The sequence below is a fragment of the Manis pentadactyla genome, chromosome 5 (assembly GCF_030020395.1).
Source record: "Manis pentadactyla isolate mManPen7 chromosome 5, mManPen7.hap1, whole genome shotgun sequence".
NCBI lineage: Eukaryota > Metazoa > Chordata > Mammalia > Pholidota > Manidae > Manis > Manis pentadactyla.
In genome coordinates, this window is record NC_080023.1 from 49,474,239 (window position 1) to 49,546,327 (window position 72,089).

General features: G+C 35.7%; 1 long non-coding RNA gene across 1 annotated transcript; it reads right to left on the reverse strand.

The window, feature by feature from the left end:
* Positions 1-39,754: 39,754 nt before the first annotated feature.
* LOC130683935 (uncharacterized) lies at positions 39,755-55,808 on the reverse strand. The gene is made up of 4 exons (XR_008998069.1): positions 55,780-55,808; positions 48,902-48,964; positions 41,047-41,142; positions 39,755-40,123 (listed from the first exon to the last, which is right to left on the reverse strand). It is a non-coding gene; the product is annotated as an uncharacterized LOC130683935 (long non-coding RNA).
* Between the last annotated feature and the right edge of the window lie 16,281 nt (positions 55,809-72,089).

Consider the following 72,089-nt stretch of genomic DNA (forward strand, 5'->3'; position numbering starts at 1 on the left):
TAAAGTGGTTTATGGTATGACTGATGAATCCCCACTAGGGGAAGACAGTCCTACTGGTTTTGTTAATGGAACTGGTTTTCCGCATTCATGGTGATATAGCTTTTTTTTTTAACGTGTATAAAAAACACGTAACTTTTTTTTCAAGTGTACAGTTGTAGGTAGTGTTAAGTATATTCACAATATTGTGAAACTGATCTCCAGAACCTACCTTCTCATCTTGCAAAACTGGAGCTCTTTACCCATTGAGCAACACACACCAGTATAACTTTTAAGTGCTCAGTGTACTCAAGGAATTGGAGGAGCTCTTCTCACACAGTCGGACACCCACCCAGAGACACTGGCCCAGAGCTCTGAACTCATCACTGTCTAAAATGCCCAGGCACAGCTCTCCTGGCCCCCCTGCCTGGCATGTCCACAGAGGATAGACACGTGGTGGGCACTGGGGTTCCCTGGGGAGTCCCAACACTGTAAGCCCAAGGGCTGGGTCCAAAAGTTCTAAGAATAATTGACAGAAAAGACTCCAGAAATGCCGCTTCACTTCAGTATGCCTTGTTGAAGCATCAGATGGACATTACAGAGCATGTGTAAGTCAGAAAGGCCCAGATGATACTACACGTGGAATCTGGAACAGAGAACATGGGATACTGCATTCCCAGGGTACCTGGTTGCCTGCCACCACAGTAGTTCACGTCCTATGTCACTGTGTCATTTCTGTCTTCTGCTGTCATTTATTGATGAAATCTAGACCCTGTTGAATGAATTAGAACTTGCACTGTTTTCTAATTGTAAGAACATGTTCCTTTATGGCAATTTTGAAATTATTAGAGTCATAACCAGCAGATATAAGCAAAGAAACCAAAGTATTTTGGCACACTCCTATCACTTGTTGAATTAACTGGAGTATCTGAGATGATTTCGTAAATAGCTATTGATTAAAACTGGAGTGTTTTAATCCAGAATGATATGGGATTAAACTACATACAGAATGATATGATACATACAGAATGATATGATAGTGAATTTGTGTGGTTTTAAGCCACTAAGTTTGTAGTAACTTGTTACTACAGCCATAGAAAATGAATGTAGAATGAGTGAGCACCATACTTGAATATGTATAATAAAACAAGGATGAACAAAAAAAATAAAAAATAAAAAATAAATAACTAGGTAAACCACCAAAAGAAGAGATAATTGGCAAGGTGACTTGAGGAATAAGAGTTGTCATTATTCTAGGCTTGTCTACAGATTACTGCATGTCCCCAAGAACACCAGGCTAAAGGTCATATTTCAGAGAATACCATTTTATCTGAGCATAAAAGGAAAGGATTTGCCATTGCAAATTATATAATGACCACTTAGTCTAGCATCCTTCCTACAGCAGTGGTCAGTTTTGAAAAGGAGATTTGGGGGGAGAGAGGAATCCTTTTAACTCCTTTTACTACTGTGTTATATCTATGGATTCTATCTAAACTCTGCAAAAGAAACATGGATCCCCTGCTCATACCTTGAATTAAGAACTACTCCTTATTTTATGTGGCATTGTTACTGACAGGAACAAAAAACAAAACCTGCAAAAATCAACAAACTCAGCCTCTCTTTGTATTATATCAAATCATATAATTATATAATGTTGAACAAATGTAAAATAACTGCTGTGGTTCACAAATATTTTAAGTTATTCTTTAGAAGTCATGTGACATTTTTTAAAATTAAGGAATCACTGATATACATTCTTATGAAGATTTCACATGAAAAACACTGTGGTTACTACATTCACCCATACTATCAAGTCCCCCCCATACCCGATTGAAGTCACTTTTCATCAGCATAGTAAGATGTCATGTGGCATTTTTAAACTTCAGTATTTCTGTTCTTTGTTAATCTTCATGCATTACCTGTTCATGTGGTAAAAAGCTTTTCAATAGCAGTTTTATACATGCAGATATTGAGACAGAAACACACTCAGGAAAATCTTTACATATAAATAATACTCTAGCAGGTTCATTTGTATCAAATCATAAAATTTCAGGTTCTAGTAATAGTTACATGATGACTAAATGCCCACTAAGTGGCATTGTAGCTGTTGAATGGCTGAAAGTGTCTTGAGCTGACCATCTACTGCTACCATGGACATTCATTCACTCTTTTGACAAAGCTGAATTTTAAAAGTTTTCTTTACCTGTAACTGTGTCTAACGCCCAAAATTTAATGCTGTCTCTTAATGTCATATAAAAGTGTAAACTTGATTTTAAGTAGTATGCTTTTATATATTTCAGCTACCTACATTTGGCTAAATAATTAAGAATGTTCTATGAGAAATGCAAATTAAAACCACAATGAGATATCACCTCACACCAGTTAGGATGGCCAATATCCGAAAGACAAACAACAAATGTTGATGAGGATATGGAGAAAGGGGAATCCTCCTACACTGCTGGTGGGAATGTAAGTAGTTCAACCATTATGGAAAGCAGTATGGAGGTTTCTCAAAAAGCTCAAAATAGATATTCCATTTGACCCAGGAATTCCACTCCCATACCCTAAGAATGCAGGAGCCCAATTTCAAAAAGACATATGCACCCCTGTGTTTATCACAGCACTATTTACAATAGCCAAGAAATGGAAGCAACCTAAGTGTCCATCAGTATATGAATGGATAAAGAAGTAGTGGTACATATACACAATGGAATATTATTCAGCCATAAGAAGAAAACAAATCCTACCATTTGCAACAACATAGATGGAGCTAGAGGGAATTATGCTCGGTGAATTAAGCCAGGCAGAGAAAGACAAGTACCAATGACTTCACTCATCTGTGGAGTATAAGAACAAAGCAAAAACTGAAGGAACAAAACAGCAGCAGACTCCCAAAACCCAAGAATGGACTAACAGTTACCAAAGGGAAAGGGACTGGGGAGATAGGTGGGAAGGGAGAGATAAGGGGAATAAAGGGCATTATGATTAGCACACATAATGTAGGGGGGACACGGGGAAGGCAGTATGGCACAGAGAAGACAAGTAGTGACTGTATAGAATCTTACTCCATCTACACAGTTTGGGCCTCATTTGTTGTTCTTTTTCTAGTTTCATTAATTGTGAGTTAGACTGATTATATGGGATTGTTCTTCTTTCCTTAGGTAGGCCTGTATTGTAGTATACTTCCCTTTTAGCATGGTCTTTGCTGCATCCCACAGATTTTGCAGTGATGAATTTTTCCTGTCATTTCTCTACATATATAGTTTGACTCTGTTTTTATTTGGTCATTGATCCATTGATTAGTTAGGATCATGTTACTAAGCCTCCATGTGTTTGTGGGCTTTTTCATTTTCTTTGTGTAATTTATTTCTAGTTTCATTCTTTTGTGGTCTGAGACACTGGTTGATACAATTTCAATTCTTTTTTAATTTACTGAGGTTCTTTTAGTGGCCCAGTATATGATCTATTCTGAAAATGTTCCATGTGCACTCAAGAAGAATGTGTATCCTGTTGCTTTTGGATGGAATGTTCTGTAGATGTCCGTTAGGTCCAACTGTTCTAATATGTTGTTCAGTGCCTCTGTCTCATTTTTTTTCTGGTTGATCTGTCCTTTGGAGTGTGTGGTGTGTTGAAGTCTCTTAAAATTAATGCACTGCATTCTATTTCCCCCTTTAATTCTGTTAGGATTTGTTTCACATATGTAGGTGATCCTGTGTTTGATGCATAGATATTTATAATAGTTATATCTTCTTGTTGGACTGACCCCCTTATCATTATGTAATGTCCTTCTTTGTCTCTTGTGACTTTCTTTGTTTTGAAGTCTGTTTTGTCTGATACAAGTACTACAACTCCTGCTTTTTTCTCCTTATTACTTGAATGAAATATCTTTTTTCCATCCCTTAACATTCAGTTTGTGTATGTCTTTGGGTTTTAAGTGAGTCTCTTGTAGGCAACATGTAGATGGGTCTTATTTTTTATTCATTCAGTGGCTCTAGGTCTTTTGATTGGTGCATTCAGACCACTTACATTTAGGGTGATTATCAATAGGTATGTACTTACTGCCAGCACAGGCTTTAGATTCCTCATTACGAAAGGTTCAAGGGTAATTCCCTTACTAGCTAACAGTCTAATTTAACTCACTTAGTATGCTATTACAAACATAAACTAAAGGTTCTTTTTTTTTCCCTCCTTTTCTTATACCTCCATTTTTTATATATTAGGTATAATATTCTGTACTCTTTGTCTATCCCTTGACTGACTTTGGTGGGAAATGAGTTGACTTTGCATCTGCTTAGTAATTAATTGTTCTATTTTGGTGTGGTTTAATTTCCCCTGGTGACAGCTATTTAGGAATACTTCCATCTATAGCAGTCCCTCCAAAATGCACTGTAGAAGTGCTTTGTGGGAGGTAAATTCTCTCAGCTTTTGCTTATCTGAAAATTGTTTAATCCCTCCTTCAAATTTAAATAATAACCTTGCCTGGTATAGTGTTCCTAGTTTGAGGCCCTTCAGTTACATTGCATTAAATATATCATGCCATTCCCTTCTGGCCTGTAAGGTTTTTGTTTTGAAATCTGATGATAGCCTGGTCAGTTTTTCTTTGTATGTGATCTTTTTTCTCTCTCTTGCTGCTTTTAAAAGTCTGTCTTTATCCTTGATCTTTGCCATTTTAATTATTATATGTCTTGGTGTTGTCTTCTTTGGGTCCTTTGTGTTGGGGATATTTGTGCACCTCCATGGCCTGAGAGACTATCTTCTTCCCCAGACTGGGTAATTTTTCAGCAATTACTTCCTCAAAGACACTTTCTATCCCTTTTTCTCTTCTATTCATTTTTCTTTCTCTTCTTCTTCTGGTACCCCTATAATGCGAATATTGTTCCATTTGGATTGATTACACAGTTCTCTCAATATTCTTTTATTCTTAGGATTGTTTTGTTTTTTCTCTCTATGCCTCAGCTTCTTTGTATTCCTCTTCTCTTAATTTCTATTTCATTTACCATCTCTTGTACTACATCCAATCTGCTTTTAAATCCTTCCATTTTATGTTTCATTTCAGATATGGAATTTCTTAATGATTGGATCTCCATCCTATGTTCATCCCTGAGTTCGTGAATATTTTTCTATACCTCTATGAGCATGTTTGATTTTTATTTTTAACTCTCAGGAAGATTGGTTAGTTCAGTTTCATTTGGGCCTTTTTCTGGTGTTTGCAAGATTTTTGTTTGAACCAGTTTCCTTTGACATTTTCTGTTTATATGTGGTGCCCTCTAGTGCCCAGAAACTCTAGTCTCTGGAGCTTCTCAGCCCCTGGAGTGATGTCGGGGATTGCAGGAGAGTGGCGCTGTTGCCTGGGGGGAAGGAAAGAGCTTTTTCCTGCTTCCAAGCTTCAGTGCCTGTCTCCACTGTCAGAACCAGTGGGCCAGCACACAGTTGTTAGCCTCTGTGCTTTGCATCTTCAGCTGCCTTAAGCAGGGTCTCCCTCTGGCTGGCCTGACACCAGGGCAGGGACTGCCTGTTTGAGAGCTGGTGCTATTTGTTTTAACCCATTAAGCCTAAATTTCTATTTACCTGCTTTTTGCATTGTTCCAGTTTGTTTTACTCCCTTGGTTTCTGTTTTTAAATTAAAACCCTATAGTCGATCACTAGGTTCCAACTCTTTCCAGTTAGCATTTTCTTCGGTTTGAAAATTGAATTAGTAGAAATCAGCAATATCCCAAGACCGGGTTAAAGATTAGAGACAATAGCCAGTTGCTCCCTCATATAAGACAAAAGGATGAATAAAACTTCAGAGGGAGAGATTTATGTAAAATAACTGGGAGAATTATCATTGAGAGTTGTATAACAATACAAATTTTATAATTGATGCTATAGACTACAGTTCAAATTCTGGAGATATTTAGAACATCAGGAGATTTACCATTTTCTGGAATTATGAAAGTACTGCTTAAAAACAGGCTCAGCTTGTGTTCATCAAGAGAATTCCTTCCCCAGAGACTTCCATCTCCTCAAGTATTATAAGAGATTTGTTGTCTCCATTTTCTCCCCTCTCCCCAAAGGAATTTTCAACTTTTCGCACTTCAATTCCTATATACTGAAACTAACTTGGCTGTAGTCACCACCGACTTCTCTCCAAGCTCATAGTCCTTGAGTCTCCGCTACATCTGCATCTTTATCATTCGTACTCTAGGAACTCTTTCCCTAGCTGTCCATGACACCAAATTCTGCCTTTTTTGCTTCTCCTTTTAATTTTTTGGTTCCTGCTGTGCCGATATTCAACACTTTCACTGATTTGATTTCTTCCCATGTCCATAAATATTTGTACTCACTAATGAATCATTCCCAATCCCTCTTCTTTCTTCATTATAATTTTTCTCACCATGAAATCTCATTTACTTCTGCATCTTTGACTATCATAACTATGCTTGAGGCTCTTCTTCCACAAAACACATAGCTATATTTAAACTGCCTACAAATTCTCAGCCAAGTGATTCATAGCCATCTCCAATGAAACATATCTAAGTATGAATTTTCCATCTTTCCTTTTGGGAGATATTATAGCATGGTGATTAAGTGCTTAGTTCTAGAGCTGTACTAACCCATGCTGCTTCATCTCCTGGTTTATTATCACCTTGGGTAAGCTTTTAACTTTTCTGGGCTTCAGTTACAGTGTCTGCAAAGTGCAGGAAAAAAACAGTATTAACTTGGTAAAGTAGGTGTGGTTTCAATAGTTGAATACATATAAACTGCTTAGTATAATACATGATAAAAAAGAGCCATTTTCATTGTTATTTTTCTTATTAACTTTCCCTTTCTCAGTGAACATCATCAATATATGGCCATTTGCCCAAGTTGAGACCTTGAAATAAGTCTGCTAACATTCTCACTGCCCAAGATAGTCAATTCTGTATTAAATACTTCCTCTTTTACTTTTAAAGATCTTTTGCCACTGTCATCTTCTCTCCATCATATCATTAATGCCACAATTCTATCACTTAATGCCAGAACATTTTTTTAAATGTCTTAATCATGTTCTGTCTCCATTCTCTCCTCTTCCGTGAGTGTGCTATTTCTCAAACAGGGCTGATTCTGTTACTTCTTTCAAAATTGGTATCTACTAATTGCTTTTAGAAAAAATTCCCAACTTCATAGCATGTGATAAAGGTCATAATTTCATTTATTCCTAGTTCTTACCCCATATTGCTATGTCCTCAGTTTTATTTACTTAACCCATGCCCTTGTAAGTTCTCTGTGCCTCAACACTTTGTCTAAAGGGTCTTTTCTACCTGGTAAAGTCCTATTCATTCTTTAGGCCCCATTCCTAAGACAATCAGAAAATCTCCTCTCTTATATTGCTCCCTGACTCTACACCATACATCTCCTTCCTTTGGAAAAATTGTTTGCTAATCTTGATTTTTCACCCTTGGCTTTTCACATTATATCATCATTGTTTATTTTCTATTTATTATACTCTTAGACTTTGGTTTTCTTAAAGGACAGACACAATGCTTTCTCCTACATATTTTAGAAACTAATAGATTATTTGGTACTTTTAGTTATAGCTGATTAATTATAACAAATAACCCTAAATTTAAATAATGGGTCAAAGACAATTCAATTCGTTTCTGGGTCACAGGAATGTCCATGTCATCAGGGAGGTTCTGCTCCATACATTGATTTAAAGGCATGACTGATGCAGTTTCTAGAATCTTCAATTCATGGCTATAAAAGTTGATCATGGAATAAACATCCAACTGACAGAAAGGGAAAAGCATGAAAACACTTAATAGAAAAATCTCTTTTGTTGAAATCACAATCACTTCCACTCATACTATATTGGCTAGAACTCAGCCACATGGCCATACCTAACTTTAAAGAGGCTAAGAAATGCAATCTGTCTTCTGAGGAAGAAGAGAACAATAATTCTGGTGTGTAGCTGCTAGAACTTATTGCCACAGACATATGGTAGGCACACACAAAGAAACAGGGAATTGAATGACAAACTAGCTCTTAGACTCAGAATTCTCTATGGAACTTTTTGAAAAATAACAAATGCTTGAACCACCATTAAACTTTCTAAATTTAAATTCCAGCTTTATGTTAATGAATCTGTATTTTCTGGTTGAGTAGGTGATTTTGCTGTATAGACAGGGTAATGATTCTACAGGTATTAAATAGACTACTACACAGAAATGGGAATCATCCTTATGGCACAGACTAAGTCAGAAGGTTATTAAAAATAAGCTAAATTCTAAATAGAACACAATAGTTGATCTATCTTATTAAAAACTCAATAAAATGAATGTTAGACTCAATACTTAAGAAATTCTACATTTTTTGTACATTTTATCATATTTCTTCTTGTAAGAAATGCATACTACTAATGATCAACTGACGTATAAACAATCTGAGTGGATTTTTAAAATTCCCTTTTCTAGTAGCATTTTCAATGATAATTAGTACTTACCCAGGATCAATAAACATCAAAGGATCAAATTCTTGCATTTTCCCTTTGCTTTGCAATATATTCGAGTAGGAGACTACAAATAAATTAGTGAATGATTAATTTGAGAAAAAGGATAAGTGGCTTTACTGATAAAAATACATCTTTGGTTACATTTTCTATGTGCAGATCAGGCTTCATTTTCTTCCTCTTCAATCTTGTGTTCCTCAATCATTTCCAGGGCATGTAATTGTTTATAACCTGTAATCCTTTCAATACCCAATGTAGAAATATTTATTCACAAATAACAATAATTAGTAAAGTCACATAGAAAACTCTACTACATTATTACTATGTTCACTGAGTTATCTGGCCTTCTGTCAGTTAACTGGAATAAATATTGTGTCTAAACATGCATGAGAACACAAAAATGCAAGAGTTTTTAAATAATAACTAATTTGGTATAAGTCTGTGCAATTTGAATATTTTTGTTCTCATGAAAAAACTGTGAATCAATAACTGGTTTATATGTAATAGCAAAGGGAAGGTTTTAAAAATATTTTAATGATTATTTTCTTTTTTATCATTATGAACTTATTTCAAATCTCTCAACAGCATTTCTTGACATGGGAACATTTTATTCAGATCTATACTGCTATTTGGATTCATCCCAAACTTACATAAAGATAGGATAGGTCAGGTCCTTTGTGAAAACACCGTTAAGATATACTTGTTTCATAGAGATGTGGTATTGATTTGTCATTGAAGCTCGAAGGCTTACATGACAATGGATTTCTACTTTTAGTCCAAATGGCACTAAAGCTGTGACAACAGAGCCACTTTTTGTAAAGGGCTAGATGTTAACAATAATGAAAATGCTAAAGGAAATTGTAAAAACATTACTGTTTTTAATGAAGTATGTTTTAATTAAAGCATTACTGTTTTAAATAGAAGGGAAGAGAGTCACATTTATTGTACATCTATGTACCAGGCTTTAGAATAGTATTTTGTTTTGTTTTGTTTAAAAATTATTGTAGTTATAATGAAATTAGCCAAAAGTAATACCTGAAGAAACTAAGGAACACTGTTGAAATATTGGGAAGTAGAGAGGCCCATAAGTTTCCTCATTTAAGCATCAATTCTCTATGTCTGCAGTTTCAGAAATTTACTCCTTGGAACAAAAAAAGTCAAACAAGTTAACAGAAATTATTGAGGGGAAACAATTGCAAATGGCAGCTAAATCAATAATAGAATCAAACAATATTTTTTCCAGTAGCTACAGGTGTAGGAATACTGTAAAGGCAATTAAGGGATTAAAAAGCATTACCCAGAATATTTTTGAAATTTTTGTATACAATATTCTTTCATACATTATTGGTGCAGCTACTTATGAAAAGTGTATGTCAGTGTTTACTAAAGCTAAGTATATATGTACTTGATCAGCCATCAGTTCTACCTTCAACTATGTACTCAACAAAAATGTATATATATAGTCAACAACAAAAATTGTAAAACAATATTTAGAGCAACTTACTACCTCTTACATGTAAGAACCAAAAACTGAAAACTATCCAAATGTCTACCAACCAGAATCAATAAACAAATTGTGGTATATTCATAAAATGGAATATTAAACAGCAATCAGATGAACAAATACGTGACTTTTTCTTAAACATATAGTGAATGAAAGAACTGTGACACAAGAGAGGACGTATTATATGATTCCATTATTTAAGTTTAACCACAGGCACAATGCATGCATGGTATTGAAGGTGTGAGGGGTCTTCTGGAATTCTAGTAATAAATTCTTGACTGAGATTCTCAAAATGTGTACACACATACAATGAGATACACTGTTTTTATTCTATGAAAATTTATCTAGGGGCAGTGAAAAGATGGCTGAGTAGAACAGCAAGGCAAAAACCTCCTCCCACCTACACACTGAGGAAACAACTACAACAGAACACAACTAACCTTGAAAATAACCTGAAGACTACAGAACAGACCACCTACACCTGGTGAAGAAGACAGGGCCACATGAAGAAGGTAAAGGGGTTAAGCCATGATCAGTCTGGACTCAAGCCCATCCCTCATGCCAGCCCACAAATGGGGGAGAGAAGCAGAGTGGGGAGCAGATTAACACTCAGGAATCTGACACACCTGGCCCTGGCAATCTGCTCTGGGAATGCAAGTACACTTTACACTGGGCTTTGGTAATCAGTGGGGTGGGATAAAAGGGAGAGTAGGGGAATTCTGGGGTGCCAAGACTCCAGTTGCTTGTGGAAAACAGGCATATTCCAGTGGTCTTACTCAGACCAAACACAGAGGCTGCAGTTTGAAAGATTTACCAGCAGCAAGAAGTGTGGCAGAGGGACAGGATCAGAGGGAGCTCCTCCAGAGGAAAAAGAGCAGGCAGAATACTCCTTCCTAGCCCTCTCTCAGCCCAGCAGGCTGGATGCTTGTGGGAGGCAATTTCAAAATGCTCCACCTTCCTCTCTGACAGTTCAACCCTGTGGAGGTGCTTACCTGCACACCAGCCCCACCCAGCCTACTTGGCTTAGCAGCAGTCCAACTTTGTTGATAGGCAGGTCGGGGGCAGATGTCACTTTTCCAGCTTTCCTTGTCCTCTCTAACCCAATTGGTCTGAGACTTCTGGGAGCCAGCTCTAAACTCTCTGTGTACTCAATTGGCTCAACTCCAGTGCCCCCTGGGCACTGCCCAGCACACTCAGCTCAGTAGCAGTACTCAGTTGCTGACCAGCAAGAAGAGGACAGCCCCACCCACAGTGAATCCCATCAGACATGCCTCACGTCAAACAAAGGGCACACAGAGGCTAACTGTGGGGACCATCCATTGCTGGCAGATGACCAGAAAGGTGAGACCTGCCCACAGCTCACCAACAACTGTAGCTCAGCCACAAAAGAAAACTTGGTGACAAAAGAGTCTTGAGCTTCTGGGCACCATAAGATGCCAATTTCATAAAGTCATTACTTTCAAGACCAGGAAGCACAGATGATCTATTTAATGCAAAAAAAGAAACACAAAAACCCAGACAAAATGAGGGGACAGAAGAATATGTTCCTAACAAAAGAACAAGAGAAAACACCAGAGAAAGGGCTAAATGATATGGAGATTAGTGATCTTCTTAATAAAGATTTCAAAGTAACAGTCATAAAGATGCCCATTGACCTGGGGAACAGAATTGATGATCTCAGCAAGAACTTCAACAGAGAGATATATGCAAAAGAGCCACTTAGCTTAGAATACAATAACTGGAATGAAACTACAATAGGGAGAATGAATAGTTGACTGCTTGAAGCAGAAAAAAGAATCAATGAGATGGAAGATAGAGAGCAGCAGAGTAACCAAACTGAGGAACAAAGAGAAAAAAGAATTTCCAAGAATGAGAACTAAGAGAGCAGTGTGACAACTCCAAACAAAACAATATTTGCATAAGAGGAGCTCCAGAAAGAGAAGAGAAACACAGGAGTAGAAAGTCTCTTTGAAGAAATAAAGCTGAAAACTTCCCCCATCTGGGGATGGAAGATCCTGAAGGGCAAAGAGCCAGCTCTAAAAGAGGAACCTCAGAAATATAACACAAAGGCATGTGCTAATTAAAATGGAAAAGATTAAAGATAAAGAGACAATGTTAAAAGCAGCAAGAAAGAGAGAGGCAGTTACCTATAAGAGAAACTCCATAAGACTATCTGCAGATTTAAGGCCAGAAGGGAGTGTCATAAAATATTCAAAGTACTGAAAGGGAAGAACCTACAACCAAGAATTTTATGCCTAGCAAGGTTATCCTTCAGAACTAAAGATAGAATGAAAGTATCCTAGATAAATGAAGGTTAAAAGAATTCACCAACACTAAACCAGGCTTACAGATTATGCTAAAGGGTCTTCTTTAGACAGAAATGTTCTTAAATCTAAATATTTCTCATCAATGAAAATAAATCTACAGTAAAGGTACCAGACCAATTACTTACTAAGCAAGGATGAAGTTAAATAAACAAAAGTGGTTAAATCAACTATATACAAAATTAGTCAAGGGAAACACAAAAGATGTAGATTATGACATCTTATACATAAAGTGTGGAGAAGGAAGAATAAAACAGTAATACTTTCAGAATGTGTTCAAAACTGAGTGACCATCAACTTAATATAGATTGTTATATAATTAGGAAACTATCTATGAACCTTATGGTAACCACAAACCTAAAGCCTATAATAGATAAAATGAAAATTTTAAGGAATCCAAGAATAACACTAAAGAAAGCCATCAAATCATAAAAGAAGAGTATAGGAAAGGAAGAAAGCAACAGAAAGGAGCTACAAAAAAACAACCAGAAAACAATAAAATAGCAGTAAGTACATACTTACCAATAACTACCCTAATTATAAATGGACTGAATGCTACAATCAAAAGACAGAGTGGCAAAATGGATAAAGAAACAAGACCCATCTATATGCTACTTATAAGAGACTCATTTCAAACCTAAAGACACACATAGACTGAAAGTGGAGGGAATGAAAAAAGCATTTCATGCAAATAATAGGGAGAAAAAAAGCAGGAGTAGCAGTACTTATATCAGACAAAATAGGTTTCAAACAAAGACAGTAACAAAAGGCAAAGAAGGACATTACATAATGATAAAAGAATCAGTCAAACAAGAGAATATGACAATTTTAAGTATCTATGCACCCAAAATAGGAGCACCTAAATATATAAAGCAAATACTAACAGACCTAAAGGAACAAATAGACAGCAACACAATCTTATGAGGGTATTTTTAACACCATATTTACATCAATGGATAGATCATCCAGATAGTAAACAAGTAAGGAACTGATGTGTTGAATGACACACAAGTCTAGATGTACTTAAGAGATATATACAGAATATTCAACCCAAAAGCAGCAGGATATACATTTTTCGCAAGTGCATTCACCAGATTAGATCACATTCTCCAGATTAGATTATAGACCAGGCCACAAAAAGAGCCTAAATAAATTAAAGAACTTTATATCAAACATCTTTTCAGACCACAATAGTATGAAACAATAAATAAATGAAGAAAAGAAAAAAAAAGTCACACACAAAAACACATGGAGGCTAAATAACATGCTTCTAAATAATCAGTGGATCACTGAACAAATCAAAGAAATTAAGCAATACATGGAGACAAATGAAAACAAAAATACAATTCAAAATATGTGGGATGCTGCAAAAGCAGTTCTAAAAAAAATGGCTTTTTGCTATTATAAAAAGCAAAATAGCCATACAAGCCAACCACAAGAAACAAGAACAATTCTAAATAAATAGTCTAAACTCACAACTAAGGAAGCTAGAAAAAAAGAATAAATGAAATCCAAAGTTAGTAGAAGGAGGATATAATAAAGATCAGAACAAAAAGTAATAAAATAGAGAAAAATAAAACAATAGAAAAAATCAATGAAACCAGGAGCTGGTTCTTTGTAAAAATAAACAAAATAGATGAATTCCTAGCCAGACATATCAAGAGATAAAAGAGTATACACATAAACAAACTCAGAAAATGAGAAGAAATAATCACTATGGATACCATATAAACATAAAGAATTATTAGAGAACTCTATGAAAAATTATATGTCAATAAATTGGACAACCTAGAAGAAATGGACAACTTCCCAAAAAATACAACTTTCCAGGATTGACCCAGGAAGAAACAGAAAACCTGAACAGATTAATTACCAGCAATGAAATTGAATTGGTAATCTAAAAAGTCCCATTAAACAAAAGTCCATGTATAAATGGTTTCACAGCTGAATTCTGCCAAACATTTAAAGAAGAGCTAATAGCCATCCTTCTTAAAGTATTCCAAAAAGTAGAAGAGAAGGGAATACTTCCAAACTCACTTTATGAGGCCAGCATCACTATAATACCAAAATAATACAAAGACATGAAAAAAATAAAATTACAGACCAATATCCCTGAAGAACAGAAATGCAAAAATTCTCAACAAAATATTAGCAGGCCAAATTCAAAAATACATCAAAAGGATCATCCATCATGACCAAGTGGGATTTATTCCAGGGATGCAAGGGTGGTACAAATATTCATAAATCAGTCAATGTGATACATCACGTTAACAAAGGGAAGAATAAAAATCATATGATTACCTCAATTGATGCTGAGAAAGCATTTGACAAAATTCAACATTCTTTCATGATAAAAATTCAACAAAATGGCTATAGAGGGAATATACCTCAATATAATAAAGGCCATATACAACAAACCCACAGCTAAAATCATACCCTCTAGTAAAAAGCTGAAAACTTTTCCTCTAAGATCAGGAAGCAAGGATAATGAGGCCCACTCTCACCACTTTTATTCAACATAGTTTTGGAATCTTAGCCATGGTAATCAGACAGGAAAAGAAATAAAGGCATCCAAATTGTTAATGAAGAAATAAAACTGTCATTATTCACAGATGACATGATATTATATAAAAAAAATTATAAAGAGTCCACCAAAACACTATTAGAACTAATAGTAGATTCAGTAAAGTCTCAGGATACAAAGTCAATATACAGAAAACTGTGACATTCTTATGTACTAACAATGAACTAGCAGAAAGAGAAATAAGGAAAAAATTCTACTTACAATTGAATCAAAAAGAATAACACACCTAGGAATAAGCCTAACCAAGAAGGTGAAAGACCTGTACTCTGAAAACTATAAGACACTGATGAAAGAAATTGAAGAAGACACAAATAAATGGAAATCTACCCTATGCTCATGGTTAGGAAGAATTAATATTATCAAAATGTCTGTCCTACCAAAAGCAATTTATAGATTCAATGCAATCCCTATCAAAACACCAATGGTATTTTTCAATGAAGTAGAGTAAATGATCCTAAAATTTATATGGAACCAGAGGACCCTGAATAGCCAAAGCAATCTTGAGAAATAACAAAGCTGATGCTTTCACACTCCCTGACTTCAATCTATTCTACAGAGCTACAGTAATCAAGACTTCATGGTACTAACACAAGAATACATAAGCTAATGGAACAGAATAGAGAGCCCAGAATTAAACCCACATATATATATAGTAAATAAATATATGGCAAAGGAGGTAAGAATATACAATGGGGAAAAAATAGTCTCTTTAATAACTGGTGTTAGGAAAACTTCACAGCTATATGCAAGAGAATGAAACTGGGCCACTAATACCATAAACAAAATTAAACTTTAAATGGATTAAAGACCTAAATATAAGACATGAAACCATAAAACTCTAAGAAAACAAAGGCAAAAATCTCTTGAACATGACCATGAGTAATTTTTTTCTGGACATGTCTCCCTGAGCAAGGGAAACAAAAGCAAAAAGAAACAAGTGGGACTACATTAAAATAAAAAGCTTCTGTACAGCAAAGGACACCATCAACAAAACAAAAAGGAAACCTACAATTTTGGAGAATATATGGTATATATTAAGAACTCATATGCCTCAACACCAAAAAACAAATAACCCAATTGAAAAAATGGGCAGAGACATGAGCAGACATTTTTCCAAAGAAGACATACAGATGGCCAACAGACACATGAAAAGATGCTCCACATCACTAATCAGTATGGAAATGCAAGTCAAAACCATAATGAGATATCACCTCACACCAGTCAGAATGGCCATTATCCGAAAGACAAGAAATAACAAGTGTTGGTGAGGCTGTTGGAGATAAAGAAACCCTCGTACACTGTTGGTGAGCATGTAAATTGGGGCAGCCACTACAGGAGGCAATATGGAAATTCCTCAAAAACCAAAAGTAGAAATACCATATGACGCAGTAATTCCATTTCTAGGAATTTACCCACAGAAAACATAAACACTGATTCTGAAAGATATACATGCTCTATGTTTATTGCCATTACTATTTGCAATAGCCAGGATATGGAAGCAATGAAAATGTCCATCAATAGAAGAATGGATAGAGAAGAAGTGGTACATAAACACAATTGAATATTATTCAACCATAAAATAAAAATCCTGGAATTTGTGACATGAATGGACCTAGAGGGCATTATGCTAAGTGAAATAAGCCAGGTGGAGAAAGATAAATACCATATTTCACTTATTCGTGGAATCTCATAGACACTGAGAAGTGACTTGTGATAATCATGAAGGAGGGGCTGGGTTGGGTGGGGTGAAATAGGTGAAGAGGGTAAAGAGGCACAATATCTCAATCATAGTTGGTCACAGGGATGGTAGGTAGCACAGTATGGAGAACATAGCCAATGGTTATGTAACATTTTCCTATGTTGTCAGATAGTAACAGCACTAGAGGGGGTGAGTTTTAATAATGTAAATAACTGTTGAATCACTAAGGGGTACACTTGAAACAAACATAATATTTTGTAGCAACTATCCTTCATAAAAAAAAATCCTCTGTGGATGCTTTTCCTTGTGTCAACTTCATTTCTTTTGTAAACAAGGGCTACAAACTGTAGAGTCTACAATTTGAGTGGAACTTGACTCTCCCAGTGTGCTTTAGCCACGATTAAATTATTGTTACACAGGCTTTTTCACTTTCTTCTGATAAATCTAAGTTTTATGTGGATTGTACATACTTTATTCTCAAAAAATAACCTTATCTCCAAGTTTTGAAGAATAGAATAAGATCCCCTTAATTGTCAAAATACATGTACTTTAAACTCCACAAAGTCTGAATAGTTATTACAAAAAAACTTTTGCTGATGAGGAACTCAAATTCAGTTAAATTTGCCTAAAATTACACATATATTGCTAAGCAAGGACACAAACCCAGAAATGACTTTTTATGATATTACACCATTTTCTAAAAAATCAATATTATGGTACTTCTGAGACGGTAGGATTTTTAAATTATTTCCTCCTTTATATCATTTTCTCTGGGAATAAAAATTATTTTAAAATGACCCAAACCTAAGGGCACTTATATACTACTACATAATCTTTCTCAATGGGTAATTCAGTCATTGACAATGGTGGTATGTTAAAGAAGTAAAAAGAGATTTTCAAATGAGATATACATAGATTCAAATCTAGATTCAGCTACCAACAATGTATGTGAGCTTAGGAGAGTTATTTCAACCCTTTATATTTCTATTTCCTCTGTCTGTAAAACTGCAAAATAATACTTACCTTGCTGACTACTGTCAAGTTTCCAGGTAATGTAGGTAGAGTATGCAGCAGGAAAGCAAGTACAGATACTACTTCAAAGGACAGTCTTTAGATAATACTACCACTTCATGACAATCATTTACATCTGGGAAGACACATTCTGAAAATACATTACAGAAACACTTGAAAAGGATGAAAACTCAAGGTAGGTGTGTGTGTGGGTATGTGTGACAAAATATATATATAAACTTATTCTTTAGAGTGAACCAATAGTATGTTCTTCCAAAGGAATATGTGGAGACTTAGAAGACAGAGGTATGTATCACCATACTCCGTTTTCTCCATTTATTTATTAGGTAGGGAGTAAAAAAGATACGATATATGAAGATCATGCTTCCATAATCTCTTTATGAGTTACAACTGCTTTGTGTAGCTTTGGGCAATTTATAGCCAAGTTTCCACCTTTTATGAGACAGTACAACTAGATGTTCTCTAAATTATATTAAAACCCCAAAATTCTGCCCTGACTATATTACTCTTTCTAATTAATAATATAAAATTAGCCCAGCTTTGACTATTAATTTCATCCCACAAAATCAACACTTTGTAGGATGACAAATTCATCCTTGTCAACCACATTCACAGCACTTAATGTTGCAGAAACGTATTGAACCACGATGTCTCACTTTTCCAGGGTATTTGTTATAGGATTAATATTGTGCTAAGCACTTCTGAGTTTTGTTCTTACGTTTGCTGTGCATGAGCTCAAAATGATCAATTTAATCAAAAGAAAACAACTCCCTGGGATTAGAGGCCTATAAAATTTAAACCCTGTGATGGTCCCTGCTTTTGCACAGCAGCAATTTATCTCTATGGTAGCATCGTTGGTGGCAGGCCAACAACCTTGAGTGCAATGAACTCTCCTTCAACCCCTATCAAAATACCAATGGCATTTTTCAATTATGTCCTCCTATTATGTTCTCCTATAATCAGTACCCCATTTCTCTCCCCCCCAAAAAATTTCTCTGTGTTTATTTTGTGTGGCCACTCAACAATATTTGACACTGATGGCTGTCCTTACAGTTTTTCCCGCCTCTGCATATCCAGGATACCTCTTCTCTTGGCCTCCTGTTCTGGCTACTACTTCTCAATTTCTTATGCTAGCTTCTCCAGTTCCATTAGACTTCTCACTCACTGTTCATGGATATGATCCAGAACCCAATCGTTTCTCTGTATCTTCTGTTGCAGTCTCATTTAGTTCATTACTTTAAATACATTGATACACATTGGGCCTCCAAATGTACACATTCAGACTTGAGTTCTTACCTGAACTGCAAACTCATATACCCAACTTTCTATGTGATATATCCATCTGGAGTTCTAATAGAAATTTCAAAATCAACATGTCTAAAGAAGAACCATTTTCAACATTCTCCAACCCCATTCTCCAGCAATTCTGCTGAATTTAACCTTTCATCTTCTTTGCTGTTCTCACCCACACCATCATCTTTCACTTAGATTATGGTAACAACATCCTAATTGATCCCTGTACTCCCTTCCAATCCATTTTCAACAGAGCAAACAGAAGGATTTTTACAAAATATAAACCAAGTCATAATATTCCTCTGCTTAAAACCAACCAAAAGCTTCCCTTTATACTTAGAATAGAACATACTTACATACAGTTGACCTCCATATCTATCCCTTGCCAAGTTCTGACCCATCTACTACTGCTCTGATCCTTACTCAATACACTCTAACTACACTGACCTTCTCTGTTCTTTAAATACATCAACTTCATTCAAATCTTAAGGCCTTAGCCTAGAATACTTGAATAGCTGATACCTTGAAATCAAGGGATTAGTTCAAATGTTACCTCCTCAAGGAGGCCTTCCCTATGCACTTAATTGCTAGTACTGAGTATTTCATATTCATCTATTTGTCTATTGTCTGACTTTCCTCACTAAATATAATCTTAAGAGAGAACCTTATTTATTTTACTTAATTTTCTATACTTGATGCTTAAAATAGTGTTTGCCACATAGGAGACTCTCAATACATATTGAAGGAACAATGTGTAATTATAGTTAGAAATAGCTGTTCACAATAGGCATGAAAATAGTTTCAGATATTGGAGCAGGGCTTGCTAGGATAGTCTCTTTAGGACATTAATAAAATGGTTGCTTGGCTCAGGATAGGAGGAGATTTATATAATTTAGTCATAAGCAGGAATCAATAATTTTTAGTACCTGTAAACAGTACCCAAGTTATGAATCTTCTGTCTTTGGAATAGTATGCATTTTCTGAGCAAAATGTCCTTCCCACACCAAAGCAATTGTAACACAGAGGCAGCCATTTAAAGCAATGGACACTGGGGAAAAGCAGTGACTGAAAGTCAGTAACTGCTGGCCTGAAACACTGGCACATACTTAAGTCTGTGGCTCTTCCTTAATTTTAGTAAGAGAACTAAATAACACAAGTCAGTACCCTTGTTTGTACACAGATTATACTGAGAAACTCAGTTTTGGAGAGCTCCAGGTATGGGCCTGACAATTTCATTATTTCAGGGATATGTAGACACAACACAAATCCTGGGGTTTGGAATTAGGCTGTGTTTCCTAGGTAAACAGACCTATTTTTATTGTCTTCAAAAAATCCAGGATTAACTTTCATAATTTATATAACTGCAGGAATATTTTTAAGGATTATTGATATTGTAGGACACTTGTTTCCTTAGGAATGTTCTGAAGAGTTCCCACAGTTTACTTTAAGTATTAAAAACCATATGTGATCAATGCTCAGCGTCTTTAACAAGTACAGACAAACCCCATTCCTACTGTGTAATTCATAGCCATACTAGACAAAGGAAAACACAGGCAGGAAAAGGTTAGTCTTTAGTGACCTGAAACTTCCAAGTACTTGCTTGAGTGGCAATCATCTGACAGAGGCTGCTCCCTGAGGGTTCAGGGTCATCTGCCTATTTGTAGATTCTCATCCCTATGGATGGCTCAGTTAGACCACAATTTCATTAAGTGTAATAAGGCCTGGACACCACAAACAGTTCTTTCTTCCCTTATTCTTTTCCTCACCAGCAAAAATAAGCTGTTAATGGCACAGTTCTTTAACAAATCTAACCTCATTTATCACTGTGTGTGTGTGTGTGTGTGTGTGTGTGTGTGCTCCCATTTGGTTTCATTAATTATTCTCCATTCTGTATATTGTGTCTATCCAGAGTCCCACAATGTATCATATTTCTCTACCTCTTAAAAGACTCACATACAGTTCTTGTTCATTCATAGATTCTTATTAACATTCTTAATTGCAGCTGCTTTAGAGGACCTTCTATACTTTCCTCTTCTCAAAACATAGCAGTATTTTTCTTTAATGTCACTAATCTTTTTTCTAATTTTTGCTATTCCATGTTGCCTCTATAAGTATATTTTCTTACTTTAGGCCTTCCTACAAAGGAAATTTAAGTCCATCATTGATTTTGTTAAGAGTACTTGCATGAATGTCACCTTGTGGGAAAGTAAAAGCAGATAGCTTGAATGTTTTATTTAATAACTAATAAAATGCACAGGGCTCAATACAATGAGTTGAATTAAAAATAGGTCCCATGTAAATAACAACTAAGTCTGCAAAAAAAACATAAATTTTGCAGAACTCAGCATGCAAAGTTCCTAACATCATTTCTTGACTTTCACCCATATCTATATTCAAGAAACATACAGTTCACCCATATGATTTAGGATACTATTTTAAGTGGGGATAAAAGCCAAAGATATGAGTATTTATGTTAAATGTGTAGCCTAGTATAGATGTGATAAAATATGTAGAGTAATACAGGAAGATGCAAGTGCCTTAAGAAGTCAGCACAGGTTTCTTTTAGCTAGGAAAATCATGGAAGACTTTAAGAAAGAGGTAACATTTGAGTTGGAACTTAAATAAGATTTGGGATATTTGATAAATGACTAAAACTTGTACCACAATAAAGCATAGAAACAGAAAAATAGAGGATATGTTTTGAACACAGTAATATAGTAAGGCTAGAGAAATGTCTTGATGGGAGTTCTATAAAGCCAAGCTTAAGTGTAAGATGAGCGTCCTAACATAGAGAACCTAAGACAAAATTTTAGCCCCACTATGCAATAGGAAAGCACTCAACACTTTAAGTTTGTCAGGAATCTGATTGCCTGTATGATAGGAAAACTAACCTTGGAAGGCATACCAGTGATAACTATTACAATAGACTAAATTAAGCTTGAACCACAGTGGCGGGAAGGGAAATGGAACAGAGCTGGATTTAATGCTAAATTTTGGAAATAGAATAAATATATTGGGAACTGATGAAATGAGAACAAGGCAAAAGCTAAAACAAGTTCAAGATTCTGCTCCCAGGTAACTAACAATAAAAAATATATATATCAAACTGAAAGGTTGCTAAATTTTAGGTTTCCCAAACGTATTCATTTATTTAAACCTCAGACCATCCCTATGAAGCTAAGGAACCAGTGTACCATTTACAGAAATTAGAAGATTTGATGGAGCAATGGATTTGGAGTGAAAGATAATGAGTTCTGTTTTAATTTTGTAGTTCTAGATGCAGTTTTAGTCAAGAAAGGATAAGCTATGCTGCAGAAGTTTAGCTCCCATATCTTAGAAATCAAACACAATGAAGGCTTACTTTTCATACTCATTAAATGTCCCACACAGGTAGTCTAGGACAGTACCAAGCTGATGAATTTACTGCCATTTTTCAGCTAACATTTGAAACACAGAGCCTCTATCAGTTCCACGAAAGGAGAAAATAGGAATGAAATAGGCACATATTCTTTACTGTGTCAGCCAAGGCAGGACTGACATCATTTTCACTCACAGTTCTTTGTACAGAACGGATCACATGGTTATAACTTAACTGCAAGGAAAGCTAGGATATGTAGGGAGCACATGGACAATTTGGTGAACTTCACTCTCTCTGCCACAGGCCCCATCTGTTCCTTTAAAAAGATGTAATAGTGTAATAGAAATGGGGTCCAGAGAACCAAGTACAGAGTTACAAACTAATTTCCCCAAGTATGTGGTAAATTATTTAGAGATCCTAAATACCTCTCTTTTCTTAATCATACTTTTATCTTCCACCATGTGATTATGTTTACTGAAAATTACTTTCCCTTCCTTGTCTACATAGCTAATCCCGATTAATTCTTCAAAAGACAGTTCAACACATGCAAGAAACAAGGCTGTGGTGATTGAGTACTGGCATAGAGTCACAAAAAATATTAATTGTTCTGACAACCTAAACACAAATTTTCTAGACAAAATATATTAGAAGATAAAAACAAACAAGGAATTCTTTCAAAAAAAGTAAATAATAAAAATATTTCACATTCCCAAAAGAAAAATTTCACAGAACAAGCCAATTTTTAAAGTAAATATAATCACAAGAAACCTTTAAAAATGAAAAATTACGAAAGAAATATTAAAATGCACATAGTAATGAGGTTTACTTTTGCACGTCTAAAATTGGCACTCAGACTCTAAACATAACTAATGAAAGCTCAGAAAATTTTTGTGGGTATTTTAACTAGAGAATATTTCTGGAACGTATTTACTAAATTCACTGATTCATTCCACAAATATTTGCAAAACTACTCTGCATGTGATGCTCTTGTGGGAATCTGAGATACATCAATTAAGAAAATTAATGATGGATTAAAGATGGTGGCATGAGAGGTGAGACAGAGGCTTCCTCCTAAAACCATATACAATTAAAAAAAATAGTTGGTACAACTAATCCTGAAAGAGCAACAGGAAAGAGGATGGTGCCAGACTGCACACACCTGGAGGAAAGAGCAGACCTCACGGAACAAGGTAATGTACCAAAGCTGTGGCCAGGGGAGACCCAAGCCCTTCCCCCACCCCAGCTCACTGGCAGGAAGAAGAGAAAGGGAACAGGGAGGGAGTGAAAGGCCTGGGACTGCTGAATACCTAGCTCCGGAGATCTGCTCTGGGAACACAAACCTACATTTCATGGTGCTTTCATGATACTCATGTGATTACAGGGTTGGAAATCTATTACAGACAGAATTCCTGGAAAGACTGAGATTCCTGCTGCTTGTGGAAAGCAGGGATACATATCCGGCTTCTCTGGGACAAAAGTTTATACCTGTGTGCTCGGCCCACTGGTTCAGGCAGTGGAGACAGGCATAGCGCCAGGAAGCAGGGAACAGCTCTTTCCTCCTACCAGGCACCAATAACACTCCCCTGTGAACCCCAAAATTCTTCAGGGGCTGAGCAGCTCCAGAGTAGAGCTCCTGAACACTAGAGAACACCATATACAAATATGAAATGCCAAAGGAACCTGGTCCAGAATAAAATTAATATAACTCTGGAGAAAGATTTAAATGACATGGACCTTATGACTCTTCCTGAAAGGGAGTTCAAAATAAAAATCATCAACATGCTAATGGAGGTACAGAAAGATATCCAAGAACTCAGGAATGAATTCAGGTCGGGGATCCAATCATTGAAGAGCACGATGGAGGGTATTAAAAGCAGGTTGGGTACGGTGGAGGAGATAATAAATGAAATAAAAACCAGAGAAGAGGAATACAAAAAAGCTGAGGCACAGAGAGAAAAAATGATCTCTAACAATGAGAGAATACTGAGAGAAAAGAGTGACCAATTCAAACGGAGCAATATTCACATTATAGGGACACCAGAAGAAGAAGAAAAGAGAGAGAAAGGGATAGAAAGTGTCTTTGAGGAGGCAGTTGCTGAAAATTTCCCCAATCTTGGAATGGAGACAGTCTCTCAGGCCATGGAGATCCACAGATCTCCCAACATAAAGGACCCAAGGAAGACAACACCAAGACATACAGTAATAAAATTGGCAAAGTTCAAAGATAAGGACAGACTACTAAAAGCAGCCAGAGAGAGAAATAAGATCATACACAAAGGAAAGCCCATCAGGCTAACATCAGACTTCTCAGCAGAAACCTTAGAAGCCAGAAGGGAGCAGCATGATGTATTTAATGCAATCAAGCAGAAGGGCCTGGAAACAAGATTACTTTATCCGGCAAAATTATCATTTAATTTTGAAGGATGGATTAAACAATTTTCAGATAAGCAAAAGCTGAGAGAATTTACCTCCCACAAACCATCTCTACAGTGCATTTTGGAGGAACTGCTATAGATGGAAGTGTTCCTAAGGTTTAATAGCTGTCACCAGAGGTAAGAAAACCACAGTAAAGAAAGTAGAACAGCTAATTACTAAGAAAATGCAAAATTAAATTAACTATCCCCAAAGTCAGTCAAGGGATAGACAGAGAGTACAGAATATGATACCTAATATTTAAAGAATGGAGGAGGAAGAAAAAGAAGGTGAAAAAGAAAAGAACCTTTAGATTGTGTCTGTAATAGCATATTAAGTGAGTTAAGTTAGATTCTTAGATAGTAAGGAAGTTAAACTTGAACCTTTGGTAACCATGAATCTAAAGCCTGAAATAGCAATAAGTACATACCTATTGATAATCACCTTAAATGTAAATGGACTGAATGCACCATTCAAAAGACATAGAGCCACTGAATGGATTAAAAAACAAGACCCATCTGTATGCTGCCTACAAGTGATTCACTTTAAACCCAAAGACATACACAGACTAAAAAGGGAAGGGATGGAAAAAGATATTTCATGCAAACAACAGAGAGAAAAAAGCAGGAGTTGCAGTCCTTGTATCAGACAAAATAGACTTCAAAACACAGAAAGTAACAAGAGACATAGAAGGATATAACATAATGATAAAGGGGTCAATCCAACAAGAAGATATAACCATTATAAATATCTATGCTCCCAACACAGGAGCACCCACATATGTGAAACAAATACTAACAGAATTAAAAGGGGAAATAGAATGCAATGCATTCATTTAGGAGACTTCAACACTCCTCTCACTATGAAGGACAGATCAACCAGACAGAAGATAAGTAAGGAGAAAGAGGCACTGAACAACACATTAGAACAGATGGACCTAACAGATATCTACAGATCTCTACCCACAAAAGCAGCAGAACACACGTTCTTCCCAAGTGCACATGGAAAATTTTCAAGAACAGATCATATAACAGGCCACAAAAAGAGCCTCGGTAAATTCAAAAACACAGAAATTGTACCAACCAGTTTCTCAGATCACAAAGGTATGAAACTAGAAATAAATTATGCAAAGAACATGAAAAATCCCACAAACACATGGAGGCTTCACAACATGATCCTAAATAACCAATGGATCAATTAAAAACAGAGATCAAGCAGTATATGGAGACAAATGACAACAATAATTCAACACCGCAAAATCTGTGGGATGCAGCCAAGGCTGTGCTGAGAGGAAAGTATATTGCAATACAGGCCTACCTCAAGAAAGAAGACCAATCCCATGTAAGCAGTCTAAACTCACAATTAATTAAACAAGAAAAAGAACAACAAAGGAGGCCCAAAGTCTGTAGATGGAGGGACATAATAAAGATTAGAGCAGAAATAAATAAAATTGAGAAGAATAAAACAATAGAAAGAATCAATGAAAGCAAGAGCTGGTTCTTCAAGAAAATAAACAAAACAGATAAACCCCTCACCAGACTTATCAAGAAAAAAAGAGAGTGTACACACATGAACAGAATCAGAAATGAGAAAGGAAAAATCACTACAGACACCATAGAAATACAAAGAATTATTAGAGAATACTATGAAAAATTATATGCTACCAAACTGGATAACCTAGAAGAAATAGACAACTTTCTAGAAAAATACAACCTTCCAAGGCTGACCAAGGAAAAACAGAAAATCTGAACACACCAATTACCAGCAATGAAATTGAACTGGTAATCAAAAACCTACCTAAGAACAAAACTACTGGGCCAGATAGATTCACCACTGAATTTTATCAAACATTTAGTGAAAACCTAATACCCATTCTCCTTAAAGTTTTCCAAAAAATAGAAGAGGATAGAATACTTCCAAACTCATTCGATGAGGCTAGCATAGTTTCTAAACCAAAACCAGGCAAAGACACCACAAAAAAGGAAAATTATAGATAGACCAATATCTCTGATGAAAATACATGCAAAAATACTCAACAAAATATTAACAAACCGAATTCAAAAAAGATCATCATCATGATCAAGTAGGATTTATTCCAGGGATGCAAGGATGGTACAACATTCGAAAATCTATCAACATCATCCACCACATCAACAAAAAGAAGGACAAGAACTACATAATCATCTCCATAGACGCTGAAAAAGCATTCGACAAAATTCAACATCCATACATGACAAGAACTCTCAATAAAATGGGTATAGAGGGCAAGTACCTCAACATAATAAAGGCCATATATGACATACCCACAGCCAACATTATACTTAATAGCAAGAAGTTGAAAGCTTTTCCTTTAAGATAGGGAACAAGATAAGGAAGCCCACTCTCCCCACTTCTATTCAACATAGTACTGGAGGTCCTAGCCACAGCTATCAGACAACACAAAGAAATAAAAGGCATCCAGATTGGCAAGGAAGAAGTTAAACTGTCCCTGTTTGCAGATGACATGATATTGTACATAAAAACCCCTAAAGAATCCACTCCAAAATTACTAGATCTAATATCTCAATTCAGCAAAGTTAGTGGATACAAAATTAATACACAGAAATCTGTGGCATTCCTATACACTAACAATGAACTAGCTGAGAGAGAAATCAAGAAAACAATTCCATTCACAATTGCATCCAAAAGAAAAAATACCTAGGAATAAACCTAACCAAGGAAGTGAAAGACCTATACTCTGAAAACTACAAGACACTCATGAGAGAAATTAAAGAAGATACCAATAAATGGGAACACATCCCATGTTAATGGATAGGAAGAATTAATATTGTCAAAATGACCATCCTGCCTAAAGCAGTCTATAGATTCAATGCAATTCCTATCAAAATACAAACAGCATTCTTCAATGAACTAGAGAAAATCATCCTAAAATTCATATGGAACCACAAAAGACCTTGAATAGCTAAACAATCCTGAGAAGAAAGAAGAAAGCAGGGGAAATTACGCTTTCCAACTTGAAGCTCTACTACAAAGCCACAGTAATCAAGACAATTTGGTACTGGCACAGGAACAGACCCGTAGACCAATGGAACAGACTAGAGACCCCTGCCATAAACCCAACCATATATGGTCAATTAATATATGATAAAGGAGCTATGGACATACAATGGGGAAATGACAGCCTCTTCAACAGCTGGTGTTTGCAAAACTGGACAGCTACATGGAAGAGAATGAAACTGGGTTATTGCTTAACCCCATACACAAAGTAAACTTGAAATGGATTAAAGACTTGAATGCAAGCCATGAAACCATAAAACTCTTAGAAGACAACATAGGCAAACATCTCCGGAATATAAGCATGAGCAACTTCTTCTTGAACCCATCTCCTCGAGAAAGGGAAACAAAAGCAAAAATGCACTCATGGAACTACATCAAACTAAAAAGGTTTTGCAAGGCAAAGGACATCATCAACAAAACAAAAAGGCATCCTACAGTATGGGAGAATATATTTGTAAATGACTTACCTGACAAGGGGTTAACATCCAAAATATATGAAGAACTTACACACCTCAACACCCAAAAAGCAAATAACCTGATTAACAAATGGGCAGAGGATATGAAAAGACAGTTCTCCAAAGAAGAAATTCCAATGGCCAACAACACACAAGAAGATGCTCCACATCACTAATCATCAGGGAAATGCAAATTAAAACCACAATGAGATATCACCTCACACTAGTAAGGATGGCCAGCATCGAAAAGACTAAGAACAACAAATGCTGGCGAGGATGCACAGAAAGGGGAACCCTTCTACACTGCTGGTTGGGAATGTAAGCTAGTTCAACCATTGTGGAAAGCAGTATGGAGGTTCCTCAAAAAACTAAAAGTAGAAATACCATTTGATCCTGGAATCCCACTCCTTGGCATATACCCAAAGAATACAACTTCTCAGATTCAAAAAGACATATGCACCACTATGTTTATCGCAGCACTTTTTACAATAGGCAAGATATGGAAGCAACCTAAGTGTCCATCTGTAGATGAATGGATAAAGAAGAGGTGGTACATATATACAATGGAATACTATTCAGCCATAAGAAAGAAAGAAATCCTACCATTTGCAACAACATGGATGGAGCTGGAGGACATTATACTCAGTGAAATAAGCCAGGCAGAGAAAGACAAGTGCCAAATGATCTCCCTCATTTGTGGAGTATAACAATGAAGCAAAACTGAAGGAACAAAATGGCAGCAGACTCACCGACTCTAAGAATGAACTAGTGGTTACCAAAGGGGAGGGGTGTGGGAGGGCTGGTGGGGAGGGAGGGAGAAGGGGACTGAGGGATATTATGTTTAGTACACATGATGTGGGGATTCACGGGGAGAACAGTGTGTCATAGAGAAGGAACATAGTGGATCTCTGGCAACTTGCTGCACTGATGGACAGTGACTGCATTGAGGTATGGATGGGGACTTGATAATATGGGTATATGTTGTAAACATATTGTTTTTTCATGTGAAACCTTCATAAGAGTGTATATCAATCATACCTTAATAAAAAATTTAAAAAAAAAACAAGTAGGTCTAATACAAAACACATAATGATTAGAGATCTAACAAATCAAATACAGAGAGTGAAAGGTGGAAGGAATGACCTCTAGGTAGGAGGTGAAAGACTCGAGAATGACTTCCTGGAGAAGGCAGCACTTAGCTTTTACACTCAGAGGTGAGAAGGGTGACCATTCCTTGCAGAGGCAACAGAATTATTACAGATACAGAGGATGGAAAGTGAAGGACAAGGTTTGGGTCCATCTAACCTGAACTTGGGGGAATGAAATTCAGCCATTGGAGATTAGAAAGTTCTATTGGACCCAAATTGCAGAGAATCTTAAATGTCAGGATTAGGACTTTGACCTTTACCCTTGCAAATGGCTTCTAGGCACATGTGGGTGCCAGCAACCCTTAGAGATATGCTACCTCTTTTTTTATTAAAATGAAAATTTTATTTTTGCTGCAGCAGAGACATATACACTACATACACTGTTTTGATGGTGTGTTTCAGATAAGGCTAGTGGGTCATGTGTCTTAGTGTAGGGCAGGGAACATCTTGCAAGGAACAGGTAGAGAAATGTGGAACAGAATGACAAGCCAGTATTCACTACACATTAGAGAGTATGCAGCCTTGGGTATATACAGACAAGCATAGGCAGGGCGATGGGGAGATCACAGGTGCCACCTCAAAGTTAAAAGACAACCAAGTAAATAGTTCAGTGGCAGTGGACTTAATCCACTCGGTACTTTCAACTGGATACTTGTCCCATCCCCAATTTTAGTATTTAGAAGTGGGCCAAGAAATCATTTTAAGGCAATATTGAACCATTTCAAGGTTTCTCAGAGGTGAGTAGCTTGTCTGACCTTGGCTCTGTTGTTAAGAAAATGAACTGTGACATGGTTCTCCATGATTCTCCATGGGTAAGGGGTTTTCTGTACCGGCGTATGTGTTGAAGCCATTGGTCATACTGCTTATGCATGTGGATAAGTAGGAAATTAATAGAATATTCTGGGACTGAAAACAAACCGTCTTTGATATAAGAATAGAATAAAGAATCTATACTCTTACATCAAAAAAAAAGAAAAATAATGATGATAATAATAGAAAAAGGTCCCTGACTTCAGGAAACTTATACTCTAGTTGACTTATTACTTTGGGCTTCCTCAGAAGCAGATCCTGAGTAAGGAAGGCATTTAAGTGCAAGTAATTTATTTAGGAGATGATTTGGAAGGTGTGGTAGTGTGCAATTAAATTAGGAATGGAAAGGCAACCAATCAATGATGAATTATGCCAATTATCATAGGGGTGATCGCCATTTAGCCTGTGCAGAAACCTTGGGAAAGAGTGAAGAACACAGCCTGGAGAATTATCCACAGAAAGACTAAGAGAGCTGGCATATTTATGGATTAACTCATGTGAGTTGGTTGAGAGCTGCTTTTGGGATGTTAATTTCTCCACACATTCTGTCTGCCACACACAGAACAGCCTTCTGCAGATCCAGAGGGAAGCCATAAAGTTCAGAAAATGAAGAAACTGGGTATGAGCAGGAGTACAGTAAAAGGTCTACTGGATAGAGATAGGGCACTGACAGATATGCTATACTAACAAAGACCCTAAAGAATAAACTTTATAAAAAAGTTAACATGCAAGTATGTTAAAAAGTGACAAATGTTATTGTCAAAAAGAAATGAAATAGAATAAGGTAAAAGGGATTGGTATTTGTAGGCAGAAGCAAGACCAGTTTCATATATCTAATAGGGTTATCAGGGTAGACCCCTTTGGGAGGATGATATATGTACACTGACCTGAAGAATGAGGGAGAATCAGCCAAACATTTGTGTATGGTTATTACAGGAAGAAAGAACATTTGAGCAAATGGACCATTGGATTTTGCTTAGAGAATGTGAAGAACAACAATGAGGGTAATGTAACTGGAATGATACCAATAGCAGGAAGACAGGTAATGAGTTGGCCAGGGAGAGATGGTATGTGAATTGTGTAGAAACTTTAGAGGACTTTTACTGAAATTGAAATAAGGATCCACAACAATGTTTTGAACAGTGGGAGTCATAAAATATTTTCTCTTACAAAAAGATTGTTCTAGCATTTTTTCATTTCTGGTCATGAGAATAACTGGAATTACTTTACTGAAATAAACAAACATTGGTGAACAGGCAGCTCAAAACCATTATCCTTGAGAAAATGGATACTTAAAAACTCATAAAAATATTTAAGGATAGACCTAATGAATGACAAGCCCAAACTCTACACTGGTAACTGGAAAATAATGTTAAGAGAAATTATAGGCCTAGATAAATAGAGAAATATACCATGTTTGTGGATTATAAGACTAAATATTGTTGAGATATTAGTTCCCCCAAATTGATCCATACCTTTCAATATAGTCCCAATCAAAAACATAATAAAAAAATTTGGTAGCAATTCAGAAACTAATTCAGAGTTACTGTAGAATTGCAAAGATCTATCATAAACTACTTTAAAAATGTTTCCAGGTATTTATTGATATAATTGACATCTGACATTGTGCAAATTTAAGAAGGTGTATGATGTGATGATATAATATATGCATATATTGTAGAATGATTACCACAGTAAGGTTCATTAACACCTCCATCATCTCACATTGCTACAGTTTGTGGGTATGTGTGTGTGTTGAGGATCTTTAACATGTACTCTCTTAGTGACTTTTAAATATATAATACAGTATTGTTAACTATAATCACAATGCTGTACATGGTGAGCTTAATCACCTTACAACTAGAAAAACATTTTTAAAAAAGAATATGTTCAGGGGACATACCTTGTCTGGCTTCAAGAATTTCTAAAAAGTTACTGTAATCGCAGTGAAGTTTTGGTATAGAAAAATAATTCACTAGACTGAAATAAAGAGTACAGAAATAAAACTGCAGAAACTTGATTTCCATCAGAGAGGCAATGCAATTCAGTTGAGAAAGGGAAATCAACAAATGATACTGGAATAACAGGATAAACATGTAAAATAAGATAAACTGCAAGAGCTACCTCACACTACATACAAAAATTAATTTGAAACTGATTATTGACTTAACTATGAAAACTGGAAATACAAATTTCTTTGGGAAACTGTAGAAAAATATCTTCATGGGCTTGGACATAAGAAAATGATAAGCAGAGTTCATCAGAATGAAATACTAAAATTTCTATTAAAGCATAAAATACTACTTTGGAAAAGTAGCTATTTCATCACCTACTCTATGCCTCAACAGTTCCACTCTTAAGTGTTTACTCCAGAGAAATAAAGTAAGCTATACATAGAGAGAGTTGTGCAAAAATGTTTAGAGCTGCTTTATTTAGAATAGTCATGAACTGCAAACTATCCAAATGTCCAATAAGTGAATGGGCACTGTCTGGTGGCATATGTATACATTATAATACTACTGAGCAATTTACAAAATGAGCTATTGATTCAGTCAACAGCATGGAAGAATCTCTAAAATAATTATGTTAAACACACAAAAAAGGAAATCATTGTGATTGAACAATATATATATTTCAGAAATATCTAAGGCTTAAATTCCGCTACACAAGAGGCAGAAGATGGCTATGGGGTATTTTATAATGTTCTTTCAGATAAGATTATTCATAGCACAATGTTTCTCATCTCTGCATTTATGAATGTCATAGAAAATATTGAAACTGCATGAGAGAAGGGTACAGTTATATGTAGTCTAGTTGCTTTCTCTCAGTACAGCAATACTTGCCAGGTTTCTGTAGTGTCTAAACCAACTCTGCCTCCTGAATGTCATTTTCGGGATGTTACAAGGGACATCTGCCTTATGCAGTTCTGAATGTAGACATGGAGGGTATTAGAGGGATAGTAGGAAAGAACTGGTTGGAGGGTCCTAAGGAGGATTAGGAGTAAGTGTTGAGTTTGGAAGTTTTGGACATCCTTGCTGAGGTACATGCCACTATTACTATCATCTCATCACAATTCATGCTTGCGTTAGAGTTTTAGTAGAAGGCAGAGGAAGTTATAATCTGCCTTGGCTCGTGAGCCTGCAATTCTTTGGCATAGTTCTTATCACAAAATGAAATTCCAGATGGACAATCTGACATTTTTATAAAAAGAAATGGCTGTCAAAGTTGCATATAAAAGTCTCTAGTGAAGTCTAATTTATTGTGCTCAGACCTCTCATACCCATATATGCATATTTATAAGGGGTAGCTCTGTTAGGATTTACAAAGTCTTTCCTATCCATTGTTTTCCACTTGTTCAACTGGGTGGAGTTAGAGTGATGTAAATGATTCTAAACTCTGGGCACAAAAGCTAACAAACAGGGACTTCGGACTCTTCTAAGGGTCCAAACCAAGCATTTTCCTTACTAAAATCAAGAATTCTCCTATTCTACTGGTTGTACTAACTGTGGAGAGGAGATGGAAGGTAAATGGAGACTTGTTCAGGTACATTCTGCAGCTCTTCCTTCTGAGATGTAAGTATCCCACTGAGGATCTCAATTACTTTTAATTACAGCAAGTTTGGTTTGTCCCCCACTCCCTAGAGCTCCCAATTAAAAACCTTGATTATGTAAAGCTTGCAAAGGTAGCCCACAGAATCCTGAAAATTTAGGCAAAAATGACTCAGTTCTCTAAAACTTTTAAGTTCTTGGAAAAATACCCTCACATAGAAACAAGAATCCAGTGCTGCAGCCACCTATGGAAATCTGGGGAAGTATGTTAAGTGGGTTTCCTTATGAGAAGTTAGATAGAGATGCAAACTGTGAACACGACAGGGTTTGCTTTTGATTGCCATGTAGTTTAGGCTGTTGCTATTTTCAGGCCCACAGGTACATACACAGGTGCTGCATCAAGGAGCAGCTGACCCAGAAGGGGGCCAGGGTTTACTGGAGCGTATCAGTAAGGATCATAGTGCCATAAACAGAACTTGGAAATTCCAAGGCATGTGGCTGCCTGTAGCCATGCTGTCACGGTGGAAGATTCCAGAGTCAAGCTCTCTATCTTCTAATGCTTCTCGCTCTGTTGTTCAATGTTCATTATATCTCGGGAGTACAAGGCCATTGCCATTGGTGAACAACACTGAGGGGTGATTTATTGTTTTTCTGCTGATATTTAGACTTTGACTGCTGTGTGTTACTGACAAAAACCACAGGTTTCTGTGAGTTTCAGTGTATTCTGATGATCAAAATGATCTGAACCAGAAAGGCTGAGAAAGTGGGCAAAAAGCTTTGTGGGCTATTAAAGGCCATTTTAACTCTATGTTAAGGGATTGCTGTTCATCAAGCTCATTCTCTTTTCTTAAAAGAGAACTTAGTCAAAAAGCTCCATTTCTTAATAAAACATTCTGAGAACTTTTAATAATCAGAAATGCTATGCACTATCTCTTGTCAGTCTCAGTGTCTCCACTCTCAGCAAACATTAATTAAATTTCTTCCTGTCCCTCCCCTTTAGAAAATGTAATAAAAGTGTTCACCATCCTCATCCTTTCTCTTTGTCTCTTTCTCTGCATCTGTCTCTCACATGGACACAGTCCTGATCAAAAAGCTTATACTTTCTCTTGAATACTGGTACTGTAATAGCAATAGCTCCAACAGTTTTGTTCTAAAAAAGGTGCATCTAGGACTACAGATGCAAACATATCTCAATAATCTCCTTTCACTATAAAAATTAAGATTTTTTCCCAGTCTTTGATGTGCAACATTCAGACTCCCAAACACATTTTTCTGGTTTTCCACAAAAGGTGGCGGCAAATGCAATGCGATCACCCCTTGTAGTAACTGCTGGAGCCTCTGCTAGGCGGGGAGGCCTGCTGCCCTGACAGGGGGTGGGGAATGGTGCCTAAGCCCGGCCAGGGGGGTTCCCATTACAGGGGATTAGGTTGACACTAATGGGGTTGATTCCACAGCCTGTTATTCTCTGTCTGCCAACAGCCAGAGTGAGCAGCCAGAGCACAGAATAACTGAGCATTCATGCCAAGACAACTGCCATAACCGAGGTTGCTGCTATCGGCGCCTCCTCAGCATAAAGACAGAAGGGAATGTGAACTAGAGGATGGCAGCAGGAGGCTTTTCAGATAGGCCTGGCGTGAAACGGCTGAGAATGTCAGGTGTCAAGCCTGTGCCCAATGCCTTCTGCATAGGACGGGTTGATTCTCACTCAAGTATGAACCTCAGGCTATAAAGGTTGATTTGAGGAAAGGCCCAGGATTATTACAAATTCAATAAATGTTTTCTGCTATGTTTCAGAAGAATTTTTTTCCCCATAATTAGAATGCTTTAGATAAGATTTGCATTCATATTTTTTTTCCTGGCACAAAATCTGGCAAAGAGGTAGCATCTGTGCCCCAAATGAAGTTTCTATGTATTTCCATATGAGCCTCTGGGGCCAGTTGGTGCTGTCACAGCTGATATCCACTGCAGATCAGAAGAGCCAATTCTCAGAAGCAAGAAGGAGGTAAAATCATGTCCAAAAGCAGTTTCTAAATATTTAGTCCACCAAACTCTCAAGATGTCACACAATCCTTCGACACTCTATAGTCCTTGATTTATTTCCTAATAGAAAAAGATTTCTCTCAAAACTGAGTAACCAAGGTAATAGTATCTTGATTGGATAACTGGCATTTTAGGTTCAGATCCTCAGATGTCGCAATGTTGTTATCCCACCTATCCAACATTAACAGGAGAGTTAAAACTAGCACACTGTCATGTTAATATTGGTTCAAATAAAAACAAAATGTTTGTAGTAGAAACATTTTTAATGTTTTTTAAATGTTTATTATGTTCCAATTACTTCACAAAGCACTTCATTAGTTTTGTATTTAATTTGGGATCTAACTCTTTCAACAATTTCCTTGAAACTATTATACAAATTAGTAAGTCCCCATTCAGTTTTTGGTGTCAGTAATCATAACCATGACAAAACATGTTTTTTCCTATGATGTAGAGGGTATTAATTTAAGGATAACTGAGTAACAAAGTACCACAAAGTCCTTGACTTCCAGAGAACTAGCATTTCAAATAGGACTTCATGCTATAGTTCACAAAATATTTATTAATGAATTTCAGTTGTTCTTAAAACCCTGGTTAAACATTATCGACCCCTGAAGCACTTTTTTAAAAAAATGCCAGGGCCCACTCTGGACAAATTAAATCAGAATTTTGAGAACCTAGATATTAGGTACTTTTAACTTACAAGGTATTTTCATGTTCAACCAAAGTTAAAAATATTGGTAAAACGAGATCAAAAGAAGAAATATAAACTGGCAGCAAAGATGAGATCTCAAAAATAGATAATAATAATAATAATAATAAAGAATCAAAAGGTATATCATTTTTTTACCCAAAAATTGGCAGTATTTCTTTTTAATGTAATCCATTTTATTTGATGAGTGTTCGAAAAAGATACTCTCATCATCCATTGAACTAAAAGTTAAAACAATATTTATGAAAGAAATTTGGCTTTTGTTTCAGGAAACAAATTTTACACCATTTGGTCCAGGGTTTGCACTTCTAGAATTCATTCTGAAAATACTTATCCATTTATTTACCAGATATTATTGAAAGACTACTATGTGCTTAATGCCTTTAGAAGATTTTGGAATATAGCATGACACTAAAATAATGCCACTACTAATATGGAATTTGTAGTCAAGAGAGAGGGGAGTCAGAAAAAATATACATTTGTATATATAAAGTCATATAATATAGTACCTTAATGAAAACCATTTAAATAATGCAGAATGAAGTCACTTTAAGATAGGATAGTCAAGGGTGGTCTCTGAAGAGCTCTGTATATATTTATAGAGTCAAGTTGAAACAACTTTGTTACATTTGAAGAACAGGAAGAGGTTCAATAGGACCAAATTCAACATACACCAAGAAAGGCAGGAAACAAAGTCAGAGTTATTCAGGAACATATAAGTAAAGCCCCAAAGGCCACCATAAGAAGTTTGAACTTTAAGTCTATTGAAAAGTAATTTGGAGAGTTTTAGAATGAAGTTACATAATCTAATTTTAGTTTTAAAATGCCATTCTCAATGCCATGGTGGGAAGGAGAGGGTGGTTAAGTGCAGAATTAGGGAAACTAGTAAGAACAATATCAGAGTTATCCAGGTCAGAGATAAGAATGTTTCCAGCTAAGTAGTAGTTGTGGAGGTATAATAAGTAGATAAATATGGGACATACATTTTAGGTAAAGGATTGGGTATGAATGAGCAACAAGAAAAAATACCTATTGTTTGAATAATTAAGTGGTATGACTATTTACTAGGGCACTATTTAATGAGATACTGAGGCAATCAAAAGAATTTTGGAAGAAAAATTTTAAAGTGTTTACTGTGTATTTTGTTTCAGAGTATACATACCAATACCAACACGATAGCTGGATAAGAGAGACTGTCAATGGAAAAAGCAGATTAAAAGTTTTAATTTTAGAGTCCTTAGCAGATAATGGTAATCAGAGATGCTGATAAATGTCTTCCCAAGGTCATTCGCTGCAATATTTTTTTGTAATGGAAAATTTTGAAGGCAATGTGATAAAGATTAGTAAAGAAATCTTAGATTACTAAAAATGTATAGTAGAGGTAAAAGAGAATCAGGTTTACTTTTAATCTATAGCAGTCATCACATTTTTTTAAATTAGACAAAGAGTGCAATAACAATTGTGTGGCTCTGGAGCCACACCTATGACTATGACTAAGAAGAAAATCTATGTGCCTTAATAATGGTTCATTCATGCTCATATAAAGACTATTTAAATACTAAAATTAGAGACATCCATGATTCATAGGAAAAGTTTTCTGTAAATAGAAAGCTATACTCCATGCCCTTAGGCATCAAGATTAGGAAGATTTTCATTCTTTCTGGCACATCTTGGCTAAGGTTATGATCCAATAGCAGTTGTCAAACAATTTTAGACTTTATGTATAAAATATGGGGCTTTCTACTCATTCATATTTAGACCTAATTACTCTATTATGTCTTCATCTATTACTTTGTGTATCTTTATTTGAAATTATTCCTAAACAATAGCTTTCAGATGCAAGGGATTAACTATGTAAATGCCAGTGTATGTTACCTGACACAGAATATTAGACAATGACATTCTCACAAATGTTTTAGTGTTTTTGGTATTGTTAGCAGCTTAAAACAATGCAAATTTATTACCTCTCTGTTCTTTAAATCAGAAGTTGGGTTGGCTGGTTTCTCTGCTCTAGGTTTCACAAGACTGAAATCAGGATAGGCCAGCTGAGCTCACAGGAAGGCTCTGGGAAGAATCCACTTCCAAGCTTACTCGGGTTCTTGGTAAAATCTATTTCTTTGTGACTGTTTCTTTGCTGGCTGTCAGCTGGGAGTCGGTCTTTGCTCCTGGGTCTGCCCACATTCCTTCAGATGCTTTTCAGGTTGTCTCCCTCTAACAACTGAGTTCCTCTCAAGCTTCAAGTCTCTCCAACTTCTGTTTTTGACACATCTCTCTGACTGATGCTTGCTTTTCTCTGACGGACTTCCCATCTACTTTTAACTGCGTATGTGATTACATTGGGCCTGCCCAAATAATTCAGGTCAATCTTAATGTCAGTTGATTTTGTTTTTCAAATAATAGCAATATATTCACCTTTTTTTTTACTTTAAAATGCACACTTGATCCCCAAAGTAAATTACTTACCAATTTGAAACAAATCCAGTTGAAGTAAATTTAAGGATTTCTCAATTATATATTTTGTATTTTCTTTCAGCACATTTCAGTAATTGAATAAGACTCACACACATCTTGATATTCATATTTGTTTTTATTTTTAGTAAACCATTCATACAAAATCATCATTACTTACTTATTTTTAGTATCAATGTCACAGCTAACAGCAAATATTGTTAAAATTCCAATACAGACTTCTTCATCAATGAGGGCCAACTCACATACAAGTCTTTTCATTGGTACTTTGGATAAGATTAGAGAAATTTCTGCTATTTTTGTAATGTTTACTAGTTATGGAGGGGGAAATAAGTTTGCATACTCTTCCAACATTAAGCAGAAACCATCTGAGGTGAAATACTTTGTATTAGCCTGTCTGCAGTCCAAGTTGGCACTGCACTATCTATTCACTGATTCAAATATATACATTGACTTTCAGACTCCCAGATCAAAGTTCTTTCCTCTGAGCAGCAAGACTTCTAAAGTGGTAGAAGCTATACCTCTCTGCATGCAAGAAGATTTCAAAATTAATAGTGAATTAATAATAACTAGCTAGTAATGAAACTGAGTAAAGAAATAAGCATGACACATTGGAATCAATTCAGGGTTTAAAAGAGAATGATGTGGAGATTCTCAAGATGGCAGTGAGAGTAGGGTGGCTGAAATCTCCTCCCAAAACCATACATATTTTGAAAATACAGCAAATACAACTATTCATATAAGAGAGATCAGAAGATATAGTACAATAGCCAGGCCATCTGCATCTGCAAGAACTCAACATCTCACGAAAAGGGTAAGATACAAAGCTGTGACCCAGTGGGACACGAGCACCCCTCACCCCACCTCACCAGCAGGAGGAAAAGAAACAGAGTGGGGAGAGTGGAAGCACAGGACTGCTAAATAACCAGCCCTAGTAATCTGCACTGGGAGCACAGACACACATTGCATGGTGTACTGGATATTAGAGAAACCAAAAAGCAGAGTCTGAGAATAAGACTGTGAACAGGTCTGCACAGCTGCCTACCCTGGGACAAAAGAAAAGTGGGCACTTTAAAAGGGTTTAACAGGTGGACAAAATCATCCTTGCACACTCAGCCCAGCAGGCTGGGCACTTTAAGGAACTTCAGACGCCCTAAATCCCTGGGTGGTAATGCAGTTCCAAAGCCCCTCACGGCGATCAGCAGCCTGCTGTTCATTCCTCCGACCCACCGGCACTGCAAGCAAACCAGCTGACCTGCCATTGCTGCAGAGTAACTGGGGAGCAGCCCCACCCACATTTCCTAGCATGCAGCTAACCAGGCCAGACCCAGAGGCTGCCCCCTGTGCACAGCCACCCAGCACAGACAGTGGTGACAAGCGCAGAGCCCAGAAGGCACAAAGGGGCTTTATTCTCTTTATGAACTGCAAGCAAACCAGCTGCATGCCTGCAACCTCTGCCAGTTCCTTTGGCCATCCTGAGGGCCACCCCACCCACAGCAGCTCAGTGGATTAACCCAGAGGCTGTCCCTGTGTGCAGTTGCCCGAACAGGCAGAAGAAGCCTCTGCAGATTCTGGGAAGCACATAGGGGCTCTGTTCTCACTGCAAACGCATGCTGGTCACCTGCAACTATCACCAGTGCCCTAGGCCATCACGAGGGCTGCCCTGCCCATGGCAGCTCAAGGGACTAACCCATGGGCTATCCCCTGCACCCAATTGACCAGCCCAGGCAGAGGAAGCCAGTGCAGAGTCTGGAAGGCAAGAAGGGGCTCTGCTCTTGCAGCGAACACACAGTGCTCAACTGCAGCCACTGCCAGTGCCCTAGGCCATCCCAAGGGCCATCCAGCCCATGGCACCTCAGGGGATCAACTCAAAGGCTACTCCCTGTCTGCAGTTGCCTCGCACAGGCAGTGGAGACTGGCACAGAGTCTAGAAAGGACAAAAGGGTACCATTCTCACAGGAGAACATACGCCACTTGACTGCAACCCCTGCCAGTGCCCTAGGCCATCCCGAGGGCTGCCCCACCCACAGCAACTCAGGGGATTAACCCAAAGGCTGCTCCCTGTGTGCGTTTGACAGGCACAGTCAGCGGAGATATGCAAGGTGGCCAGCAAGCAGAAAGGGGCTTTGTTCTCTGAGTTGATATACATGCCACCCACCGGTAATCACTTTTATCGCCATGAAAAGGCCAGTTCAGTCCAAAATCCCTCAAACACCAGGGAGAGGGCCTGATGAGACCAAAATCACCAATCTTCCTGAAAAAGAATTAAAAATAAAAGTCATAACCATGCTGATGGAGCTACAGAGAAACATGCAAGAGCTAAGGGATGAATTCCAGAAGAAGATAACAGAAATGAAACAAACAATGGAAGGATTTATTGAAGACTGATTACGGAAGAAACAGAAAATATAAACAGACTATTTACCAACAAGGAAATTGAATCAGTAACCAAAAAACTACCCAAGAACAAAATCCCAGGACCAGATGGATTCACCACTGAATTTCATCAGACATTTAGAGATGACATAATACCCATTATCCTTAAAATTATTCCAAAAAATAGAAGAGGAGGGAATACTTCCAAACTCATTCTATGAAGCCAGCATCACTCTAATAACAAAATGAGGCAAAGACACCACACACACAAAAAAAATTATAGACAAATAACCCTGATTAACATAGATAGAAAAATACTCAACAAAATATTAGCAAACTATATTCAAAAATACATCAAAAGGATCATATACCATGATCAAGTGGGATTCATCTCAGGGATGCAAGGATGGTACAACATTTGAAAATCCATCAACAGCATCCACCACATCAATGAAAAGAGGGACAAAAACCACATGATCACCTATTTGATGCTGAAAAAGCATTCGACAAAATTCAACATCCATTCATGATAAAAACTCTCAAAAAAATGGGTATGGGGGGCAAGTACCTCAACATAATAAAGGCTATATATCACAAACCCACAGCCAACATCATACTTAAAAGCGAGAAGCTGAAAGCTTTTCACCTAAGGTTGGGAACAAGACAAGGATGCCCACTCCCCCACTTTTATTCAACATAGTGCTGAAGGTCCTAGCCACGTAATCAGACAACACAAAGAAATAAAAGGCATCCAGACTGGTAAGGAGGAAGTCAAACTGTCACTATTTGCAGATGACATGATATTGTACATAAAAAACCCTAAAGAATCCACTCCAAAACTACTAGAAGCAATATAGAAATTCAGCAAAGTTGCAGGATACAAGATTAATGCACAGAAATCTGTTGCATTCCTATACACTAACAATGAACTAGCAGAAAGAGAAATCAGGAAAACAATTCCATTCACAATTTGCATCAAAAAGAATAAATTACCTAGTAATAAATCTAACCAAGGAAATGAAAGACCTATACCCTGAAAACTATAAGACACTCTTAAGAGAAATTAAAGAGGACACTAAAAAATGGAAATTCATCCCATGCTCTTGGGTAGAAAGAGTTAATATTGTCAAAATGGCCATCCTACCTAAAGCCATCTACAGATTCAACATGATCCTTATCAAAATACCTACAGCATTCTTCAATGAATGGGAACAACAGTTCTAAAATCCATATGGAACCACAAAAGACCCTGAATAGCCAAAGCAATCCTGAGCAGGGGGGATCTCTACTACAAAGCCACAGTAATCAAGACAATTTGGTACTGGCACAAGAACAGAGCCACAGACCAGTGGAATAGAATAGAGAGTCCAGATACTAACCCAAACTCATACGGTCAATTAATATATGATAAAGGAGCCACGGATATACAATGGGGAAATGACAGCCTCTTCAACAGCTGGTATTGGCAAAACTTGACAGCTACATGTAAGAGAATGAAACTGGACTGGATCATTGTATAACCCCATACACAAAAGTAAACTCAAAATGGATCAAAGACCTGAATATAAGTCATAAAACCATAAAACTCTTAGAAAAAACATAGGCAAAAATCTCTTGGACATAAACATGAGCAACTTCTTTATGAACATATCTCCCCGTGCAAGGGAAACAAAAGCAAAAATGAAGAAGTGGAACTATATCAAGCCAAAAAGCCTCTGTACAGCAAAGGACACCATCAATAGAACAAAAAGGCATCCTACAGTATGAGAGAACATATTCATAAATGACATATCCGATAAAGGGATGACAACCAAAATATATAAGGAGCTCCTGCACCTCAATAAACAAAAAGCAAATAATCCAATTAAAAATGGGCTGAGGATCTGAACAGACACTTCTCCAAAGAAGAAATTCAGATGGCCAACAGGAACATGAAAAGATACTCCACATCGCTAATCATCAGAGAAATGCAAATTAAAACCACAATGAGATATCACCTCACACCAGTTAGGATGGCCAACATCCAAAAAATAAACAACAACAAACATTGGCGAGGCTGTTGAGAAAGAGGATCCCTCCTACACTGCTGGTGGGAATGTAAATTAGTTCAACCATTGTGGAAAGCAGTATGGAGGTTCCTCAAAAAACTAAAAATAGATATTCCATTTGACCCAGGAATTCCACTCCTAGGAATTTACCCTAAGAATGCAGCAGCCCAGTTTGAAAGAGACATATGCACTCCTATGTTTATCACAGTACTATTTACAATAGCCAAGAAATAGAAGAAACCTAAGTGTCAATCAGTAGATGAATGGATAAAGAGGATGTGGTACATACACAGTGGAATATTATTCAGCCATAAGAAAACAAATCCTACCATTTGCATCAACATAGATGGTGCTAGAGGGTATTATCCTCAGTGAAATAAGCCAAGTGCAGAAAGACAAGTATCAAATGATTTCACTCATCTGTGGTGTATAAGAACAAACAAAAAACTGAAGGAACAAAACAGCAGCAGACACACAGAACCAAGAATGGACTAACAGTTACCAAAGGGAAAGGGAACCGGGAGGATGGGTGGGAAGGGAGAGATAAGGGGGAAAAAGGGGCATTACGATTAGCACATATAATGTAGGCAGAGGGAACGGGGAAGGCAGTACAACACTGAGAAGACAAGCAATGACTCTATAGCATCTTACTATGCTGATCAACAGTGACTGTAATTGGGTATGTGGTGGGGACTTGATAATGGGGGGAGTTGGTAACCATATGTTGCTCATGTAATTGTACATTAACGATACCAAAATAAATTAAATAAATAAATAAATAATGGTAAATAAATAAATAAATAAAGAGATTGATGTTTTTTTCTGATAGTCTTTTATTTCCCAGACCCAAACAAGCTGCCCTAAATCAATATTATCTTTGAGAAGATGGAAAGAAAACAAAGAAAAAGAAAAGAGAAAAGAAAAACAAAAATTTTCTTATTTATTTGGTGTATTTTAGATAGTACAGAAGCAAGAAACACAAGAACAAATTTGTCCTTTTTAAAAAAATTGTTCTTTTTTAGGAACACATGCACATTATTGTTGGTAATGTAAATTCAGTCAGCCACTATGAAACACAGTATGGAGGTTCCTAAAAAATTTTAAAATAGAACTGCCATATGATCCAGCAATTCCACTACTGGGTATTTATCCAAAGAAAATGAAAACATCAATTTGAGGAGCTCTGTGCACTCCTAGTTCATTGCATTATTTACTATAGCTGACATAAGGAAACCACCTAAGTGTATATTGATAGATGAATGGATAAAGAAAATGTGGTCCATATATACAACGAAATATTGCTTAGCCATAAAAAGAATGCAATCTTGCCATTTGTGACAACATGATGGACCTAGAGGATATTATGCTAAGTGAAATCAGTCAGTTATGGAAAGACAAATATCATATGGTTTCATATATATGTGGAATCTAAAAAATGAAACAAAACAGAAACAAACTCATACATACAGGAAACAGACCGTTGATTACCAAGGGTAGGGAGAAGGTGGGGGCAGACAAAATATGTAAAGGGGATAAAGAAGTATATACTTCCAATTTTAAAATAAATAAGTCTCAGGGATGTTAGTGTACATTATAGGGAATATATTCAGTAATATTGTAATAATTTAATTTTGTTGGTGATAGATGGAAACTAGACGTATGGGGATTATTTAGTAATACATAAAAATATCAAATCAGTATGATGTTCATCTAAAACTAAGAGGATATTGTATGCTCATTATGCTTCAGTTTAAAAAATTGTTCTTTATTAAACAATTCTCCTTGTCTCTTACATGAGATTTTTAAAACACAACAATAATTTCACTAATCTGTGGGCACATGCAGGTTCCTTTATATACCATATTTCCTCTAACCTAAAAACCATCTTTCTAAATAATGAATGCACTTGCTGCTATAAAGAGTAAAAAAAAAAAAAAAACAAAATTAAGCAGTCTTCCTGTATAAATAGAATTATCCAATTCCCTAAATTAGCCCTGCTTCTCTATCATATATTAGATATGTGAATGTTTTCCTGTTATTTTAAAATTATTTTTCATGTTCTTCCATATATTGAAAAGAACAATAATTCTGTATTGGTTCAGAGAGAGAATATGATAATTCTCATCATTATATCAAAAACTGACAGTTATCTTTCATGTATGTTCAAATATTATATACAATAAATACTGAGCAACAGCTCAAGTCCCACAATTCTGTAATAGTAATTCTTACCAATTTGTCATAGATCCCTAAAAATGCTGGATATACTCCAGAGATATGAAAACTGTCAGAGCTCTCTTAATGTAATATTTTAAAGTGTTTATATCTAAGTATCTCATAAAATGCAGAGAAAACTTGATGGTATATCAGTTTTTTCCCACCAACTCACAAATAGAATAAAACAGAATCAGAAAAGAAAAAATCTGAAAACGATTCTCCCTTAACTCAGACTCAAACTCCTGGAATAAAAAGGGGAAAGAAAAGGAGCAAAAATTTAAGTGAAATTTCTATCTAAGTGAAATATTCATTTAATTCATTAACTTATTTTCTGTGCACAATGTTATGGAAAACACAAAGTAGGATTAACATCCTATTCTTAGAGTTTAAAATATGGCTGAAGAATCAGAATATTGTAATATAAATGGATCAACTGGAAAGCAAAACAAATAACTGACACCATAAAAATGCATATAAATGAGTAGGAAATATTAGATAAAGGGTGATTACTTCAGATTCAAATTCAAGATAAAATGGCTTTTGGCAGAGTAAAATAGAAGATACACTCATTCATACAACCTACCTCATTAAGTACAATTTTGATATGTTGTACATCAGAAAAAGTCTTACAAGTGGTTGTGAATCAGGAGAGAAGTGAGAGAAATTATATAGGCTTGGAAGTCAAGGAAGAAAGGAATTTCAGGAGAAGTTCAGCTATGTTAAATGTGGCAAAGAGATTAAATAAGATAAATAGAGTGAAAAGTGTGGACTGGATTGAGCAATGATGTCACTGTTGACTTAACAAGAGCATTTTCAGAAGCAGAAATACAGTGGGAGAAAGAAGTCTGTATAATAAAAAATTATAACTGAAAAATGAAATGAGCCAGGGAAATTGTAAAAACCTGTAGGTAAATATATAGGCAACAGGAACTTCCCAGTCTCTCTCCATCTTGTTCCATCAAGATTTCCTCCACGAATAACTGCAGATACTTTAAAAGAAAGAGGCCTGCCTGGCAAAGCCCCACAAAAAATATAACATGAATTAAAGACTTCCATTATTCTCCTAGAGGTCCACTACTGCTATTACTGGCAATTCTTTCACTTCTATTTTCCACTGGCAAGTTTCCCTGTTTTAATCCCTTAACTGAAATTGAGGTATCAAGAAGACTTATCCATTGTTTCACTTTAAAGGAATACACCGTATTTCTATTGAAATATTTATCCATGACATTTATTTATCCATCTATCTATGGGAAATATTTTCAAAGAACACTGGAAAAAATTGAGCCTCTAGAGCAGAGGTGCATTAAGAAAGGCAGAGTTCACAACTGCACTAGTAACACAAACCCAAGATACACCTGATAAAGCTGGGGCAAGCAAATCTATGCCACCACCTCCCTACACCACCTTCTACCCTTATCCCCCGAAAAAATCTAGCATATTTATGTTCTTTTGCTTCTTTCCTTTTCCAGGATGTTTTCTTTCATGATTCTAACTCAAGTAAGCATTCCTATCTCATTTGAGAGTTTAGTACCTAAGCAAATAAGAAGAATATAAAATAATGACAATTAAATATTAACATAATTGATCTAGGCTTGTTTTTCACTAAGACTACATTTATTATTGAATCAGAGGGGCTTCTAGTATTTTAACATGATTCAGAGAAATTAGAGAGTATCTATATGTAAAATAGTGATTATGAAAGAGATGATTCTTTATGACTCCAAAGTTATTATTTCAATACAATTAAACAGGGTTTTATTTTTCTCATTGAACACATTGGGTTGATTTGGAATATCACTGTGAGTGTAAGAAAGGCAGAAGAATGGCAGAAAAAGACAAGTGCCAAATGATTTCCCTCATTTGTGGAGTATAACAAGGAAGCAAAACTGAAGGAAAAAAACAGTAGCAGGCTCACAGACTCCAAGAAGGAACTGGTGGTTACCAAAGGGGAGGGGTGGGGGAGAGTGGGTGGAAAAGGAGGGATAAGGGGATTGAGGGGTATTATGATTAGTACACATGGTCTGGGGCGGATCATGGGGAAGACAGTGTAGCCCAGAGAAAGCAAATAGTGACTCTGTGGCATCTTACTACACTGATGGGCAGTGACTGCATGGGGTATGGGGGGGACATAGTAATATGAGTGAATGTAGTAACCACATTGTTTTTTCATGTGAAACCTTCATAAAAGTGTATATCAATAATACTTTAATAAAAAAAAAAGAAAAGAAAGGCCAAAAAAACATTAAAGAATTCCTGCAAAGTTTCTTTTCCTAGGAAAAGAACACACTATGTTAGAAACTGTATATAGGATATATAGGATCAAGTTTAGTAATAACTTATAATCAGTAAGATAATACTGCTAGGTTATTCCAGCAAAAATAAGGTAGCCTGATATGTAAAAATATATTCTAAAATGTCCTGAGACTCTGGTAGAAATGAGAAAGAAAATCCAAAGCCCAGATAAAATAACAGAGGAAGGGTACAGAAGATACACGATGAAGAGGTTTGACAATGCTCAGGAATGGAGAAGAAAACAAATTCCTAATATTCTGGAATAAGACTACACTACTAAGAGTCTGTCTAGTTCAATAAGTAACATAGTTCTTGCTTAGTAAAGAACAAGCATAGTTCAAATTTGTGACATATAGATATGGCTAACTTTTATCACTAAACTAAGACTTAAAAAAAATTTGAGGATCTCTTAAAAAATGCCAGTGTTTCAGGGCCTCCTAAAATACCCTTGTGAACATGGCTGCACAAAATATTCAACAAAATATTAGCAAACCTAATTCCAGCAACACAAAAAGGATTATACACAACAACCACGTATGATTTATCACAGGAATGCAAGGTTTATTCAACACACAAAATCACTCATTGCAATACACCATATAACTAAATTTAAAAATACATGATTCTCTCAATAGATGAAGAAAAAAGCATTGAAAAAATACAACTTTGTTTCCCAATAAAAACACTGAACAAAGTGAGAATGAAAGATAACTTCCTCAAACTGACATTGAGAAACATTATAGAAAAATTCACAGCTAACTTCATACACATGACATGGTGTTGTATATAGAAAATACTAAAGAATCCTCACAAAAACTGATAGAACTAATAAGTAAGCAATGTTGCAGGATAGTAGATCAATATACAAAAAGCAATTAAGGTGACGTTATATTGGAGTTGCATGAGTTCTTAATCCAATAAATTTAGTGACCTTATAAAAAGAAATCCACATGAAGAGACAGATACATGCATAGAGGGAAGACAGTGAAGACACAGGGAGAATGCCATCTACAAGGAACCTCAAAGATTGTTAGCAAAGCACCAAAATCTAGGAGAGAGACATGGAACAGATTTTACCTCACAGCCTTCAGAAGGAATCAATCTTCTACCATCTTGATCTTAGACTTCTAGCCTCCAGAACTGTGAGAAATAAATTTCTGTTATTTAGGCCAGTCAGATTGTGGTCCTTTGTACAGCAGTCCCAAGAAAGTAATATAGTCAGCAATACTCCCCAAATTGATCTGCTGTTTGTACAATTCCAGCTGCCTTTTTTGCAAAAATTGACAAGTTCATATGGCAGTTCAAAGGACCCAGTATATCCAAAACAATCTTAAAAAAAGAGCAATAAATGTGTTTTTGATTTCAAACGTACTACAAAGTCACAATAATCAAGAACAATGTGGTACTGGCATAAGAATAAACATACAGACAATGCAACAGATTGATATGTTATCCAGAAATAAATACTTAAATATTTGGTCATGTGATTTCAACAGGGTACCAAGATTTCAAAAAGGAAAGACCAGTCTTTTGGTCTTTCCAACAAATAGTGCTTGGATAAATAAATATCCTCCCACAAAGAATGAAGTTGAATCTCTTCCTGATACCCTATAGAACAGTAACTCAAGGCAGATCATAGAACTAAATATAACAGTTGAAACTATAAAACTTTTAGATGAAAACATAAATGCATACCTTCAAGATCTTGAATTAGGTAATAGTTTCTTAGATATGACATCAAAAGCACAAACAATAAAGATAAAAAAGATAAATATAACTATATAAATATTTGAAACCTTATGCATCCTTTTTATATTTAGCCCTTTCATATGCATACATCTCTCAAATTGTTTTTAATCATAGGCAAAATAGTTATTATGCACAAAAATCGCTTACTTACTCATCATCCCACAGTCATAACAAACATTTTCATCTTAACATTCCCTTCCAATTTTATGTGTATCCATATAATTATGGTACACATAAATTTATATATTTTATTATCATAAAAATTATAAGAAAGTGAACAAAGAAATTGAAGTGACAACCCAATGAATGGGAGAACATATTTGTAATAATATATCTGATAAAGGAATTGTATCTATAATATATAAAGAACCATTGCAACTCAATAATAAAATGACAAATAACAATTTTAAAAATTGACATTGAATTAGACATTTCTACAGAGAAGATACACAAATGGCCAACAATCACATAAAAAGATGTTCAACATCATTAGTCACAAGGAAAATTCATATCAAAACCAAAATGAGATACCACTTCACATTCACTAGGATGACTATAGTCAAAAAAACTTATAGTAAAAAGAATTAGCAAGGATATGGAAAAATGGGAATCCTCAAGACATTGCTGATGGGAATGTAACATGCTACAGATATTTTGAAAAAGTTTGTAAGTTTCTCAAAAAAGTTAAACATAAAGTTGCCGTATAACTGACAATTTCATATACAAGGTATATGCCCCAAATAATTGAATATCTATGCCCACACAAAAATTCGCACATGAAAGTTCATAGCAGCATTATTCATAATAGCCAAAAAAGTAAAACAATATCCACCCAGTGATGAATAGACAAATGTTGTATATCCACAAAATAGAATATTGTTCAGTCTTAAAAAAGGAATGAAGTTCTGATATTTGCTACCACATGGATGAAGCTTGAAGATGTTATACTAAAAAATAAACCAGACACAAAGACCACATACTGCATAATTCATATAAATGTCCTGATCATACAAATCCATAGAGACAGAAACTTAGATTAGCAGTTTCCAGGAGCTGGAGGAAGGGAATAATGGGCAATTACTGCTTATGTGTAAATTTCATTTTGCGATGATGAAAATGTTCTGGAGTTAGAAGGTGATGATTGTACAACTCTGTCAATATTCTATACTTGTACACTTTAAAAATAATATGAGTGAAATATACACTTTAAAATTAATAAATAATAAACAAATAATCTAGAAATTCCAGCATTGGCATGACCTCAGACTCACAAAACATAATTTCTAAAGGTAGACTATTGTTTCTTTTTTTGGCAGCTCTCAAACACAGAAAGTTACAGGTAGTCCATTTATTCATAGCCAAATGTACAAACTCCATACTATGTAATTATTTGTGATGTCTCCTTCCTATAACAAGATTATTTTTTATGTTAGGGTAAAAAAGTGATAAATGTTCAAAATGTTTACTTACTTATCATCCTACTATCATAACACATTTCCATTTGAACATTTCTTTCAAGCCTTATCCTTTTCCATATAAGTGCAATTATGGTATATACACATATTTCTATATTTTTATTATCATATAATTATAATATGCTAGTTAACAAATTCTCTATTACTAATCAAGTTAATAATATTTCCATAATACAAATAATGCTAAAATTAGAAACTTAATATGCACAGCTTTTCTTTCTGCTGTAGACACTTTCCTTAAGATTATCTTCCAGAAGTGGAATTTTTGAGCCAAGAGCTTTAGTTTTTGTATGGCACATGACTGTCCATTCCAGAAAAATATATATGCCATTGGTGTTTATATAAAAATTTTGCCACACTTTACAAGTATATTATCATGGCAATCATTTATTTTTCTAGTTTATTGTTGTAATAACAATGTTTAAAGGTCAAAACTCTGTAATTTGTTTTGCTGTTGTTGTGTACATAGGAGTGAAGTTATGCCCTCCCACAGGTTTGCTCATCTAGTGCCAGATGATAATACACAACAACAATAGTAGGTTAATTAAACTAGCAGTACTCTAGAATAATTTTTAATACCATCTGTTTTGGGAATCATCACAGCTGAACCTTCCATCCTACATACTACATTCACAAAACCTTCATTAATGGGCCCCATTCTATTTATTTGACAGCCATCCTGTGACATTCACAGAGTAGTTCTGAGTAAAATATGAAAACAGTAAGGCTCAACATCTCCCTCAAAGGATCTCTTACCATTTAATGGTCCTAATTTGCCCAACTCTATGTTTTTATTTCATTCTTCATTATATTTTACTACAAATATTTAACAAGTAAAACAGTGCAAAAATATATTAAAAATTACATATCCATCTCTCTCTGCCATCATGCCACTCAAATCCCAATTCCATGATAACCAGTACTAACAGCCTAATGTATATCCTTTAATTCTCCCTTAATTTGTTTGCAAGTAGATACGGAAATGTTCATCTTTTTTTCCCCCTAAGACTGCCAGGACTCTCATAGTCATACCACAAGCTCTTCATTTAAAAATGTCCTCCAATTTTTTTATTTACATGAATGACTGGCCACTTAAGGTATTACTCTGCCAATAATAATTTACTGGTAACAGGCCAAAAAGCTTTAAATTAGAAATTAAATTCCAACAGCATAATTGCAATCATTGATCAGTGGATAAAAGAGGATTGTGGATAGCTGGAGTAAGGGAAGGACAGTATGTGGTCTTCTGGAACCTCAGAAATTCTCTGAGTTCTTATCCTTTCTTATATATACACAGCAGGTTTGAGCAATTCTTATTCACAAAGCATATGTGATATGAAAGGTTTCAGTTTACAGAAAGATGTTGGCATAATCTCACGGTCACATATATATGTAAATATGTACCTGGTGCCTCTTTCATCCATTTACAGAACATACTAGTCTTTACATGTTACTGAAGAACTATACATGTTTGTCAATGAATAATGTCTTTATTGTTTATACACTGACTTTTTATATGGACAAACCAGGTGGAAAATAACATGTAATGCCTTAAACAATGAAGATGATTATGAAAAAGAAAAAGAAAATAACAAGGAAAGAATGTAGTAACACAGCAGCAATGTTTAGGCAACTCTTCTCACCCTACTTGCCCCAGGTGATACGTGGGAGAGTGGAATGCAGGGAATAGCTAAGCTTTGCTTTTGTTTGTATCTTTGAAGTTCACCACTGCTTATTACAGCACTACATGTTTAACTGCATAGCTTAGCTGCAGCACTTACTGAGATTAGAAATATAAAACCTTACCACACTACATACAAAACATTAATACTTTTCCCTGTAATTAAAATCAAAGTTCCAAAATACTGTGGAAAAATACTGTCATTCTGGAAACAGTCACGAAGACAGTTGAAGCACTGAAATGAAATCTTACCAAATGGCATAAGAATATTGTTTAGAGACTCTCAAAATAGAAAATATTATAAGAGAAAGATTAACATTTCATACATTTCTCTAGGAATATTTTTACTTACATTTCTCTGGAGAAGGCACTAAAACCATTTCATGAAATAACCAACTAATTTATTGTGCCACCATAAAATCAACATAAATCTTTGATATTAAAGGTAGCTGAGTTCACTTTAGTCACACATGTTCATATTCTAAGTACTGAAGCAATATTTCAACACTGGAAGTTTATGATTTAATTTTGAGTATTATTTCTCTAAAAATATCACTGGTGTTTTACTCTTGCATCCATTTTCCCCTCTTTCTTAACCCAAACCCACTTCATTTCCAGAAAACTAGTACAAAACAGTTAAAGAAGAAAGACAAAATGAAGAACAGAAAAACAGTACTAAAATCCAACTCTGAAGGATGAATTAAGATCCAAGATATTAAAAGTATTCATGAGATTAGTGGCCAAGGTTTTTTAGAACAAATCAGGTTACAGAGCATAAGGCAGAATACAGGTAATAATTAATATTGGTGACTGTGTATATTACAAAAGAGGCAGAGGATGGGTTTTACTGTCTGGTAGTTAACAGCCCTAGGGTGCACCTTCAAAATTAACTTAGTTATAAAACTAGATTTCTGTGTTAGATTAAGGAACTACTTGTGAATTGCCACCATTAAGCTTACTTTATCTGATATTTTAATCATTAGCACATTAAACATTGATTTATTATGTAATCTTTGTAAATGGGGTACAAAATATGTGGTACAGGTAAAGTTTAGGGCCAGAAGATAAGTCATACATAAAGTGAAACATTAACATATGGTACCTGGGAAGTCTTGGCGCAGCCTAAGGCAATTGGTATCTCAAAGGACAAAATGTAAGCATGATTATAGTCATCTTTCACTGCACAAAAATATATATTTTACCCAATGTGTACACAGTAATAAATTTTCTTGAGTATTTTTAGAAAGTAGAGGGGCTTAACAAAAATCTTATCAGATCATGAAAAGAATTTGGGAAATATTTTAAGCAAAGATTAACAAATTTTCAAAATTTTTAAAAATCAAATGTCAGACTTAAATGTAACCTTGAAATTTCAATAGAAAATATTGCAAAGATTTTAAATACTATCTCAAATTGTTCTCAAAACAAAAAGAAAATATTCACAAAATCTACTACAATTTTACCTGAAATTAGTGAGTTCATGATTTGAAAGAAGTGTATAACTAGAAGATACATATCCACAGACTTAATGCACAAAAATATACTAGCATTAAGTTTCACAGGACAGAAAAAAAAGGTATTACTTCCTGATGAAATACAGATAATTATCTAAATTTTAATTTACTCTGCTTCATGGGAGGGAAATGAACACCCAGAGGCCAATGAAGAATTGCAACAATTAGAAATGTTGAAGCTTTGACACAGTTATTAGATTCTAGATATTAATGAATGGATAACTATGATGACAAATATAATTTGTTTAATCTCTGAAGAAGAAGAAATATTAATTATACAAACCAATTTTTTTAATTGTGAAATATTTTTCTACTTTTGATTGTCTAAGTTAGTCTGCATATTTGAATTTAAAATTTCTTAGGTTTGAAGTGTTAAAGAAATTCAGTTGCATAACTTCAAAAAATATTACAAAATAAGTTAACAGGAATTTCAGCATTTAGTTTTTAAAAATCACACTTAGCATATGGAAGAATCATCCTGTCACTGTTAAGATTTGATCACACTGAAATGGCCCAACATGCATAAAAAGGTGTGGGTTATTTTATGAGAGTAAACACTCCACATTGTCTTAGGCTATTTGCTTACACCTCCTCCTTTTCACAGGAGGTGCTAAGTAAACCATAAGTTAAACCTTGTTCTCATTATTACAAACAGAAAAGCTTGATGTAACAGTTGGTGCTAAGTAAACCATAATCTAACCCTTGTTCCCATTACTACAATTAAAGAAGCTTGTAGTGAAAAGGGTCCACTCATTACTACAGAGAAACAATTGTCTAGTGGTGAGTTACTGGGGCCCTTTGATAGAGCAAATGTTTCCACCTCAGTGCCCACTTGTTTTTGCTTTCTCTTACTTTGTAGGCTTTTGGTTTCTAAACCTTAATCTCTCATTTCATAGATTCATCAAGGGATTAATCTAAATTGAGAGGATCAAATAACATGAGACTTGGTCCTAGGGCATTTCTCTAAGGGCAGCTATGTCCATCAGGAATTCTAGCAAAAGATTTGAAATCAGCAACCTTGACTATTTTTCTGGTTGTCACTAAGAAACATATCAACCCAGTAATATGTCATCAAAATTCATTCTCCCAAATATGTGCAAACAAAAGGGGCATTAGCCCAGTTTTTATATTTGTTGGAGAGAATATACAGTGCCTGAGCTGTATATAGTTTTGAATTGTAGCAGCAAAAAATTAGCTGTGTGAACCGGAACCAAGAGACAGACTGTGCACTATATTTCCTGCTCATATGTTGTCTCAGCTGTTTCGCACTTTACAGTTTCAGCTGAAGAATGCCCATTTATCACGTAATGCTAATCAGTTATCATTCTACTCTACATTTTGTACAAAACATTGCTGGGAAGTCTGTTCTGGACTTGATGGATAGCCAGAACGGGACAGCACATAACCAAAAAAGGCATAAATACTCACAGATGTCTGGTCACACAGAGGAGTTAAAAATCAAAGAAAATTAGAGCTAGATAAGACAGACATGATCATAAAGCACATCAGTAGAGCATAAACTTGCTTTTTCTTCACCTTCCTCATCCAAATGGGCTTTCTTTTCATTTAAATAAATATTCAAAACAGACGGTCTTTCATTTGTTTCCTTAAACAAGTAGGTTTTCAGTTCCCCCAGCTCCCCGGCCAAATGTAAACCCCACATCAAGAAGACAAAAAACAGAAATCATGTTTATTACCAAAGACATTCAAAAAGCTGTCCGAATCCAAATTAAAACATATGGTGCAAATTCGCTCCTCTTATTATCCTCCAACATTCCCCACCCTGCCTCCTCATCCCACTATTGTTCTGGTTTGGGAAATCTGTTTATATTTTCTTATTCAAGAGCCCTTGAGCAAAAGTCATTTTTGCTGCACCAAAATACCTGAGTAGCTGAAAATAAAGCAGTAATTTTAGCTTCCTTATTCTATTAATGACTTTGTATTTTTGTCAAGTGATATCTACCTATTGTCCATGTTTCTCACATATTAACTTTTATGGTTGAATATTCTTTTAATATATCATTTTCTGTGTATCACCCTTTTGCTCATTACAATGGTATCCACTTCATAATGCCAACCAACCATGACTCATAGAGCCACCTATGAAAATTATCCCAAATTAACTAGGCTTGGTCTGAGCTTATTTCTATGGCTTTAATATTTCTGTCTTTAAAAATAACAAATTATTGCTGTTTTCTCTTGTAAGTCTTTAATGAAAATTAAAAACTAAAGAATGGCAGTTGTTTTCTTCTTGAAAACTGTCCTTTCACATTGTGATATTTCAAAATGCAAAGCAAATATATTTTCTTTGGTTATTCTGTCATAGTTATTTTTCAATTCACCCACAAACATAAATTCAGCCCTCCCAATGTTGAATTGTTTTTCAAATTTCTTGACGCTTTACACAATAGTAATATTTAACTATATAAAAGAGAAGTTGGATATTTGACAAATGTCAAAAATGTAAAAATTTCAAATCAAGAAGTGATGGCACTCCAAGAAAGAGGGCTGAAAATCAGAGAAACTTCTCCATTTGAACTCCTAACACCAAATTTGTAAAGGCAATCTGATCATTTCAGCAGACTTATAAAAACCATGGCAAGGATTATGATAAAGAAGCCTCCAAATAATCATCCACTTCAAACAGATGTCTTCTGAAGTCATATATAAACATAGATCTTCAGATATAAACTTCTTTATAATTAATTTTAAGTTGGAATTGCTAGCAGGAAATTGATTTTAACTTATATATGTCTTTGCTTTCTTTTCAAGAAAGAACAATACCATCATATTATTAAGCAAGAAAAAAAAGTGCTATTTCTTAAATCTAGCAGCCCATTCTTCATATACATGACCACTGATTCTATTTTCACTCTTTAACAGAATTGTACTTCTTGCCAATACTTTTAAATGATTTACCAAATATAGACTATCCTCTCTTATTCAAGTTCAAAGATCTCAAAAAAGATAAAGGGAAAATCATGAATTGTAAGATTTTGATGGCATGTTCTACCTGGTGGATAGTAAATGAGAAACATAACAAATAAAAAGGACTGTGTTAAAATCTGAAATTAGCAAAAGTTTTATGAATTTGAGGCTCATCTTCCAAACTTTATCATCTGTTGATTTATATACAAATCTAAGACAGCCTATTTGGTTCATTTATCCCTTTTTAAATTTCATTTATTTGACGCACAATGACTGAGTAACTATGATGGCCAAGGCACTCCACTAATGTGTGAAAACACAGTATTAGGACCGCAGGGCTCTAGAGTCAAGGCAAATTAATTTCTGCTTGACTTGAGGGTTTGATTTGTCCTTTTGCTCCCCATTTGCCAAAGGATAGGTTTGGGGCAACTGATAATATAAATTCAAGATCAATATTAATTCATTAGTCCTGGACATGTCACCAATAAAGGCTGGCAACACAAATTCCTATGCAAAGAACAGTACAATTACTTCATTTATCACAAAACTGAAGGAAAAACAGATAACCCCTCTGCTCCATAAAAATATTTTCTACTTGTTTTGACAAACATCTTAAATGTATTAATTGGTCATTAATTTATTTAATAGGTATTTATGGAACACCTGCAATGTGCCACGTTTTTGTGTTAGCCATGACAAATAAGTATAAAGAGCCAACAAAGTAGAGAGGAAGACAGAAAATGCAATTTTGATATAAGGTGATGAATCAAGGAAGGCATCCCAGAGACGATGGAGAAGAGGGGGCAACCTAGGGATTTCATATTTTATTCCAAAGACAATAGGAAGGCACTGAGATATCCAAGCTGGAAAGTGACTTAGTATATTTTTTATATTTTTAATAGATCACTCTGATTGAAAGTTTGAAAATATAGGAAATGCAAGAGTAGAAGCAGGAAGACATTGGAGGATTCTTTCGGGAAACAAGATGAAAATGAAGAATGTCTGGAATTAAAGCCACGATTATATGGATGCAGAGAACTAATGTTATGATATGAGGTAAATCAACAGACAGAAAAGATATGCTAAAGTGATTGATTTAACATTGCAGTCATTGAAGAGAACACTGTAGTTGACATTGAGAAATCTGCATGGTAATTCAAGTCTACCAAGTTTAAGACTCACTAATCTACATAAACAAACACATATTCTTATCATTTCTAAACTTAATAATATATGACTTAAAATTATAACTATCCTTAAAATTATGATTACTTTGATATATATATATGTTATTCCCCCCAAAATATCAGATATTGATCCATTATTTATTTACGTTATTAATTTGTCAAGCATTTACTGAAAATTTTCTGGGTATTCCACACTGTATGTATTAGGGTAAATAGGACATCACAAGTTGAAAAGAGATGGAAGAATAGAGGGATCCAGTAAATGTGATGAGGGATTTGTAAGTAAGGTAACAGGATCCAGCATGTATACTGAACTAAAAGAGGTAGAAGATCAGAACTGAAAGGGCAAAGGAAATACGATGTAAAAAAGGAGAGAGAGACCATGCTGAGTCCTCTGTTCAATAGATTAACTATCACTGATCATGTTATCATTGACTAACTATCAATTAATCTAAGAAAAACTGGCAAAAATTTTAAGCAGAGGAGGAAAGGTAGTGCCATTATTATGTGTTTTGAAAGCTTTGTCTAGCTACAAGGTAAAAAAAATGGATTAGGTGCTGTTAAGGATAGAAATAGGAGAGTGCTTTTGAGGAGATATATTTAATAGTAATTAGCAGCAGGATAGTAAAGTGAAGGACATGGAGAGAATTAAATAAAGGTATTTAGGAGACAAAAGCTACAAACCTTAGTGAGAAATGTAAAAGAAGGGAAGAAAAAGGGGAGTATCGAGATTTTAGGCTTGTATTATTACGTGGCTAGAACTACCATTAACTGAGATAGGTAACATTGAAAAGTGGCAGTTTTATTTGGAGAAAGGGAAGAAAGATCAAATGTTCTGAGGTTTCCCTTGAAATCTACAAGAAGAAATTTCTCACAGGAGTTATGTTCCAAATAGACTGGTATGTTTGACCTTAAAAAGATGAGTGCTTCTCCTTTCTCTGTAAAATGAAAGATAAGGTCAAAGATAGAGCAGAAAATAAAGTTGGAGTTTGTGGAGAGTCTTTTTTTTTTTAAGCTTTAAATAACTGAATGAATGAATTGGCCGGAGAAATACAGTAAGGCAGAGAATCAGGTGGATGTAAGTATCACCCATTTATAATAGAACATGTTTCACTGTAATTTCTCTTTCAGTGCTAGGTTATAGACAAGATATAACTGCAATCATCCATGGCTGGGGAGTTGTTATATAGATACGGTTAAAGAAAAAAAAAGAGAGAGAGAGAAACAAGATGCTTGGTATATTTGTAAAAGTGTAATTGAAATTGTTAACCATAAAAGTTAATTCATATAAGGAGAAAAAGAAAAAGAAGCCTAAAATATTGGGAAAAATTAGAGTTATAAGTGTTTTCTCAGGATGCTGAAGAAGAGTTAAAATGGCAAAAGAATAAACAAGGTGGAAGAAGGCAGAGTTACATATTTAATTTTGAGATTTTGGATATGGAGCAGTTATGGGTGACACTGGTGTTAAAATGTGACTGTGGAAGAGAAAAACTGAAGAAATAAAAGAATCTGTGTGAAACAGATTACTGGAGCGTGAGGCATTGATGTGGCTTTGAAATTATTCAAGATGAGGTCAAGGCTTGTAAATAGGGGCTTACATTTTTGCTAAATAATCATGTCAGAGAATATCAGCAACCAAGAGGAAAAACATGATGGTAAGAAGCCTCATTTTCACAAGTGCAAGAATGAGTAGGAAGATGTTGTAGACAGAATTGCAACCCTTCCCACCAGCCAGCACCAAATTCATATGGTGAAGACCTAACCCCCAGTACTTCAGAATGTGACTGTATTTGGACATAAGGTTTTCAAAGAGGTAATAAGGTTAAATGAGGTCACTAGAATAGGCCCCAAAACCAATATGTCTGGTGTCCTTATAAGAAGATGTGATGAGGACACAGATGTCTACAATGGGAAGATGAAGGGAAGATCTAGGGAGAAGACAGTTATGTATGCATCAAGGAGAGTGATATCAGAAGAAACAACTATGCCGACACTGAGATTCCTAGCCTCCAGATGAGTGAAAAAATAAACTTTTGCTGTTTAAGACAGTCTGTGGCACTTTGTTGTAGAAGTCAAAAAAATACAGGGGAATTTGAGGGAGAATGGCCTGGAAGCTGCAAGAGAGAGCTACCAAACCCTATTCTTGGTCCCGGGGTTCAAAGAATACAGTAGAAGAAATAACACCCACATGAAAGTACTCTAGGGGAAAGTACACAAGGTTTCAGTTAAAGCAAGGAGGCAGAGTAGTACTCAGTAAAATATTTGAGAACATACAGGATAATATAGTTATCTTTCTCTTCCCAAAATTTTCAACTAATTCCAACAAAAAATAAAGCTGTCAAAGGAGATCTAATTCTAATACCTGAGGTCAGACTGTAAGTTAGTGGACATCAACACTTCTAAAAGGTACTCCTAGGACCCAACTAAATACTTTAATCAAGTGAACCATTTAGATCAATCTAAATTTAGGTAGCCTATTATACCGCAGTTGGCACAGAACAGAGACACTGCCATTCACATTTCTTCCATTGCCAAACTAACAAAAATATGGCACACGTTAAAAAAAAAAAGATTTGTTATACATTTGCAATAAGAATAATGGGAAAGGAAAGAAAAATGAAGGCAGACACACTAACTGACCTGTGAAAAGACAAAAAAATTTTAACAGCAAGTTAGAGAAAAAAGGATAAGCTAGGCAGATATAAAAAAGAAACAATGATATATTCAATTAAAGATGAATATAGAAAAGTTAAGATAGCCCACTTCTTTTCTTAGAGAAAGTACCCAAGACTCAGGTTGATTTAATAAAATGGTAAGATTTCACAAAGTAAATTTAACTGAGTTTCCAAGAGAGAGACAGGGTAAAGAGATTTTTGAGGCTTTCTCTGAAAGCACAGAAAAAGAGTGAATAATTGGAACTGGGGAGTTTATTTGTGAATGGGTCAATTTCTTTAGATGTGAATATATTTGAAAAGGAGAAAGCTGAAAAGATCAAGGAAGAATACCTCAGAAACCATGCAGTAGTTTCAAAAGGATCAAGTTATTGTACCTGAACAAGCAGTTCTGCCTTGCCTGAAGGTTGAGAGAATGTGAAATCCACTGGATTTCACTGGAAATATTGAATCCACTAAAAAGAAAAAAGCCAGATGAAACAATTTGCCAAGTTTATTATAAAACTAATTCTTGTGTGAAAATGCCACCATCAGGATAGTGGGAAGGTGTTTCATTTTGCTGTTTGTGTTTTTTTATTATTTGTTTAGCATAGCATAGGCTCTAGAAAGGACTGCGACTGGTTGGTTCTTGAAGAAACCAACAAGGCAGAATATAGAAGAGCATGCTCAGGGAATAAATAGCTAAACACAAAACCAAAAGAAAAAAAATGGGGAATGTTAATTCTACCCATAAAATGATATTCTTCCTGTCAATAACAGAAAAGAAATGTGCAATTAAACAGTAAGTTGGACTCCTTAAACTTTTGGGAGGATGGGTAAATCAGGAGAAAATGGAAGCCTTGGGAAATGGAATCCTTGCTTTACGAGTAAAGGAAGTAGAACATACTTTTCTCATGCCTCTGAAATAGCTAATAAAGGGTATAATGGCCTGGAAAATTAAACTCTGAAGGGAAGCACAACTTGTGGGGCAGCCCCCCCAAAATACTTTCCATCTCCTGAATTTCTGAACATATACATTTAGAAATGTCAATAACAGCCCCTTAAATTTAGAAGTCTGTTGAGAATGGCCCTCTGATAGGTTCAGTGCTGTCAGGAAAAAACCTCCTCAGAAGACAACAGCAGTAAGCTCTATAGCACAGAACAAAAGATAGTAATATTAGCTATTAGCTCTTTCCTAATTTCTGCAGTTAGGAAGGGAATTTCATTTCTGTATTATTATTTTTCTCTGAAAATGTAATACTGATGTATAATTCATGCTTACCTGTTAATGACCCCTTCTACATCGTATAATAAGATTCATTTATGGGATCTCAAGTCATCTGGTGGAACAAGATAGAAAGAATTTAAAAGTTGAAATATTTCATCAAACGGGCTAAATTTGTAGCCTAATGTACAATATTTCTTTGAATTTGATTTAATTAATGTACTATTAGCTTGTTTCAAGATTCCTGAAAACAACAGAATAATAGACTACCCATTTTAGTATTTTCAAATATACATATATATTATATATGTGAATTTATATTTATATTCATATTTATATTTATATTTATATATCAAGAGAAAAAAATGAGAAAGGAATGGACATCTTCAGAGATGAGCTTCTCTAGTTTTCTTGCATTCACTGGCATTCCAAAATGGATTATGTAAAATTAATCAATATTTCAACTACTTTTATAATTACATAAAGCAATGTATTTACTCTATGAGAAGGCCAAAATACAATTAAGAAAAGAATCTCACACACAAAAGCAAATAAAAGGGGAAAAAAAACCTCTCCTATCCAACCACCAGCCTCTTCTCTCAATTCATTTGTCCACCTGGTGTCTTGCCTGAGGGTTTCAGCCCCCAGCAAATTCAGTATGGATTCATTGAAACCAAGAAATGACAATGGAACGTTCTTGAGGTAAAAGAGTTTATACCTGGCTTTATTCTCCTAGCAGTAGGTCAAGCAATAGTATCACATCTGCATCCAGCAGTCTGGAGGTGCATAATCCATCTCTGTCTCTGCCTCTTCCCAGAGCAATGGGAAAAGCTCTTTATATAGTGACTCAGTCAGTAATAGCTTATTGTCTGTGGGTGTGGAAGCAGTAGCCTAGCAGTAGACCAATTATATCATCAAATAGTTTAGGAACAGGTGAGGATCCTGGCCATAGGAACTTCCATTTTCCCCACACTTTCCCTATTGTTATCCTACCATCAAAAGTTATATATCTGAAACCCAAAGTAACCTTAAATTAAATTATATACATATAACTAAATACTGCCCTTTCACTTCCCATGATTTCCATATTTTATTCATTTTCCCTTTTGACAAATGGCTCTCATTTGTGCTAAATGACTAAAATTGTGTTCTTATTAATCAGTTGAGGTGGTGTGTGTATGTGTGTTTAATTTATTATGTAGAGTGGCAATGAGTATGCAAGAAAAAATATTCTGGTGTTCATAAGGCCTTTAAAACCCACTGGATATAGAGTAAATGGTTAATACTTTCACCTGGATGGCAAATAACTATTACTAGGATTAATAGACATTATAAATATCGACTCATGAACTAGTCTTTAAATCTGCTTTCTCTTTTTAGGTTGTACAAATAGGCAAAAGATTCCTTATTGGAAAAGTGAAATACATTACTGGATGACTATTGAGTTGCCTAGGATACAGGCAGAAAACACAAATAGTTCCACTTACCAAAGTCTCTCCTGAGGATTTAAAGACCACAATTTGCTGCCTTCTAATTCTGGATTCTGGCATAAAAATAAGACATGTTTGATTTAGATTCAAGATGGCGGTGTGAGAGGTGAGACAGAGAACTCCTCCCCAAACCACAAATAGTATGAAAATATAGATAATTAATACAACTAATCATAAAACAGAAAGAGGAAAGAAGGCTCAACCAGACTGCATACAGACCTCATGAACAGAGACCTCACGAAACAGGGTAACATACAAAAGCCTTAATCCGGTGGGACCCAGGCCCTTCCCCCACCCCAGCTCAACAGCGGGAGGAAGAGAAACAGAGCTGGGAGGGGGTGGAAGCCTGGGTCTGCTGAACACCTAGCCCTGGAGATCTGCTTTGAGAGCAGAAACTTACACTGTGTGGTGCTCTGGAGGTTGGGCAGCTGGGACAGGTGGACTTCTTGAGAGACTGAGATTCCATCTGTTTGTGGAGGACAGGATCCACACCTGGCCACTCTGGGACAAAGGAAAGGCAGGTGGTCTGAGAACCTTACTAGCAGTGAGAGGGCTGCTGAAGGGGTGAGGTTTGCATGGAGCTTGCTGGGTGTGGGAGGAGAGAGTTGGACAAGGTTGTCTGGGTGTGCTCTGCCTAGCACATTGGGAACTTTGGGGACCTTCAGGCACTCCATCCCTGTGGCTGGCTGCTCAGCTCTGAGGCCCCCCACTGTGACACGCAGCCTGTTCAGCCTTCCTCCTGGCCTGACTGCACCAGATCGCAAACCAGCAGTCACTATGCTGGTGTCAGGTCAGCCAATGGGAGGCCCCGCCTACAACAGCTAGAGACGCAAAGCAGAGATGATTACACTTGTGTGCTCAGCCTACTGGCTCTGATACTGGAGACAGGCACGGCAGACGGGAATTAGGAAACAGATGTTTCCTCCCCGCAGGCACCAGCTCTGATCCCCTATGACCCCCAACCTCACACTAGGGACTGAGCAGCTCCAGAGACTGGAGCTTCTGGGCACTAGAGGGCACCACGCAGAAATATGAAAAGTCAAAAGAACATAGTCCAGACAAAAATCATACAAACCACAGAAAAAGGGCCAAATGAAACTGAATTCACAAATCTTCCTAAAAGAGAGTTCAAAATAAAAATCATAAACATGCTTATGGAAGTACAGAATAATGTTCAAGAACTCAGGAACAAATTTAAGACAGAGGTTGAATCATTAAGAAATTCCTTATCTGAAATGAAACATACAATGGAGGGATTTAAAAGCAGATTGGATGTAGTAGAAGAGATGGCAAATGGAATAGAAATTAGAGAAGAGAAATACAAAGAAACTGAAGAACAGAGAGAAAATATAATCTCTAAGAATGAAAGAATATTCAGAGAACTGTGTGACCAATCCAAACGGAACAATATTTGCACTATAGGGGTACCAGAAAAAGAAGACAGAGAAAAAGGGATAGAAAGTGTCATTGAGGAGGTAATTGCTGAAAACTTCCCAAATCTGGGGATAGAGATGGTCTCTCAAGCCATGGAGGTGCACAGATCTCCCAACACAAGGGACCCAAGGAAGACAACATCAAGGCATATAATAAATAAATGGCAAAGATCAAGGATAAAGACAGACTTTTAAAAGCAGCTAGAGAGAGAAAAAAGATCACATAAAAAGGAAAACCTGTCAGGCTATCATCACATTTCAAAACAGAAACCTTACAGTCGAGAAAGGAGTGTCATGATATATTTTAATGCAATGAAGCAGAAGGGCCTTGAACCAAGAATACACTACCAGGAAAGGTCATCATTTAAATTTGTAGGAGGGATTAAACAATTTTCATATAAGCAAAAGCTGAGAGCATTTACCTCCCACAAAACACCTCTACAGTGCATTTTGGAGGGACTCGTATAGATGGAAGTATTCCTAAGGTTAAATAGATGTCACCCAAGGGATAGACAAAGAGCACAGAAAATGAGTCATAAAATACAAAGAATGTAGGAGGAAGAAAAAGGAGGGAAAAAAAGAAACTTTAGGTTGTGTTTGTAATAGCATACGAAGTGAGTTAAGTTAGACTCTTAGATAGTGAGGAAAGTAACCTTGAGCCTTTGGTAACCATGAATCTAAAGCCTGTAATGGCAATAAATATATACCTATCAATAACCATCCTAAATGTAAATGGTCTGAATGCATCAATCAAAAGATATAGAGTCACTGAATGGATAAAAAAACAAGACCCAGCTATATGCTGCCTACAAGAGACTCACTTAAAACCCAAAGACATACACAGACTGAAAGTAAAGGGATGGAAAAAGATATTTCATACAACTAATGAGAAAAAGCAGGAGTTGCAGTACTTGTATCAGACAAAACAGACTTCAAAACAAAGAAAGTCACAAGAGACAAAGAAGGACATTACATAATGATAAAAGGGTCAGTCCAATAAGAGGATATAACTATTATAAATATCTATGCTCCCAACACAGGAGCACCCACATATGTGAAACAAATACTAACAGAATTAAAGGGGGAAATAGAATGCAATTGCATTCATTTTAGGAGAATTCAACACACCACTCACTCCAAAGGACACATCAACCAGACAGAAAATGAGTAAGGACACAGAGGCACTGAACAATGTATTAGAACAGACGGACCTAACAAACCATCTACAGAACACTCCATCCAAAAGCAACAGGATACATATTCTTCTCAAGTGCACATGGAACATTTTCAAGAATAGATCATATACAAGGCCACAAAAAACCTCAGTAAATTAAAAAAGATTAAAATTGTACCAACCAGCTTCTCAGATCACAAAGATATGAAAATAGAAATAAATTACACAAAAAAAATGAAAAAGCCCACAAACACATGGAGGCTTAATAACATGCTACTAAATAATAAATGGATCAATTACCAAATAAAAACAGAGATCAAGCAATGTATGGAGACAAATTACAACAATAATTCAGCACCACAAAATCTGTGGGATGCAGAAATGGCCATGCTAAGAGGGAAATATATTGCAATACAGGCCTACCTCAGGAAAGAAGAACAATCCCAAATGAACAGTCAAAATTCACAATTAATGAAACTACAAAAGGAAGAACAAATGTGGCCCAAAGTCAGTAGAAGGAGGGACATAATAAAGATTAAAGCATAAATAAATAAAACTGAGAAGAATAAAGCAATAGAAAGAATCAATGAAAGCAAGAGCTGGTTCTTCGAGAAAATAAACAAAATAGATAAGCCCTAGCCAGACTTAACAACAAAAAAGAGAGTCTACACACATAAACAGAATCAGAAATAAGAAAGGAAAAATCACTATGGATACCACAGAAATACAAAGAATTATGGGAGAATACTATGAAGAATTATACGCTAACAAACTGGATAACCTAGTAAGAAATGGACAACTTTCTAGAAAAACACAACCTTCCAAGACTAACTCAGGAAGAAACAGAAAATTTGAATAGACCAATTAACAGCAACGAAATTGAACTGGTAATAAAAAACCTACCTAAGAACAAAATCCCTGGACCAGATGGATTCACTGCTGAATTTTATCAAACATTTAGTGAAGACCTAATACCCATCCTCCTTAAAGTTTTCCAAAAAGCAAAAGAGAAGACTATACTTTCAAATTCATTCTATGAGGAAAACATCACTCTAAAACTAAAACCAAGCAAAGACATGACAAAAAAAGAAAATTACAGACCAATAACCCTGATGAACATAGATTCAAAAATACTCAACAAAAAATTAGCAAAGCGAATTCAAAAATACATCAAAAAGATCATCCATCATGATCAAGTGGGATTCATCCCAGGGATGCAAGAATGGTACAACATTCAAAAATCCATCAACATCATCCACTACATCAACAAAAAAAGGACAAAAACCACAGGATCATCACGATAGATGCTGAAAAAGCATTTGACAAAATTCAACATCCATTCATGATAAAAACTCAACAAAATGGGTATAGAGAGCAAGAACCTCAACATAATAAAGGCCATATATGACAAACCCACAGCCAACATCATACTTAACAGCAAGAAGCTGAAAGCTTTTCCTTTAAGACTGGGAACAAGACAAGCATGCCAATTCTCCCCACTTTTATTAAACATATTCTGGATATCTAGACATGGCAAACAGAGAACACAAAGAAATAAAATGCATCCAGATTGGCAAGGAAGAAGTCAAACTGTACCTGTTTGCAGATGGCATTATACTGTACATAAAAAAACCCTAAAGAATCCACTCCAAAACTACTAGATCTAATATGTGAATTCAGCAAAGTTGTGGGATACAAAATTAATACAGAGAAATCTGTTGCATTCCTATACACTAATGATGAACTAGCAGAAAGAGAAATCAGGAAAACAATTCCATTCACAATTGTATCAAAATGAATAAAATACCCAGAAATAAACCTAACCAAGGAAGTGAAAGACTTATACTCTGAAAACTACAGGACACTCATGAGAGAAATTAAAGAAGAAACCAATAAATGGAAACACATCCCATGCTCATGGATAGGAAGAATTAATATTGTCAAAATGGCCTTCCTGCCTAAAGCAATCTACAGATTCAATGCAATCCCTATCAAAATACCAACAGCATTCTTCTATGAACTAGAGCAAATAGTTCTAAAATTCATATGAAACTGCAAAAGACTCCAAATAGCCAAAGCAATCCTGAGAAGGAAGAATAAAACAGGGGGAATTATGCTCCCTGACTTCAAGCTCTACTACAAAGCCACAGTAATCACAGTTTGGTACTGGCACAAGAACAGACCCATAGACCAATGGAAAAGACTAGAGAGCCCAGATATAAACCCAAGCATATATAGTCAATTAATATGGGATAAAGGAGCCATGGATATACAATGGGGAAATGACAGCCTCTTCAACAGCTGGTGTTGGCAAAACTGGACAGCTACATGTAAGAGAATGAAACTGGATTATGTCTAACCCCATACACAAAAGTAAACTTAACATGGATCAAAGACCTGAATGTAAGTCATGAAACCATAAAACTCTGAGAAGAAAATATAGGCAAAAATCTCTTGAATATAAACATGAGCAACTTTTTCCTGAATTCAACTCCTCAGGCAAGGGAAACAAAAGCAAAATGAACAAGTGGGACCATATGAAACTAAAAAGGTTTTGTACAGCAAAGGACACCATTAGTAGAATAAAAAGATGTCCTACAGTATGGGAGAATATATACATAAATGGCACATCTGATAAGGGGTTGACATTCAAATTATATAAAGAGCTCATGTACCTCAACAAACAAAATTCAAATAAGCCAATTAAAAATGGGTAGAGGAGCTGAACAGACACTTATCCAAAGAAGAAATTCAGATGGCCAACAGGCACATGAAATGATGCTCCACATCCTTAATCATCAGAGAAATACAAATTAAAACCACAATGAGATATCCCCTCACAGCAGTTACAATGGCCACCATCCAAAAGCCAAACAACAACAGATGTTGGTGAGGATGTGGAGAAAGGGGAACTCTCCTACACTGCTGGTGGGAATTTAAAATAGTTCAAGCATTGTGGAAAGCAGTATGGAGGTTCCTCAAAAAACTAAAAATAGAAATACCATTTGACCCAGGAATTCCACTCCTAGGAAGGTCCCCTAAGAATGCAGGAGCCCATTTGAAAAAGACATATGCACCCCTATGTTTATCGCAGCACTATTTACAATAGCCAAGAAATGGAAGCAACCTAAGTGTCCATCAGTAGATGAATGGATAAAGAAGAGGTGGTACATATACACAATGGAATATTATTCAGCCATAAGAAGAAAACCAATCCTACCATTTGCAATAACATGGATGGAGCTAGAGGATATTATGCTCAGTGAAATAAGCCAGGCGGAGAAAGACAAGTACCAAATGATTTCACTCATATGTGGAGTATAAGAACAAAGCAAAAACTGAAGAAACAAAACAGCAGCAGACTCACAGAACCCAAGAATGGCCTAACAGTTACCAAGGGGAAAACGACTGGGGAGGATGGATGGGAAGGGAGGTACAAGGGGGAAAAAGGGTTCATTGCGATTTGCATGGATAATGTAGGGAGTGAACATCTTACTATGCTGATGGACAGTGACTGTAAAGGGGTATGTGGTGGAGACTTGATAATAAGGGGAGTGTAGTAATCATAACGTTGTTCATGTAATTGTACATTAATTATTGCAAAATAAAAAAAAAAACACATGTTTGGAATGTGGGAGGCTTATGATCTATCCATAAGGCTATTGCCAGAAAATAAAACATATTTAATTTCCTTTAACATTCAGAGTGGCATTGCTTTTTGAGAAATTTAGTCCTGCTGAAATTATATGGAATGTTCTGTATGAATCCTATAGGAAGTTTGAATCCTGTAGGAAGAGCTCATTCTACTGTACATTTGTCTAATTGAGTATTTTCTACTGACAGTCAAAGATTGTATTATTTGGCCAAGAGCCAGATGTAAACTTTTGAAGTATTGCGTCATGTTCAGAACACTCCAAGACCGTAGCAAATTTTTGAAGCCAGTTCTTGCAAAACTGACATGGGGTCAGGAAATCCATTGTTGAACTTTAGTGATCTGCAGTAACTTTTACTTTATTTTCAATATATGAGCTAGATGACTCTAGACAAAGCTGTTTGCTATATCAGGTGATTATCATTTGATGCAAATTAATTTATTAAAGTCTGAATTTTTTCAGAATCATATCCCTGAACCACAAAAATAGACATTTATTGTACATACACACATCACATATCACATATCCATACACGTACATCATTGATGGAGCCAACACAGGATCACTTTTGCTAGCCCAGGTCACCAAACCAGGCCTTAACACCTAACCTAATTGCAGTTTCAACCTCCCCGAGAAATGCAGTTCATCAGGAATTCTCTGGTCAGCATCAATAAGATAAGCAATAATGTTTGCCTTCCCTTTAATTCCCTTTGGTATACACTCCAAACTTTTTTTAGTATCACATATCTTATGCAAATGAAACATACCCCTTTGAAGTTCTATCTGACTTGGCTGCCTTCTTGAGGATATAAAGTCTTCAAATGACTGTATCCCCTCAGAACAGTCCTTCTACTGTAGAAGTTGTGTCTCCCAGGCTTAAGTCCTCAGTTTGGCCAATAAAATTTTGCCTTTATTTCAAGGTGACTTTAGCTATCTTTTCATTGACAATTACATGTGATTCATCATATTTTTTAAAGTATACATTACAGACTCATTACATATCTAAGATTGAATGTGCATAGGTAATCCTGGAAAGATATCATTATATAAAAAATATTTTAGGAAATATGACTGGGGAGTTGGGGATTTGTGGCAGAAATCTTTATTTTTTTACCATATGCTTCTCTAACCTTAATTTTATTTTGAACAGCATTTACAATTTTATAATTTAAAAAACTAGTTATAAATATGTATGTACAGTATCAGAGAAAAATGTTATTTATCTTGATTTCAGGAAAAAATGCAATTTTCTACAAAAATCAAGAAAAATCAATTCCTAAAATAAGTTTTTATGCTTACAGATCTAAATCTGTTGAACAAAAAAATTCAGTCTGATTTTCTAATGTTATATATATATCCTTAAGACAAATTTAACTTTTATATAAAACTTTTATAGGATATTTAACCCAAGAGCACAGACTTACACAAATCCATAGACATAATCCTGACAATGTTCTTCTACTCTCAGCTAATTTAGCCATACTTTCTAACAGTGAAGTGATTACTCTTAATCAATATTGGTAACTTCAACTCCTTGCAAAGAATCCACAAATGAATTATTAAGAACTAGTACTGTCTCCAAGATAAAATTATTTTAAGAAATCTGAGAACTGCTACCATAAGAAGTTAGCAGAAGAAAGGGGCAAATATGGTCAAAGTTGGGCTACAAGTGGCAACTTCAACATAACTCATATATTTTAATAAAACACCCTCAAGGATGAAGTGCAGACAAAAGTCAAAGGGGTATGCCTCAATTTCATGCAATATGCTCTTTGCTTTAAGAGATCAGTGAGGGACATAAAAATGATTTCGTCCTTCAGATACTCTGTGAAGAGAATGTTCAAAGTGCAGTAACAAAGAATTGAAGGAAAGTGATATCCCATGAAGAAAAGAAACAGTCTTCAATATAATCCTCTGCAGAAAGATTATTATTCACTGAAACTGAACCTGGAAACGAACTCTTTTGTTAGACCACAGAAATTCTGTGTCAATCCAATGGTCGCCTCTTGTGATTAAGATATTATTTCCAACTAACAAATTGCCAAACCTATGCATGTTTTTTCCCCCAGGGGATTCTCATATATACCCCTTTCTTCCCACTCACA